The sequence below is a fragment of the Anabrus simplex genome, chromosome 3 (genome assembly GCF_040414725.1).
Source record: "Anabrus simplex isolate iqAnaSimp1 chromosome 3, ASM4041472v1, whole genome shotgun sequence".
NCBI classification, from domain to species: Eukaryota; Metazoa; Arthropoda; class Insecta; order Orthoptera; family Tettigoniidae; genus Anabrus; species Anabrus simplex.
In genome coordinates, this window is record NC_090267.1 from 176438236 (window position 1) to 176510324 (window position 72089).

The following is a 72089-nucleotide window of genomic DNA, read 5'->3' on the forward strand; positions in this document are numbered from 1 at the left end:
GTTACGATGTTCGGAAGAAACCAACTTTCAACCCGTTGAGGTCAGACATAGCTATACCTCGTCTATAGTATGCAAGAACAACTATTTATCAATAGACTAAAGTTACAATGTTTTAGAAGAAACCAATTTTCAGCCTGTTGAGGGCAGACATAGCTATGTGCGCGTGTTTGAAATTATACCACGTCTACAGTATGCGGGTTGAAGAGAACAACTATTTATCAATACTCTAAAGTTACGATGTTTTAGAAGAAACCAAGTTTCAACCCGTTGAGGTCAGACATAGCCATGTGTACGTGTTTGAAATTATACCACGTCTATAGCGCGAGGATTAAAGAGAACAACTATTTATCAATAGACTAAAGTTATGATGTTTTAGAAGAAACCAAGTTTCAACCCGTTGAGGTCAGACATAGCTATGTGTACGTGTTTGAAATTATACCACGTCTATAGTATGCGGGTTGAAGAGAACAACTATTTATCAATTGCTTAAAGTTATGATGTTTTAGAAGAAACCAAGTTTCAACCTGTTGAGGGCAGACATAGCTATGTACGTACCCCGCGTGAGGATTAAAGAGAACAACTATTTATCAATAGACTAAAGTTACGATGTTTTAGAAGAAACCAAGTTTCAACGAATAGAAGTCAGACATACCTTAAAATCTTCGCGCTGCAAACTGTTACTCGGATGTATAAAATGCGTGCGTTCAAGCCTGAAACTCGAATAATAATATTCTGTTCGTACCTAAAAAAAGAAGAAACATATATGAATGTAGTGTAGGATGCATCATCTAACCTAGTTATCTTTACAACTCAAAGTTCGAAAACATACCTTTTTTTAAAAATGCACGTGCTGCAGACTGTTACTCGGATGAATAAAATTGTGTACTTTCGAACGGTACCTAAAAAAGAACAAACATATATGAATGTAGATGTCTAGCGTAGAAGTTGCTTTGCAAATAAAAAAAGTAACTAACAGTTCTACCTTACCTTAAGATAAAGGCTGAAGAATAATATTCACTGCAGACGGGAGATGTGTGTGTGTGTACGTAATAAACGCATACAGAGAACTGTGAGCACTTCGCGCAGACTGCAGCGGCTAAATATTCTGCTTGTTACCAACCGGATGTGAAAAAATCGCTGACAAACTGCGGGTACAGTCGGAACGAATGCAACAAGAGCTCCCACCTATAGTCCCGCAGGCTGACGTATTCGAACCTCCTGTTGATGCCGAGGTGTCAGAATTTAAGAGTTCGAGCCTTGGAAAGTTAGCGTGTGATCCTCGACTTCTCGAGGGTACATACGCGGTATTCCTTACCTGTAGGTATTGAGCTAAAGCTAGATCATGTAATGACGATCGCGCAGGCCCCCTCGCCTAGCATTTACGGCTTCTAGTTCGAACCCGCTATCCCCGAAGTAGCGAGAATGATTGGAGAGTGTTGAGGGTGATTCATTCGTCGGATGGAGGCGTTAAGCTATGTGCAGGCTTCTTCTAGTCGGGGTACGCGATTCAAATCCTGGCAACTTATACCGTCGGGAAGGGCATCCGGCTAGATCATGCAATGACGATCGCGCAGGTCCCTCGCCTAACATTTACGGCTTCCAGTTCGAACCCGCTATCTTCCGAAGTAGCGAGAATGATTGAAGAGTGTTGAGGGTGATTCATTCGTCGGATGGAGGCGTTAAGCTATGTGCAGGCTTCTTCTAGTCGCGGTACGCGATTCAAATCCTGGCAACTTATACCGTCGGGAAGGGCATCTAGCTAGATCATGTTATGACGATCGCACAGGTCCCTCGCCTAACATTTACGGCTTCCAGTTCGAACCCGCTATCTTCCGAAGTAGCGAGAATGATTGAAGAGTGTTTGAGGGTGATTCATTTGTTGGATGGAGGTGTTAAGCTGGCTTCTTCGGTAGGAGTAGGCTATGTCGGGTTATCGATTTAAAATCCTAGTCAGGAGGGGCAACCGGTCGTATAAAACTATGGTGTGAGGACGTTAAACCTTGTGCAGACTCCTTCGAAAATGATTTTTTGAGTACAAGACTCGACGGTGATTCATTTGTCGGATGGAGGCAATAAGCCTTGTGCAGGCTTCTTTGGTAGGAGTAGGCTATGTGTCGGTACCGGGATATCTAGTTATAAAACCCGCTACAACAAATTTATCGCGTATACTGCGATTTAAAATCCTAGTCAGGAAGGGCAGCCGGTCGTATAAAACTATGGTGTGAGGCGGGGTGTGCAAAAAAGCCAGCATTAAGTAAGGGCTGTTGATAGGAGGCGTTAAACCATGTGCAGGCTCCTTCACCAGGGGAAGCCTACATGCCGGTACCGTGCAGGTTCTTTCGATAGGAGTAGGCACTGTGTGTGTGTGTTTTAACCTCTCCGTACAATCATGATATTTCACGTTAGGAACTTACATAGGCTAAATGCTACACATTCTGTGGCAGAGCCGGGAATCGAACTCGGACCTCCGAGGGTAGCAGCTAATCACACTAACTACTACACCACAGAGGAGGACTATTTCAGAATATTTTACAACCTTAATTGGTACTGTGTTTTAAGAGCTTACATGCTACTCAGCTAAGAAGACGTTCGCGAGTTACAAGCACGCCGTGTCCTCGTTCAAGGTTGAGCCGGAAGATACGTGTACAATTTCAGCTAACACATGCATTCCACACAACTCGCTCAGAATGACTGTGCCGATACTTCGAGGACTGTAGAACAAATCTATAGCCTACAGTATGCATGCCTCTCACCCGGTAGTCTCGGGTTCGATTCTCTTGGGAATAAAAATGTGTTTAAATCACATGAATTTGTTGAGTTGTCCTTCCTGATGCATAACTAGCAGTATCTAACCTCATACACTATAGTTTTCAACCGGTTGCCCTTCCCGACAACTCGGATTAAGAATCTGTTTTACAACGTCTAACACGGGAATCGGGGATTTACAGCTAGATGCACTTCTTAGATTTTAAATCACGAACTATTGTTTTACGGCCGGATGCCCTTCCTGACTAAGATTTTAAATCGCAAGAATTTGTTTTAAGACTAGTCGCCCTTCCTGATGCAAAACTGGCAGTATCTAGCCTCATACACTATGGTTTTCGACCGGTTGCCCTTCCTGACGTCAAAGAACTCGGATTAAGAATCTGTTTTACAACTTCTAACACGTGAATCATAGATTTACAGCTTAAAGATGGCGGATGACAGCTGTCAGAAAAGCACATGGGTTTGTAAAGCATTTAGAATTTGCCGCCACCACATAGAGTGTAGCACCGAGGTTTGTGATGCAAGATGGCGGATGACAGCTGTCAAAAAAGCACATGGCTTTGTTTCCAAACAAGAGCACGTGGAATTTGCCGTCACCCGGCAGCACGGTGATTAAAGATGGCGGATGACAGCTGTCAGAAAAGCACATAGGTTTGTAAAGCACTTGGAATTTGCCACCGCTACATAGAGGGCAGCACTGTTCTCAAAGATGGCGGATGACAGCTGTCAGAAAAGCGCATAGGTTTGTAAAGCACGTGGAATTTACCGCCACCACATAGAGTGCAGCACTGTTCTCTCTGGATTAAAGATGGCGGATGACAGCTGACGAAATTGCCCGCAGCATAGTGCTCTGTTGGTTAAAGATGGCGGATAACAGCTGTCAAAAAAGCACGTGGCTTTGTTTCCCAACAAGAGCACATAGAATTTTTCAAATTGCCGCCACCACATAGAGTGCAGCACTGTGCTCTGTTGATTAAAGATGGCGGATGACGGCTGTCAAAAAGGCGGGTGATAGGTGATGAAATTGCCCGCATGATAGCAGCACGGTGCTCTGTTGATTAAAGATGGTGGATGACAGCTGTCAAAAAAGCACATGGCTTTGTTTCCAAACAAGAGCACGTGGAATTTGCCGCCACCACATAGAGGGCAGCACTGTTCTCTCTAGATTAAAGATGGCGGATGACAGCTGTCAGAAAAGCATATAAGTTTGTAAAGCATGTGGAATTTACCGCCACCACATAGATGGCAGCACGGTGATTAAAGATGGCGGTTGACAGCTGTCAAAAAAGCATGTTGATTTGTAGAGCACGTGGAATTTGCCGCCACCACATAGATTGCAGCACTGTTCTCTCTGGATTAAAGATGGCGGATGACAGCTGTGACGTACCATATTTCAAAGGTAAGTAGCTAAAGAGGGCAGCACGGTGCTCTATAGATTAAAGATGGCGGATGACAGCTGTCAGAAAAATAGCACGTGAATTTGTTTCCAAACAAGAGCACGTAGAATTTGCCGCCACTACATAGAGCGCAGCACTGAGGTTTGCGATGCAAGATGGCGGATGACAACTGTCAAAGGTAAGTAGCTAAAGAGGGCAGCACGGTGATTAAAGATGGCGGATGACAGCTGCACGTGGCTTTGTTTCCAAACAAGAGAACGTGGAATTTGCCGTCACCACATAGAGTGCAGCACTGAGGTTTCGGATGCAAGATGGCGGATGACAGCTGTGACGTACCACATTTCAAAGGTAAGTAGCTAAAGAGGGCAGCACGATGCTCAAAGATGGTGGATGACAGCTGCACGTGGATTTGTTTATCTCGCGCTAGTGAGGTTAAGTTGGTAGCACTAAGGTTTAGACCCGTCAAGATGGCGGCACTGCCGATGACAGGTGATGAATTTACATCTACTACGATAAAGAGGGCAGCACGGTGCTCTCTGGATTAAAGATGGCGGATGACAGCTGTCAAAAAGGCACGTGGCTGTCAAAAAACACGTGGCTTTGTTTACCTCATGCTAGTGAGGTTAAGTTGGTATCACTAAGGTTTAGGCCCGTCAAGATGGCAGTACTGAGGTTAGCGATGCGTTGTTGTCTGTCAAAAAGCACGTGGCTTTGTTTACAAATCTGTTGAAAAGCACGTGGCTGTCAAAAAGCACGTGGCTTTGTTTACCTCATGCTAGTGAGGTTAAGTTGGCACTACTGAGGTTTAGGCCCGTCAAGATGGCAGTACTGAGGTTAGCGATGCGTTGTTGTCTGTCAAAAAGCACGTGGCTGTCAAAAAACACGTGGCTTTGTTTACCTCGCGCTAGTTAGGTTAAGTTGGCACTAGTGAGGTTTAGGCCCGTCAAGATGGCAGCAGTGAGGTTAGCGATGCGTTGTTGTCGATGACAGCTGTCAAAAAGCACGTGGCTTTGTTTACAAATTCAAATCTCGCGCCAAAATTCAAATTTCCCGCCAAAATTCAAATTTCCCGCGGGCGGCGGCGGCGGAGGCGGAGGCGGCGGCGGAGGAGGAGGCGGGCGGAGGCGTGCGGCGGCGGAGGTGCCGCAGAACTGTCCAATTATACTACTTTTTAGCCGTTTTATTTTAATGTAATTTTTTAAACTGGTGGTTTAAATGTAGGGTTTTCGGCGAAGTATGAGGACTCTGTTTCTATTCTCTACCGGGAAATATGTAAGGGAAAGAAGAAGAGTGACCCTCTGCCGTCTCCCATTCAACCTTGCAAATGGGTGACTAAAGTTTTCAAACTCTAAATTTTGTAAATCTCGTCTTGGCTTTAAGGGTTCCTCCTTTAGTCACCCTCTTGTAGTATGGGATTAACCTCTGTATCTTTAGGCTGTAAGCCCAGTTAGGTTTTTAGTAGTTTCTATAAAGAGTGTTGGAGTATCGCCTCCTTGCCTTTTGTTAATGGCCGCTTATGTGCAACCTTTTCTCTTTTACTCTTAAGGCCATGCAGTATGGGGAATTATGCCCCTGTCCTGTGTTATCCATAAGGCAACTGTTCTTCGTTGCAGCTCAAAACGCTTTAAAGGCTTGTCATTCGTTAAACCAACCATTGCAAAGGGATAACCTAAGTCTATTGGTAGCCCACGTCTTGGACTCAGCATACGCCACTGGCTTGAATGTCGAAGATTGACGCTTCAGTGGCTTGCAATAAATCCTAACTAATCAATTATTTGTTTGTTGTCCCGAGGTGAATCCGTCGTGGCGGTTTTTATGACCGGATGCCCTTCCTGACGTCAACCTCGTTAGAGGAGTTAATGAGATGAAATGAATGCCGTGGTATATGATGACAGAAAGGGAGACGGTGAAACCCGGTGCCGACACATAGCCTACTCTTGTCGAAGAGCACCAAGGGGTCTGCTCAAGGTTTAACGTCTCCATCTGACGGACGAATCACCATCAACAGCGTCATATGCCCTCACTCCATATGAGCACTGGGGAGAGGTTTCGAATTTAATCCAAGCTTTTGGCATGCAATTTGGTGATTAGAAATTGTATACCACCTCCTCCCCTACCCTGCCGGCCAACATTCTAACGCTGACATTTTTTCCGACCAACGGGACTCGAACCGGCTAACCCCGGTGTCAGACCGTTTAGAATTCAACACCTTAATGATCACGGCCACCAGGCAGGCTGGTTAATTAATCAATTACTGAATCGAATTAGACGGGACGAAAAGTAGTTCGCTTTCGAATCGAATCGAATTTGCTCTCATTTCCAATGTCCAGTTCAAAATCAATTTTTAGCAAAAACTGCTCCTTTAACGTCACACGTACGCATATCTTATAAATGAACAATGTGTCCCGTGCCTTTTTGACGTAGTATATTTCTGTAGTTTCGGAACTGTACTTAGGATTGTGAAAATCAGAAAATCGTGAAAGTTTTAAAATCAAAATCATTCGTAGATAACACTTCTGACGACGGTGATCACTATGTCTTCTTAATTATGAAGGACCATTGTATTGCACCTATATCCCGAATATGTAAATGGTGCAGTGAAAATCCACAGCCTGTTTCCAGTCATTCGACTGGCTCAGGAATGGAATGAATGAAGCCCCCATCTAGCGGCGAGGATAGAAATTGTGCCTGTCGCACACCTCTGGGGCAAAGATTAATGAATGACAGATGAAATGAAATGATATTGGAGAGTGTTGCCGGAATGAATTATGACGGAGGAAACCGGAATACCCGGAGAAAAACCTGTCCCGCCTCCGCTTTGTCCAGCACAAATCTCACATGGAGTGACCGGGATTTCAACTACGGAACACGGCGGTGAGAGGCCGGCGCACTGCCGCCTGTGCCACGTAGGCTACGTAAAGGGTGCAGTATGTAGCAATATTATCTTACCTCGGTGTGACGTCATCATGTGATGCAATATTGCAGCCATCTTGAGTTACTAAAATTGCCTTGCTGCAGTATAAATAATTAGGGTAGCTCAGGACTTCACCGTAGTGACACGTTGTGTCGGGTGTCGTTTGATTCTTCTCAGTTAGTTGGTTCTACATGTGTATGGCAAAACAGGAAATAATGAACAAATGAGAAAACTGTGGTGCGAAGAATGACCAAATAATTTCTTTCGTAAAATGTTCCGACATATGGACAATAACTGCTTTCAGAAATTGAAAACGCTTTCGAGAGAATAGAGCGGCTTGTTAGAATTTCTTTCATGAATTTCCAACGAGCGAGTTGGTCGTGCAGTCAAAAATTTCAAGATCATAGGAAGAAATATGGGAGTCGTACCATTACAATATTTGACCTTTCTGCTTGATTAGTGCCCAACTTTTCTGGTTCTCTTAGATTGCAGGCATTTATCCTTACCCGCAGACGGATCACAAAATTCCGGTATGAAAATCAAGCATCAGATTAAAATTCAATAAGTGTAGATAAGTGAACAAATCATCTAAAACTCATTCATTGAACATTCATTGAAAAATCCGGATATTAGTTTAATATCTTCGTGTTGGATAGAGTACCTGTCTCCAAACTAGAAATCAGGATGTGGATACATGCACTGTATAATGCATTTTCACAATACGAAAAAACAGAAGTCCACCTCTGTGGTGTAGTGGTTAGCGTGATTAGCTGCCACCCCCGGAGGTCTGGGTTCGATTCCCGGCTCTGCCACGAAATTTGAAAAGTGGTACGAGGGCTGGAACGGGGTCCACTCAGCCTCGGGAGGTCAACTGAGTAGAGGTGGGTTCGATTCCCACCTCAGCCATCCTGGAAGTGGTTTTCCGTGGTTTCCCACTTCTCCTCCAGGCGAATGCCGGGATGGTACCTACCTTAAGGCCACGGCCGCTTCCTTCCCTCTTCCTTGCCTGTCCCATCCAATCTTCCCATCCCTCCACTAGGCCCCTGTTCAGCTTAGCAGGTGAGGCCGCCTGGGCGAGTTACTGGTCATTCTCCCCAGTTGTATCCCCCGACCCAAAGTCTGAATCTCCAGGACACTGCCCTTGAGGCGGTAGAGGTGGGATCCCTCGCTGAGTCCGAGGGAAAAACCTACCCTGGAGGGTAAACAGATTACGAACGAACGAAAAACAGAAACGATGAATATTCGTATTGCCGACAGGGATTATTTTTTGGGATTTTAATTATCAAAGCAATCAGATTTGTAATAAGAAGACCGCTATTTCAGCCTCAGAGGAAGAAATATGGGAGCAGTACCATTACAATCCTTGACCTTTCTGCTTGATTAGTGTCCAACGTTTCTGGTTTTCTTAGATTACAGGCATTTCCCTACCCACAGACGAATCACAAATTTCGGTATGGAAACCAAGTGTGAGGTTAGAATTCAACATGCACAGATAGGTGTACAAAGCATATGAAACTCTACCGGGTTTATCTACACAGCAATTCTCCGTAGAATGTCCGGCTGCATGACTAAACGGTTAGCGTGCTGGCCTTTGGCCGCAGGGATGCCGGGTACGATTCCCGGCAGGATCGGGAATTTTAACCAAGATGGGGCTGGGTGTATGTATCGTCTTGATCATCATTTCATTCTCATCACAACGCGCAGATCGCCTACGGGAGTCAAATAAAAGACCTGCATTTGGTGAGCCGAACTTGTCCTCGGACACTCCCGGCACTAAAAGCCATACGCCATTTCATTTTTCCGTAAAATCAACTGTCAACTCTTCGACTTAAACTTTCACACGATCGCCACTGAAGTTTTCCATATTTTAACTGTATTGGAAAAGAGTATAGAACAAACTTGTTTGGGAATAATATTTGTAATAGATGTTGTCAGCAGTAATTTTCCTGTAAAACCACCCGCTGAGAGGTAAACAAAATTATATTATTTTAGTGAACCTTCAGTCCCCGTCCTGATGGTATTTCTAAACAGCATATAGCTAAGATACTATTTGCTATTTCCCTAAGCTCAAACAACAAATTTGACGAAAATTTTCCCATTCTTTTTGTCATAATTCTACAACCGACAAAAGAAAAAAGTAAAAAGAAAATGAAACTGAACCCTACCTAGGGCATTATTTTTATAAGAACCAAGTATCAGGTGAATAAAAGGTACAGATGGAAAGATGATCTTATATATTCCATAGATGCTAATTGTTTTAAATAGTAGAAATATTATAATTAGTTACGATTTTAAAAATAATTCAGTTAGTTACTTCAAGTAACGATGACTGGTGTTCGTAGTATTCAGAGTTAGCAACCCTAGTTCCTATATTTCTCAACAACATTAGGTAGTTTGTTCCAGTTTAATAATTCTACTCTGAAAGAGAAACATCATTATGTGAAAAAATACAAAGAAAGAAGGGTGCATGGTTCTTTATAACCATGAATAACTTAATATAAAAGGGTTTATAATTATATGCGTTTGGGTACATTTGAAAGACAAAATTGCCTCTTCAACTGACAGATACAGGAAATAGCTTTCATTGTGATGAAAACGTTAAGGGAAGGAATGATCAAAGACCGAATATACACTCAGGCTAGAAGCATTTGACTTCCTGTGTGGTACAAAAGGTAAGGAGTCAAATAGAGAGGGGAAGCCAACGGAAAGGACGACGGGCGGCGGGAGGGAAAACCTACGACACAATGAAGCACACAAACCTCCTAAAAGACGTTGTTAACAATTCTAGCTTCCCCTCTAAGTATCTTGACTGAGGCCTAATGTGATGGCTTGTGTGATAAGATACATGTTATCGCTGTGACAAGAGCAATGGACTAGACAAGGTCATTCCGACAAGCATGAATACACCGCCTTCCTGATCTCACTTTCATCAATAGCAAATATTCTTAGACTGAATACACAATGAAGGGGAAATATGACACACAGGATGTCTCAGAAGTCACACATCAATTGGCTGAATGTCCGACTCGTTGTCTGAATGGTCAGCGTATTGGCCTTCGGTTCAGAGGGTCCCGGGTTCGATTCCCGGCCGGGTCGGGGATTTTAACCTTCATTGGTTAATTCCATTGGCTCGGGGGCTGGGTTCTTGTGCTGTCGCCAACATTGCTACAACTCACACACCACACATAACACTACCTCCACCACAATAACACGCAGTTACCTACACATGGCAGATGCCGCCCACCCTCATCGGAGGGTCTGCCTTACAAGGGCTGCACCCGGATAGAAATAGCCACACGAAATTATTATTATTATTATTATTATTATTATTATTATTATTATTATTGGCTGAACAGCAGTTAACACGTTATGGTGTCACGCACGGGCTTAGCAACTACCGACATTCTATCCGAGTTTAGCTGTTACTTCCACATACTAGTGATAAGCATCTCCATTTTATTTTACTCTACATTAAGCACCATACCTCATATTTATATTATTATTATTATTAAAATAATATTTATATTCTCTCTTAGGTAGGTTATTTAAAAATAGTTCATATACTGTGCAACGAAACATAACAGGAACAAATTAAAATTGAATTGGTGTCTTTCGTCCAGCGTACCAACGAACTAACTTTAAGCATGCGTTCCACTCTATTTCTCATCTGCTGGATTCCATCACTACTACTACTACTACAGACTTAATTTTATTGCCTAGCGAAATTGGATGTTACAAATAACCCCTTCATACCCAGCTATGTTATTGTTCGAGTAGTGAACTCTCTATGGAAGTGATTTTTTTTTTTTTTTTTAGAATTCCTCGCTTCGTTCTTATCTTCACAACTCATGAAGGAGAAACATTTTTATTAAAATCAAATTGTTAGGCGTAAAGCTTAATGCCTCGCTGATTATAGGCTCTATCCCATCCAGGCGCACGAAGGGACGCTCGATTAGTATTTACCCAGTTACCCAGTTAAATCTAATATAGTGAAATGAAATGACGTATGGATTTTAGTGCCGGGAGTGTCCGAGGACAAGTTCGGCTCGCCAAATGCAGGTCTTTTGATTTTACTCCCGTAGGCGATCTGCGCGTCGTCATGAGGATGATGAAATGATGATGAAGACGACACATACACCCAGCCCCCTTGCCAGCGAAATTAACTAATTATGGTTAAAATTCCCGACCCTGGCTGGAATCGAACCCGAGACCCCTGTGGCCAAAGGCCAGCACGCTAACCATTTAGCCATGGAGCCGGATATAATATAGTAAATCTATTTTAAATAAGAAGTTACACAGCTGGTCACAGAGATATTGCTAACATGTTTTTTTAAACTTAACATCACCAAGGGGATAATTCATTTACTTTAATAATAAAAATGCTAGTCAGGTATACATTTAAAACAATTACACCTAAAATTTTGCGTATTCTATATTGTTCACATACTCTAAATTTGGATTTTTCTCTTTTTCCTAGTGTTTTATCATCGCCCCTCATTTTAAGTTTCTCGGTGACAATGGAATAGAAAAGGGCTGCAAAAGGTTGTGGCCTTCATTAGGGTATTGCGATAGCATTTGCATAGTGTGGAAATCTGGGAGATCACAAAAAGTCATGTTGAGATCTCCTGACCGTGGGTTTCGAACCCATCGTCTGAATGCAAACCTACAACTACTCGTCACTTACGACACGGCCAGCTTGCTTGATTTTAAATTTAGAAGCAAACATGATCAGTTAATTTTGTAGTTGTACTGGAATCTAACGCAAATAAAATAAGAAATGTTCAGATCTGAACTTCTTCATGGAATAACTCGATTAGAGAAGAACAATGGTGAAGGAGTTCCAAATTAGATACAGTTTGTTCATAATTGATCCAGTGTTTTTCTTCATTCAACCAGCTACAGTATTTCGATTTCTTTTAGGAAATTCTTATGAATTTTGTCTTGTCTTCAGTTTGAGACATAAAATACAACTTTACCCATCTTCATCTTAAGATCCTCCTGCAGTGGCGTCATTCGTACTTGGTGTCTTCTAATTATCGACTGCGACAACATCAATGGCCCCAATGATTACCAACTGGATTTTTGTACATTTTTGTATTTGTGGACTGGTGAACATCGTTACACCGTAGAGTGCATTTTACTTACTGTAAAAGTTATGGCATGACCCGAGCGGAATGGTCGCGCATGTTAACGCGCTGTGGCTATGCAGCCAAGCTCTGCATTCGAGAAATAATTGGGTGCGAGCCCCACCGTCGGCTGTCCTGAGAATGGTTTTCTGTGGTTTCCCATTTTCACTTCCAAGCAAATGTTTGAGAGTTCCTATGCATAGACCACAGCCGATTCCTTTCATCTCCGTACCCATTTCCAATCAGCATCGTTCTGGCATCAGGAAGAGAATCCTGCCGTAAAAACATGTCATATAAATTAATTTCACCTTGTCCCCGTATCAGGAAACATGACAAACCGGTAGAGATACAAAGGTTGTGGCACGAAAAGAGTAAAAAAAAAAAACCAAACCCCATGGCACTACAGCCCTTGAAGGGCCTTGGCCTACCAAGCGACCGCTGCTCAGCCCGAAGGCCTGCAGGTTACGAGGTGTCTTGTGGTTAGCACGACGAATCCTCTCGGCCGTTATTCTTGGCTTTCTAGACCGGGGCCGCTATCTCACCGTCAGTTAGCTCCTCAATTCTAATCACGTAGGCTGAGTGGACCTCGAACCAGCCCTCAGGTCCAGGTAAAAATCCCTGACCTGGCCGGGAATCGAACCCGGGGCCTCCGGGTAAGAGACAGGCACGCTACCCCTACACCACGGGGCCGGCACGAAAAGAGTAAATTAGATATTAATTCATAATAAGAAAAGTGTTTTTATGTTCTATTTCTGATAACTAAGAGATACTCCACTGGCCGTGCGGTTAGGAGCACTCAGCCGTGAGCTTGCATCCGCAGATAATGAGTTCGAACCCCATTGTCGGCAGCCCTGACGATAGTTTTCCATGGTTTTCAGTTTTCACCAGGAAAATGCTGGGGCTGTACCTTAATTAAGGCCACGGCCGCTTTCTTCCCATTCCTAGGCCTTTCCGATTCCATCGTCACCATAAGACCTATCAGTATCGGTGCGACGTAAAACAAATCGTTGAAAAGAAAACAAGGGATGCTCCCTTAATGATTTTTCATTTTGAATTTCTGTACTTCCACTCCCAGTTACAATTAATACTACTACTACTTCTACTACTACTACTACTACTACTACTACTACTACTACTACTAATAATAATAATAATAATAATAATAATAATAATAATAATAATAGAAATCGCATGGCTTCAGCTACTGCGTGTAGATATTTCGAATTGATGCCATTTAGACTACTTGCGTGTCAATTTCAATCAACCGTTTTACTCTGCCAGACGACAGAGACACGGATCTCAGCTGGGTGACATACAGCTGTTTTAATTAATTTTGTCTGGAAAACAACAAATATGTCAACAGAGGTCTTTTACATTCCAACATCGCACGGCATGAAGTTCTGAATGGACTTTTCTTCCACCCTTCAAAAATACGACTACCTCCGATCCTAGGATCCCGAGGCCGGTACTCTACTACTGATAAATAGAGGTCTCGTCCAATTTAATATTAATGAAGAACTACAAGAACGGATAGACTTCATTTTTACAAACAGAGACTTTGAGGCGCAGTAATATTTTACAATAGATGTAACTGTATGTACCATGTTGCACTGTAGTACAAAGGCCGTATTACTGGAGGTTCAGAGAACAGTAGATATTGTTTACTATTAGCCGGCTCGCTCCACGACTGTATTGTGCTAAATGCTCATTGCTCTGAATAATAGCGTGCGCATGCTGGATGTATTAATGAACATATTACTCACAGGTACTGCAACAATAGCCGGGTCCTCGTAACTTCTCTGCAGATGTTCTGCTCGTCAATGAATCCTAAATCTAGACTATAGACAAATTTATGGGTCATACTGTAGACTATATCGACATTGGATATAGTGGCACTGTAAGCAAATGCAGGTATATCCCGACATAAATCACCCAGCATATGGACTGCAGTATATACACTGACTGACAGTGACAATGCAACACCAAGGAGGAGTGGTTCGAAAGGGATGAAAGTTGGGGAAAAAACAGAGACGGCACGGACGAATAATTGATGTTTATTTCAAACCGATATGCAGGTTACACAATGCGCACGGCATCGACTCAGTAGGATGTAGGACCACCGCGAGCGGCGATGCACGCAGAAACACGTCGAGGTACAGAGTCAATAAGAGTGCGGATGGTGTCCTGAGGGATGGTTCTCCATTCTCTGTCAACCATTTGCCACAGTTGGTCGTCCGTACGAGGCTGGGGCAGAGTTTGCAAACGGCGTCCAATGAGATCCCACACGTGTTCGATTGGTGAGAGATCCGGAGAGTACGCTGGCCACGGAAGCATCTGTACACCTCGTAGAGCCTGTTGGGAGATGCGAGCAGTGTGTGGGCGGGCATTATCCTGCTGAAACAGAGCATTGGGCAGCCCCTGAAGGTACGGGAGTGCCACCGGCCGCAGCACATGCTGCACGTAGCGGTGGGCATTTAACGTGCCTTGAATACGCACTAGAGGTGACGTGGAATCATACGCAATAGCGCCCCAAACCATGATGCCGCGTTGTCTAGCGGTAGGGCGCTCCACAGTTACTGCCGGATTTGACCTTTCTCCACGCCGACGCCACACTCGTCTGCGGTGACTATCACTGACAGAACAGAAGCGTGACTCATCGGAGAACACGACGTTCCGCCATTCCCTCATCCAAGTCGCTCTAGCCCGGCACCATGCCAGGCGTGCACGTCTATGCTGTGGAGTCAATGGTAGTCTTCTGAGTGGACGCCGGGAGTGCAGGCCTCCTTCAACCAATCGACGGAAAATTGTTCCGGTCGATATTGGAACAGCCAGGGTGTCTTGCACATGCTGAAGAATGGCGGTTGACGTGGCGTGTGGGGCTGCCACCGCTTGGCGGCGGATGCGCCGATCCTCGCGTGCTGACGTCACTCGGGCTGCGCCTGGACCCCTCGCACGTGCCACATGTCCCTGCGCCAACCATCTTCGCCACAGGCGCTGCACCGTGGACACATCCCTATGGATATCGGCTGCGATTTGACGAAGCGACCAACTGCCCTTCTCAGCCCGATCACCATACCCCTCGTAAAGTCGTCTGTCTGCTGGAAATGCCTCCGTTGACGGCGGCCTGGCATTCTTAGCTATATACGTGTCCTGTGGCACACGACAACACGTTCTACAATGACTGTCGGCTGAGAAATCACGGTACGAAGTGGGCCATTCGCCAACGCCGTGTCCCATTTATCGTTCGCTACGTGCGTAGCACAGCGGCACATTTTACATCATGAGCATACCTCAGTGACGTCAGTCTATCCTGCAATTGGCATAAAGTTCTGACCACTCCTTCTTGGTGTTGCATTTGCTCTGTCAGTCAGTGTACTACCGTGTCACCTTTGACCTCACAGCCAATCCGTGTGTTGTTGTTCTGCCGCTTGTGGTTGGACTGGGACAGGGTTTTCTACGTCTGCTATGCTTGTAGACATCCTCTCTGACTCGAGTGCATCCGGTGAGTCACGGTTACAGTCTATATTTGCAACTATCTCACTGAGGAGTCTAGGCCCGGATTTATTGCCACTCGCCTTACGGGACAGTCTTGTCTAAAATGATCTGTAGCATTGCAAAAAAAAAAAAAAAAGCCAGGATTTCGGTTGCCCGTCGTATACTACCTGCGCCCTGTATCCCTCTATAGAGACAATGGGAGGTATGGCAGTTTTTAGCTCTATACGCATGGCCCTAATTCCACTGTATATATTATAAATATAGGTTGAGGACCATCTCTCATTCCGGATTTCCCTTACCTTTCCATACTTGCTAAAGAAAGACAGTATGCTTTCATTTGGCATTTCTATGGGGAGGTTCATGATTCTCACTAATTTGCTATTCCCGTCTGCATATGTTATCACCACATCAGACAGAGAGCCATTACATTTTCGTACCTGTGAGTGTCCATTGGTCGTGAGTAAGATCGAATACCTTTGGGCAATTATACCGCAGCCACTTCCGTACTTTATGAGCTTTGTGCGTCGGGTCGTTATCTTGGTAATACTTAAATTGATCAAGTCTCCCAAGCTTTTGAGCACTAGGTCGTACATGTTCCTTCAGTATATTTAGATACACCTGTTGATCCATGGTCCCATCAATAAAAGTCAACTCTCCTGGTCCACTAGCTGACATGCACCCCCAGACAGTTACACGACTTCCACCATGTTCGACACTTGGACGTAGATTGGTGGGTTTTAACTCCTCGTTTTGTTTCCTCCAGACATTAAACTTTCCATATGATCCGAAGGGATTATATTTACTTTCATCTGCAAAAATAATGGTCTTTCAGAAGTCAAAATATTTTTCTATATACTCCTTAACGAAGCTAAACCTCTTCTTCCAATCTTGCTAACAAATGTTCTTTTCCTAGCTATTAGTCCATCCCTGTTACTTTTCCTTAGGATAAGTCGAGGAGTTTCTGGATGTGCTCTCTTGTTGCTATGTCCCTCATCCATCACAGCTAGTTTAGGAGAACTAATCGCTGGATTTTTCTTAACTTGTCTTACTATCCAACGTTCCTCCCTGAGGTTGAAAATTTGTCTTCCTCTCACTTTGTATTTATTTTCAATGCTGCGTGAACTTTTATATCTATTTATAATTCACTGTACCGTTGCATGTCTCCTGTTCACAAATTTAACAATTTCTCGGAGTGATGTTCCTTTCTTATGGTGAAAAATCATCAGTTTTTTTCTTTCGAAGATTTTCCTCTTTGACGCCCCATGATAGTACCGGAACTTGTCTGTACTTCACAACTCTCCACAACAAACTGAATGTGGTGTCGCAACACAAACATACAGCATTTGTACTGCCCTCTTATCTGCCCATGTAGGATTGTATGAGTTTCATTTTGACATGCCCCAGCTGCATGTAGACAAAGAATCTGTTTTATCTTGCTAAGTTAAGGGATACGCTGACTAGCCTGTGGTGACTTCATAATTCAAGACATACCTTTATTGCTCCACACATAAACCGCGAACATAAATTATTGTCCACATCCTATTCATAAACACATACTAGTTACAGTGGTGTATGAGTTTCACTTTGACTCACTGTATAAAGGAATAAGGGGAGGTAAAGTCCGGCTCCATGGCTAAATGGTTAGCGTGCTGGCCTTTGGTCACAGGGGCCCCGGGTTCGATTCCCGGCAGGGTCGGGAATTTTAACCATCATTAGTTAATTTCTCTGACACGGGGGCTGGGTGTATGTGTTGTCTTAATCATCATTTCATCTTCATCATGACGCGCAGGTCGCCTACGGGTGTCAGTTCAAAAGACCTGCACCTGGCGAGCCGAACATGTCCTCGGACACTCCCGACACTAAAAGCCATACGCCATTTCATTTCATTTTCAGGAGAGATAAAGTTTCTCAACTGTTCTCTCATTGTTCATATTGTATATAGCCTCCACTGCACTAAACTTCAAGATTACATATTATAGTATATTGAGTTCAACTTCTTCGTTTAATGAAAACCACACAAAATCTCCTCCGTCATCAAATGTCTTTATTTCTTCAGTGACCTACGTGAGATATCACCCTGTTCGACATCCTAGACACATCCTTTGTGGCTACTATTCCACGGACTGTTAGAGCTGAGCTCAAAAATTGACAGCCTACTTACAGTTTTCCACATTAATTTCTTCTGATAGAATAAAGACCGACAGAAAAATAAGTCGAGACGTGCATCCCGTTACTTTCAACGAGAGCTTTCTTTCACCAAGAAAGATCTAAGTCTGTACAAATTCGTCAATACACAATTGCTGGTGTCTGACAAAAGGGTGAAAGGTTCGGCGACTGGTAGAATCATGAAAGTACAATATCGATGTTGTTAAGTTTAGATACCCAAATCCAAGACAACTCTAAAGAGAAATACCTAGTCATTAACTTGGCGTGGGAGCGGTGGAGGGAGCGACTTCTTTCGTTCCCTCTTCGTATTCGGATACAGAACCTTTTTCTGATGCTTGGATATATCATTCCCTGCTAAACGTCCCAAGTATTGCGGTTAAATGGCAGTGCACATAGCTTGTGAACATTAGCAATGACAGGATACCAGAATGTAACCTAACTCATCTGATGAAAAGCTTGGAGTTGACAACTAAAGAAGAGGGTTGGTGGTGACGGTGGTGATTATTGTTTTAAGCGGAAATACAACTAGGCAATATCTACAAGAGGTCCTTACTCTTCGAAGGTTGAAGGTTCCGACAAAGCAAACGCAAAGGCTACGAAAGACGTGAATACCTCACAAACCTAATACAGGGTGGGGCAGAGTGGACTCCCTAGTTTCAATAAATCACTGAAGAGCGTGCACGTGAGTAAGCGGAATGGGAGTAGTAGCTTTTGGTGGGGGGGGGAAAGACGTACATGTACATTCGGGGTAGGAAGAAAACAAGAGTTGGCCAGTGGATGTCTGATAGGAAAGACGAAAGCGAGGAACCCTGCTAGAGGACGCGTACTCTCCAATCTACGCTCCCAACATGAGGGCCCCTTGGGGTTACACCGTCTAGTAAGCTCTTACGACAGAGAGGGGATACCTTGAATGTATTCTCCACATTCTACCCACAGGGGTAAAGGAGAGGTGCAAGCGTATTACTGCAGGTATGGAGTGAAAGTAGTTATCCTTCTTAATGATAAATGTATCGTCATAATCATAAATAAATGGTTGATCCCAATGGTAAAAAGCACAAATCGATTCAGTGAGCTCCTGTTCTCCCTAGAAAGTTACGAAGAAATAGCGAATTTAGTCGTAGTACAATCAGCTTCCGCATTTGTTTCCGCCCTTTTCAGTAACATTAAGTGTAAAACGAAAACCGAAGTGTGTAATTATCAAGATGATTTTCTGAAACAAGGGTTTAGCAATATTCTTGTGAGTAACCAGGGACAACCACAGTGCCTTCGATATCTTAGCTAACGACAGCTTCTTCTTCTACTTTTTCATCATCACCATCATCATCATCATCATATTCTTCTTCTTCTTCTTCTTCTTCTTTATCTGTTTAGCCTCCAGGGTTGGTTTTTCCCTCGTACTCAGCAAGAGATCCCACCTCTACCGCCACAAGGGTTGTGTCCTGGAACTGCAGACTCTGGGTCGGGGATACAACTGGGGAGGATGACCAGTACCTGACCCAGGCGGCCTCACCTGCTATGTTGAACGGGGGCCTTGCGGGAGGATGGGACGTTTGGAAGAGATAGCAAGGAAGAGGGAAGGAAGCGGCCGTGACCTTAAGTTAGGTTCCATCCCGGCACTTGCCTGGACGAGAAGTGGGAAACCACGGAAAACCACTTTGAGGATGGCTCAGTTGACCTCCCGAGGCTGAGTGGACTCCGTTCCAGCTCTCGTACCACTTTTCAAATTTCGTGGCAGAGCCGGGAATCGAACCCGGGCCTCCGGGGATGGCAGCTAATCACACTAACCACTGCACCACAGAGGCGGACAACAACAACTTCAAGCCTCTAAAATTTACGATCAGTGTATTGCAAATGCGATCATTAATATTCGGAAACAACTTCACATTTGAAACAGGTTATAAACAGAAATCTTCAGCCGCTGTGCTACGGTAATTTCTGAGTGAGGCAGTATGGATTTGGCCGGTAATGTAAGGTCAGGTGCCTTTACTGAGGCCGAAAGACTCTTCATGTGAAATCCCAACCCCATGCAGTAGGTGAACCGAAGCCCCACCGTTTGGATAAAAATACAGTAATAAAGTCACTGCGCTGTCATGCCTTCTATGTTATTATTATTATTATTATTATTATTATTATTATTATTATTATTATTATTATTATTATTATTATTATTATTATTATTATTATTATTATATGGGTAGGTGCAAACAGAAGATCTCGGGAGCCATTTCTTTGTCCAAAGTGCGAGTAGTGAGAAGGAACGTAGAAAAGAAGGGAGGAACGAATAAAGAAGGCGAAAGAAATTTTTATGTTCCAGAAAGGCGGCGCGACATAAAACATTTGCGGATCACTGGCCTACACTGTTTGGTCCCACTTCTGTAACCTTGCAGCTGAGACAATGCAATTAAAATCACAGGGTGGTGATATCTTCTAAAGAAGCTTTCCGAAAAAATGTACGAAGGAAACGTATTGACAAAAGGAACAAAAATTACTAAATATACACTTTACAAGGGGATGTGTAGCATTGCGTGTTATTGTGCTGGTTCCTTGTGTGTGTGTGTGTGTGTGTGTGTGTGTGTGTGTGTGTGTGTGTGTGTGTGTGTGAGGAGAATAATGGAACAAACACTAACCAGCAGTATGATTATAGCGTTTTTTGCTATTTGCTTTACGTCGCACCGACACAGGTAGGTCTTATGGCGACGATGGGACAGGAACGGCCTAGGGAATGAAAGGAAGCGGCCGTGGCCTTTAAGGTACAGCCGCAGCATTTGCCTGGCGTGAAAATGGGAAACCACGGAAAACCCTCTTCAGGGCTGCCGACAGTGGGATTCGAACCCACTACCTTCCGGATGCGAGCTCACAGCTGCGCGCCACTAACCGCACGGCCAACTCGCCCGGTATATAGGATTTTAACTGAAAGGAAATACATTTTATTCCCGACAGTTGCAACAATTTGAAACTGTCTTTCAATTTGCGACCACTTTTGATCGGCTCAACCAGCCGTCCACATGATTTTCAGGCAGTGGATTCCTTTTTTTTTTTTTTAAAGCGAGGTTCAGTACTGACCACTGAGACCAAACACAAATGGTATTTTAACTCTACACAAACTCACCATGGACGCTAAGAAAAAACATTTTATTATTATTATTATTATTATTATTATTATTATTATCATTATTATTATTATTATTATTATTATTATTATTATTATTATTATTATTATTATTACTATTTTGCTTTGAGGTTAGTCGATCAGTGACAAAAGAAGAAATTCGAACAACAGGATAAGATATAAGGAAGCAGAAAGGACTTAAGACGCAATGAAATGGAAAACTGCAGACCTCGTAAACTCATCAACTTGGAATCACGCAAGTAGAACAAGAAATGTGTAACAGCGATAAATGCAAAATTCAGCTAGGGCACAGTAGTAACTAAATACCTCTTGCAAGCTACGAGTCCTCGAAGGAATCAACTTTTTCACTTGATTGCTTTTACCTTTCCAGAAAGCAAAGGTACATACATTTTGTTGTGGTATTTCTTGATCACTTATCGTAGACTTCAGATCTGGTGTTAAATAATTCTTGATTAGTTATTATTATTATTATTATTATTATTATTATTATTATTATTATTATTATTATTATTATTATTATTATTATTATTATCCACCAAATATAGTGGCTCCCTCTGGCTTGTTAATCAACGCTGGTAATTAGCGGAACTACTCCCCTCTGTAAACATGTGATATATGTGTGCATGGATACAGAGGGAATAGAACACTATAATACCATCTCAAAAAAACCTTTATGTTTAAAGGATCCTTACTAGGCGATCTATCACGTCCGATGATGATGATTTCAGAGAATTACTTTCAACTTCAAGAAGTTTCTTTATTTTGTTAGTACCGAGCTCGATAGCTGCAGTCGCTTAAGTGCGGCCAGTATCCAGTAATCGGGAGATAGTGGGTTCGAGTCCCACTGTCGGCAGCCTTGAAGATGGTTTTCCGTGGTTTTCCATTTTCACACCAGGCAAATGCCGGGGCTGTACCAAAATTAAGGCCACGGCCGCTTCCTTCCAACTCCTAGACCTTTCCTATCCCATCGTCGCCATAGGACCTATCTGTGTCAGTGCGACGTAAAGCAAATAGCATAATATTTTATTAGTGCCGGCCTGAGTGTCTCAGATAGTTGAGGCGCTGGCCTTCTGACCCTAACTTGGCACGTTCATTCCTGACTCTGTCCGATGGTATTTGAAGGTGCTCAAATACGTCAGCCTCGTGTCGGTAGATTTACTGTCTCGTAACAGAACGCCTGCGGGACTAAATTCTGGCACCTCGGCATCTCTGAAAACAGTAAAATTAGTTAGTGGGACGTAAAGAAAAATAGCATTATTATTATTAGTAGTAGTAGTAGTAGTAGTAGTAGTAGTAGAAATGGAAACGTTTCTCAACCAAAATATCCAGTTTGAGAAATATGGGACATATCTGACTTCTTTTTACAGTCCTTATTAACACTTCCATGATGGGAATGGAAAGGTGCAACGTTCGGAGTCCAAACTTCAAATCCTATCTTGGCCAGTGATTTTTTCCAAGATTTTCCCCATTTTCATTCCATATCAGTGTGGGAAAAGAAATGCACATGAAGTCATACAGCCTAAAGTCAGATAATAATTTGTTCCACATATTATCACTCACAATAAGGTAGTTTTTCTGTATCTGTGTAGATACAACCTATAGTGAACTGGGCTGATTACAAAATTATACCGTACAATGTCATACCATCCTCAGTATTTCCTTCAAAGCAAAGGATCCCAAAGACAAAGCATACTAAACAGAAGAACGTCACACAGTCAAAGACATGAAGCTATGACAGTCAGCTTAAACAATTATATTTCAATAACAATTTTCATAAAATAATATATCATGTATTTGGTGATTATTTAGAACGAAAATGATTTTTTATAATGGCCAGAGTTCCTTTCAAAGCGGCCAGGGGTCCGATGACCTTAAATGTTAGGTCCTTTTAAACAACAAGCATCATCATCAAAGCGGGCAGGGCAATGGCAGTTCTAAAGGCGTTATTCAAGGAGAATTTCTCACAGAAATATACGAAAAAGCGGGGTATTGTCCCTTTCGCTCCCACCTTGAAACCTATCGTTTGAATGGATGTGAAGTGATGCTTTTTCAAAGATTAGGGGATAGTGGGCTGGTAGGTTCTGCATTTTTCTTGATGGGATTTTTCTGTCTGACGATTGTTGTCCTCAATCATTGTTGTGGGGTTGATAATGTAGACGGATGTCTGACCAAGAGGTATATCTAACATGCCAATTCTGCGACATGATCATTCGACAGGAAAACCATGGACCTTCTCGTGTAATTTATCATTACTGTGCCTGAGGGCACTGGCAATCGTCTTCCTTCTTTCATGAAGGCGGTTATTTCTGATCTTTTGACTGAAAGGCCAGGTACCCTAGGAATGGCCTACAGTTTCCGTCTCACTGCGGCTACTTCCACAATGGTGCCCATCTTTGAATTTTCCCGGTACAGAATTAGAGGGCAAACATTAGCTGTCATTTCCAGAGCAGCTGTCTAGTCACTGCTGCTTAAACCATCGGACCTTCTTATCCATTTGTTAGCGGCATTAAACAATTTGTAGAGGATGACACCTTTATGTCCTTGAGGTAAGGCACACCACTCAAGAAATTCTTCTTCCCGAAGTTCCCACTTGCAGTTTTGAATATTCACAACTTGATCTGGCCTGTGTAGGCTTACATCTTAATCAATTAAATATTATTTAGCGTATGGCATGCCTTTTCTGGCGAGACCTAGTGTTTACAGTGCACTATGTCTTCTGGTATAGGCTAGAGCAATTTTGTTACTTTCATTGACTTGTCTCTGTCTTATCCTTGGCTTTGAATATATGAAAGTGACTGAGGTATGAGCGATGCTAGTAATGTCATTCCTTACGCAGCCAGTCCCTGCTTTGAATGATGTGAAAATGTTGCTCATAGGGTCGGTTGGTGCATGAATTTCAGTGGGATTGGCAGACTAATATGTAATAGCAATTTCTGGCTCGGTGGGGAAAGCAACGGGAAACTACCTCACTCCTCATTTCCCTAGTACGCCTCTTCAGTGTTGCCTAGACTATATATGACAGGTAATGGTGGAGCTGTTGAGGATCCAACCAGACTTAGGACTGAGGACTGAACATACATAGCGTATGGCATGAAATAAAATAATATTATAAATTAAAGGAAAGGGGCATTCTGAGGCCTAAAAATATTCAAATATGGTAGGATATTACGTATCATTGATATATTACAGTGTGGGGTTAAAATTACTAAACAAAATAATCTATATATATAACATAAGAGTTTTGTCTGTACATTGTTCAGAATTTGAAGAGAATGGTATTTCTGTATCGGTTATGTCCACAGTAACAAGGAAATGCATTTTTTACTTTACCGTAATGTCTGTCTGTCTGTCTGTCTGTCTGTCTGTCTGTCTGTCTGTCTGTCTGTCTGTCTGTCTGTCTGTCTGTCTGTCTGTCTGTCTGTCTGTCTGTCTGTCTGTCTCTATGTACACGCATCACTAGAAAACGGCTAAAGTGAATTTAATGAAAATCGGTATGCAAAGTCGCTACAATCTAAGCCATAAATAATTTTATTCACACTGATAGAAATGGTTGTTTAGGGGAAGGCCCAAAATTTAATTTTAAAATATTTATGTTATTAGTGGTCCTATCTTAATAAAAATTGGTATGCAAAGTCGGCGAATAATCGCTACAATCTAGGCTATAAATGATTATATTCACGCTGAGTAAAATTGTACTTTAGGGGAAGGCCTGAAATTTAATTCTTAAATATTTACGTTATTAGTGGTCCTATCTTATTGGGAACTGATACACAAAGAATGATAATGAGCCACTAAACCTAGGCTATAAATAATTTTATTCACGCTGAATGAAATGGTAGTTTAGGGGAAGGCCCAAAATTGAATTGTCAAATATTTACATTATTAGTGGTCGTAACGATAAATACCACATAACCAAAGTTATATAGAATTAAATTTCCGACCATTTATGTCATACATTTTTACCGTACCGGTATAAAAAATTCATAAATTTTAATTTTTGTTGCTAAGTCCATATCGACGCCGAGCTACGAGGAAATGGGTAAACAGAATTTAATGAAAATCGGTATATAGAGTCGGGGAATAAGAAACAACAGTCTAAGCTATAAACAATTTTATTCACCCTGGATGTAGTTTAGGGGAAGACGCCTAAAATGTAATTTTTTTTTTGCTAGTTGTTTTACGTTGCACCGACACATATAGGTCTTACGGCGACGATGGGACAGGAAAGGGCTAGGAGTAGGAAGGAAGCGGCCGTGGCCTTAATTAAGGTACAGCCCCAGCATTTGCCTGGTGTGAAAATGGGAAACCACGGAAAACCATTTTCAGGGCTGCCGACAGTGGGGTTCGAACCTACTATCTCCCGAATACTGGATACTGGCCGCACTTAAGCGACTGCAGCTATCGAGCTCGGTAAAATGTAATTTTTAAATACCGGTACCTACGTTTTCGGTCCTATCGAAAAGTACTACATAACAAAAGTTACAGAGAGTACAATTTCCGATAATTTGGGTCTTACACAATTTTTTTTTTTTTTTTTTTTTTTTTGCTAGTTGCTTTACGTCGCACCGACAGAAATAGGTCTTATGGCGACGATGGGACGGGAAAGGCCTAGGAGTGGGAAGGAAGCGGCCGTGGCCTTAATTAAGGTACAGCCCCAGCATTTGCCTGGTGTGAAAATGGGAAACCACGGAAAACCATTTTCAGGGCTGCCGACAGTGGGGTTCGAACCTACAATCTCCCGAATACTGGATACTGGCGGCACTTAAGCAACTGCAGCTATCGAGCTCGGTTTACAGTTTTACCGTACCGACTATGATGAGTGTTATTTCAGAGTTGGAAGAAAAATAATGTGAAGGCCTACAATATCGAAATTGCATAACATTGATCAACAATAGCATTACATTAACCATTGTGTGTTGTGATGTTATTTGTATCTTATGCTGCCTCTCAAATCCGATAGATGGGATTACTGATGCGTACCGAGTATAATAGCCTGACTGACTATTGGCGGGAAATAATCGGGGAGTTAGAACACTTTCTTCTTTAGCATGCCATTCCTCTGGTTCATACATTTCCTGATAAAGCTGGTACGTAACACACTGGTTTTTCATAGTATTCCAGTTATTCTATCCCTAGTCTGACGCGCTGTTTTGAATGAGCTGTGTGCATACGTAAGGCAGAAGCTTAGTAGTAGTAGTATGGCCTGGGGTAGAATAACAATTTAGGCCTATTCCAAATTATAGCACCACAGTTTACTAAATAACTCAAAATTTGACCCGTTTCTTAAGAAAAGCTTCTTCCTCTTCACTTTTATTAAATTCTACATTCATTTTATTCCAAATTATCAGTGAAGAGGAGGTTTCTCCTCTGGCTTGGAAGAAAAATTTGCCTCCAAGTCAGACAGAATTTTCCGCCGCCAGTACAGTGAATTGAGGTTTTCCGACTCATCGGGTACTCCTAGGAAACAGTTTAGTAAAAGGGTATAGTTTTTTCCCTGGGAGTCTCCACTATTCGACCCTCTCCCCAGCGAAAAAAGACGAAGAACGTTCACGAATCACGGCTGTCAGCGGCTTGGTCATTCCAACTCTAGAACGTTTGACTGTTAGATCGGCAGTGTAGTCCTGTTCGTTAAAAGTGAGGTAATGTGTGGTGTTTCACTTGAACGAGTATTTAATATGAAAGCATTGCTTTTAATCACGCCATTCCTATTGACGTCATTGTAATGTATGTTCATTTCAGTCGGAAAAACCACTAAGACAATCTTTCTGAGGATGTAAAAAGGCAGGTGGAGAGTGAGTGTCTACCATTATAATGAAAACTCCCTAACCTGATTGTGACTGATGGTATGAAAGCGGGACTACTATTACAGTGAAAATTCCCTAACTCAGTCTTCATATGTGAAAAGATGTTTGGTGACTTCCCCGTCGCGTTTCTAGGGTAACGTTAAGAGCTATGCAATTGAATACAATCTTGCTCACACACGTGTATACTAGAATTCTGTATACCTACAATGTAGAATTCCGTAGCGAAGCACGGGTACGTCAGCTATTTTAAAATAATGTTGTTATAATAATAACACATTCTAACAAAGAACTTTAAAAACTTTTGTAACGTTAACAAGCGATTCTTACGGCTTTGTTGTTACCGATTTCAGAGCTGACCTCAGTTGTTTTCTATCACAATGTGACTTCGTTACAAACCAGAAAATTAGCGGTACATATTACAGGAATGAAAAGTAAATTAATGTCACTATATTGCACCCGTTCAATGCTTCAGTACATAAACAGACTGCCGTTGCTCATAAATAACATATTAGAATGGAGCACCTCCGATGAGCTTCGAACTCAGCCCGGTATCGAAATCCCATCTCCCCTACTAGAATAGTGCGCTAGCTAAATCGGTAGAACATTACGAGTATTTTACTATATTAGTAAAACACATCTTATTCGCATGGATGTGCCATACAATACACTTTACAAAAATAATATTCTGATCGATCTTGACGTTTTAAATGTTTGGTAGTCTCTTTCTACACCTCATTCTACGTTCAATTATTTCAATCTTAAAGAGGCGTTTCCCCTAGGATTATTTACACTTGCACTTATCACATTGCGCATTGCCTATCACATTTACACATATTCCATTAGTATGGGCATACCCTGCTAAAATTTTGTTTATCTGTCGAGAAATTATATATTCAAAATATACCAAGTTACGACACTCTAACATCGGATGAACTAATAAAAAATAATAATAATAATAATAATAATAATAATAATAATAATAATAATAATAATTTCGTGTGGCTATTTCTAGCCGAGTGCAGCCCTTGTAAGGCAGACCCTCCGATGAGGGTGGGCGTCATCTGCCATGTGTAGGTAACTGCGTGTTATTGTGGTGGAGGATAGTGTTATGTGTGGTGTGTGAGTTGCAGGGATGTTGGGGACAGCACAAACACCCAGCCCCGGGCCTTTGGAATTAACCAGTGGAGGTTAAAATCCCCGACCCGGCCGGTAATCGAACCCAGGACCCTCTGAACCGAAGGCCAGTAAGCTGACCATTCAGCCAACGAGTCGGACATCGGATGAACTGAAGTAAATTGTATGTTTCTATGACTACATTTCCAAATATTTGAAGGTCGTATCATATCATTTCCCTACATTAATCATTGCTGAACATGCAATATAATACACACGTGTGTTTCATTGGGACTCCAGCAAATACCCAATATGACATTATATGCAACGTTGTAATTCTGTGTACGAACAATAGAGTGATTTCAAACATCCAATAACTCATGAATGTACAATTTTGCACTTCCTGTACATGTAGTTGCAGGAGGTTCAATCCATCTGTCGGTAGTAACAGTGAGCACAAACTTTCACTGTATCAAAGGAATGAACCTCGGACCTCCTGAGACATGGAATATGTTAACCTGTAACCCTATACGGTTTAAATGGTTAAAGAAGAAACTGGTGGGATCGGTTATCTCATAACACTGGAGCTTAATCAACGGTTTGTGAAAATGAACTAATAATGCCAGTTTCGCAGCTCCGTAATATATAGGCAAGACACCCTGAAGCTGTTGGTGAGGAAAATACGCCTCTTTCTCAAAATGCGCTCCGGTAATACGTGACGTGCAGTAACGAACGGGGTATCAAATTGCAGCTCCTGTACTCCCATTTTCACTGAGTGAATCTTATTAAAATAGCTTCGTGGATTCTTGAGCAATTTTAAAAGCGTCCTTTGGTCTCTGTCGATGGATGGTGACGAGTTCTAGGGGAGTATTTGAGCTCGTTACCGCGGTCAAGACCCAACATCTGGTAACCATTAAGGCGCACCCTTGTTACGGCGTAATTACCGTACTTTCAATTATGTAGAGCACTTCTCGGCTTCATAACTATGTGTAAAATTCTCTGATTCGAAGGAATGTTTGCATGTGACTATCCGCTGAGTACTGTGCGATTTGTATTGTCTTGTGAAAAACAATTGAACTCGGCGAGTTGGCAGTGAGGGAAATACGATATAATGTTAGTTCTTACGTTGGATATCCTCCATGAGCTCTGCTAGTGACCTAGATTCCATCTCGCTTGCGATTGAAATGAGAAACCTTCAAGTACAAGCGCTCCTGCAATGCTTCGCTGCTAATTACCAGCAACTACAGTTGGGTCGCGCGAGTCAGTGTCCTGTCATTCGTGTCCTGGAACGGGTGGAAAAATCCTAACTTGGACAATTTTTTTCGTATAATGATTCAGAAAAACGGCATATTTCATCTCCTGGGTATCATAACGTACCATTGGTGGCGTTGTGAACGGTAAAAAAATGTACAGATCTTTTATATGAGTCTAACCATGAAAATATCTTCATTACATAGGCTTATGTGTTCATTTTCTTATGCTTCCCGTCCCTCACCTCCTTAAAGCTTCTGTTAGGCCTATAGCTTTTCCTTCTGTGAGTCGCTTGCTGAACTTCTCGGTGAAATTACCACCAGTATTCTCCCATCATACTGGTAGTCCAGCGGCCCTGATACCTTCTTTCCTTCCCCTTGATAGCTTGATGGAAATGCTCACCTTTATCCTCACTTATATCCCCAAAATTGTCTGGGGAAAAAATCAAGGTGCCTGTTCAAAACGTGAATATTCATGTTCATCAACATCCTAAGCTTTTGAACTTGTCTATCATGTTGGCTGCAATAGAAATATAATGTGGGTCCTTTTAGTTGTCCAGGAACTTGGTAATTATCTGCTTGAATGATACTCAATCTCCCTTTCTTTGACATTCATTATTGATTCAAAGTTGGAATCGAACATAATTTTTCGGATATCAGGTCCAAGAAACACGCATTCTTTCAATAAAATTGCCTCTGATAGACAAAGAAACTTCTCGCACAGATACTTGAAACATTGTCCATCTTTGGGTAAGGCTTTCACGAACTGTTTCATTCGGCCTAATTTGATGTGTAGAGGTGGCAGCAGAACTCAACAACGCCTCAGCTACAAAAGGAAAATAAGAAGGAAGAGGGCCACGATCTAACTGTGCAACCACTGCCATCTTAATTTAGACCCATTTTTATTTATTTCAATAGTGTATAAAATACCTTCAAATTTGCTACAAATTTAATTTCCTTAAATATTTAGTTTTGCACAAATTGTGAGTGGTAAGCTTTTTTAATGCCATATTCGGATTTAGTACACTAAAAGCCAGAAGAATATGGCAAATTCATTTTAAAAGTTTTCATCGTTGGTCTGTGTAATAAATTATAATAATAAAATTATTATTTAGATAATAGTATGCTATCATTTTTTAAAATCAGAGTAGCTCACTGGCATTTATTGAAGAGGCGCTATATTTTGATCGTGCTATGACAATGTGTTCCCTAGCCTTTTAACCGATAGGACAAGAGAATGAGATCGTCGTTGGCTCCTCAACAAGGCGGCCTTTGAGTAAAAAAAAAAAAAAGAAGAGAGAGGCTAGGATGGCCCTTGGAAGAGTGAAATGCAAGCTGTTCTATCCATAACGTCTACGCTAATGGGGATAGAGACCGTAGGTCTACACTCGGCCCACAGAAATTAACTTGGTACTCATTTTTGGAGTAACGGCCGTAGCCGTGTTGAAACACCGGATCCCGTGAGATCTCCGAAGTTATGCAACATTGGGCGTGGTCAAGGTTTGAATGGGTTCCCACGCGCTGTTGGTGGGGGGTAAAGGAATGGAGGAGCGGAAAGGAACTGGCCACCTTACCGTACGTAAACTCCGGCTCAGGCACACCTCTGCGGAGGTTCGAACCTTCCTTCGCACAGAATACACCCTTACCTTACCTTACATTTTTGGAGTTGGATGACTGCATTTCAGGACCATGTGCCACTCAAGAAGTTGAAGTCTAATTTCAAAAAGGCGCAGAATCGAGCCCATATCCTTCAGGATGAATTGAAAACACATTTACTTCCATCTTATCGCCTTCCTTAACTACTAAACTAGACCCTACTGTCTGCAAAATTCTCACTTTGACACATTATTCTTCGAAGTGGATTAATAATAATGATAATAATAATAATTGTACCGGGCGGTACACCTCTACACCGTTTATTTAAAAGTTGCGCCAGTTGAAACTCCTCTTCTGGAGGAAGGTTGAACTTTATCTGTTCTATTAATTCTCTACTTTCTCAGAAGATGTCACCACGTGGAAAATTTTGAGTTTTTGAACTGTGTCACTTTTGATGTGTTTTTGTTTCGCTTGAAGTAAGAAGTGTGAACTTTCTCTTCTAGAGGACACTACCGAAGATCAACAATAGCGCACCCTAGTGCGGAGTCAAAGAACTATTTTGTTGGAGAAATTTTTATTTCAAAAGTTTGTTTCTTGTTAAATTTCTTTCTGTTATTGTTTAAGTTGGCTGTATACCCCTTTTTTCCCCCTTGTTTTAGATTTATCCAATCCCGAATTTCTTTTAGTAATTTCTGACCAATCTGGTGTATCTTCCCCCAACTTGTATCTGTTGCGGGGTCCTATCCAATAAAAACATTGTGGGCGGGTGTTTTCATTCCCCTAACGCCTAGAAACTTCCGCGAGAGTATATAAACTGCTGATTTTGGGGTCTCCGGGCCACTTCTGTTCCATCTTTCAGTGTATTAAGTACATAGCAGGAGGCGGGAAGCGCCTCTTTCTTCTTCAGCCGTTCAACACCAGGTAATGGCCTATTAATAACTTCTTTTCTTGCTAGGTCGGCAGTTTAACACTCGCGGCGGGTTCGAAGCATTTCCATCATGTAACCTTTTCCTAAAATGTAATTACTCTTTTCATCTTTTTCTTGTAAAGCTACATATTGGGATAGAGAGTGCTAACCCTCTCGAGCTCCCACTCACATTTGTTTTGAGGTGAACTTATTTTCTCAAACTATTCTTCGTTTATGTAATGTAAAGTGTTCTTCTCTAAGTCACCTCTGTAGTATGGGATTAGCCCTTGCGTTAGCGGCCCAGAGCCAGATTAGGTTTTAAAAACAAAGTGTATTAGGAGTGCAAGATCGCCTCCTCTCAAATTGTTATTTTAGAGGTCATGTAATCAACCTTCTTTTCATGTAATAGACCTCCGTAGGTTGGGTATTTTACCCCTGTGAATACGTCCTTAGAGGACAGCTTGAAGGTAGAGTTTGGTGTGGCCTTGTGATAGGCTTACAATTTTGAGAGCGGATCGCTCTTTGAAATTTGTTTCTGTATGCCTCGTGCAGGCTTTATGTGTAATGTTTGGAGCCAGTGCTCCTGGGCATGAATGGGGTTTTCTGCCCCTTGGCAAATTTTTTTTTTGGAGTAAGGCGGGGCTGATTGCCCAAGAGTTATGAAGTAAGGGCACTGAGCCCGAATCCAGTAATATTGTACCTACTTTTTTGCTACTCTGTACCTGTTATGATTGTTATCTCTTGTTTTTGAAAAGAAAATATAACCTAGTTAAATTTTAAATTAATTTTACATTGCACGTGAATTTCGTAGCTTGAAACCCATTCACACCCGCACCTTCTTTCACCTCTACCTACCACGGATATCTCCGTAACAAGTGGTAGCAGAGCGTGGTTGAATGGGTCTCAATTTAGCCCCTTTTGACGGCTAAACATTGCTTTGATTCGAACTCTAACAATTTTCTCAGTTGCTGGAATTTTTTGAGTTTTTCAAAATTGTTCTGTCATCATGCCCGGCCCTCGCGATGTTCTCCTCCTTAACTACTTGCGCAAAGAGGAGTTGATATACGAGTTAACTATCAGAAATGTGCAATCTGGAGGCACGGTTGCAATCGACACCAACAAGCTTAGAGAGTCCCTTGATTTGCCCATTTCCATCCCCAATTTGGGAGAGAAAGAAATTGATGACTCTCTTTCCACGATCGTCGAGAATATTACTGGGCTAGCATCTGTAGTCAGCTTTTTTGATGAAAACGATCCGTCTCCTAATCAAATTAAGCGTGTGCAAGGCAGGCTGTATCACTTTGCAAATAGAGTTAATGATCTGTTGTCTCTAAAGGTGAATGACGTTCAGAGGAAGGACGCTAATACGCTCCTTGAAACTATTTCTGAATTGTCTAATAAGGTCACTCAATTGCTAACCGGCGAAGTTCCTCCCAAAACTGATCAACCCGCCACGGTGAATGTAGGTAACGAGGAAGAGCCTCCTCAGGGAGAAGTCAATAGGATAACCGTTGCTGCTCAAACTATCTCTGCCCCATCGAACAACGAATCTGAACGCCGTGCGTCATTGGGTAACATCCGCTCTGAATTAACTTCTTTGCCATTGAAACCTTTAACGACTATGTCACCTGGGTTCAGTAGCTTGCCTCATCCATTGGCAATGTTGCTTAGAGGTATCTCTAAGTTTTCCGTCAACACCACCAGTGATGTAATTTCATTTTTAAGATTTCTAGTGGAATTTCAGGATTATGCTCTTGTTTTTTCTCTTTCGCCATGTCAAATTTTGCAAATTATCTATCCGTATGCTATTGGTATTCTCTCTGATAAAATCGTAAGAGCCATTGCCGAGCAATCATCTATTGAGGATTTCCATGCCCATTTGCTAGCTAACTTCATCCCGGCTAGGGCCAGGTCCTCCCTGATTCAGAAGTACTATTACCGTGTACAGCGCTTGGATGAAAACTTGGCTGATTTCATTCAAGATATCAAATTCTACACTAGGGTGTTTGCTCTGCACTTTCCTGAAGATCAGATTGTGCAGGCTATTGTAGAAGGTATTTCGCCATCCTACAGGTCATATTTGTGTTTCGCGGCGTGTCCGCAAACCTTCTCTGAACTTGAAGCATTGGCCGTCTCAGCGGAAGGAGTTAGATACGCCGATTCTTTGCGTGTCGCGAAAGAACCCCCGCCTTCCTTTAGTAACACTCGGCCTCCACCTCGCCGACCAGTCAATCCCCGTAAATGTTATGCTTGCGGGTCGCCTGACCATCTGCGGAATAAGTGTCCTCTGATCAAGTCAAGTGGGACAAGGAATGGAGCAGGGTCATCACAAGGCTGTTTTAAGTGTGGGGCCTTCTCACATATCGCCAAGAATTGCCCAAACTCAAATAGCACCCCCTCCTGCTCAACTTCTGGTGCAAATTCCAGCTATGCCAATAATAAAAAGTGACTAGTGGCGTCGGCTGAGCCGACTAATCCATTTTCCCGAGACTTAGCCCCTAGTAAACAGGTTGTAAATGCAGAGAACGACCAGCCTTCAAATTCATCTTTTGAATGCCCTAAAGAGTGTCTTAGGATTGCGGCGGATACCCCCGCACCTGTTCCTTTTCTTAAGATTGAGTTAAATAACGAGCCTATAACAGCTCTCTTAGATTCAGGCAGTGTTTGTTCCATTATTTCGGCTGATTGGTATTCTAAATTGAAATCTGTTTGTAAACTCCCTGACTATGACTCATCTCCTGTTAAATATGTTTCGGCTAATTCATCTCCATTAGAAATTCTAGGTTCCTTACATGTCAAAATTCGGGTTTTTAAATTTACATGGAAGATCAAATTGTTTGTGGCCAAGCGTTTGTCTTGCCCCATCATATTGGGAGCGGACTTCATTTCTCACACTGGTCTTGTGCTCGATCTCCAGAGTAGGTCGTGCACATTCAAATTTGCGTCCAATTGTAGAATTCCCTTGTTAAAGTGTAATTCTGTATCATGTTCATCTATTTCGCCTACCCAGGATGAGATGTTGTTAGACCTTAGACATCTACCTTAGGAGCAGGCTGATAGTATTCGGAAACTGTGTCAGTCGTTTCCCGAGGTGTTCTCTGATACTCTTGGTGTTACTGACCTTATTGAATACAAAATTGAGGTCACGGATTCGATTCCTGTCCGTTTTCCACCGTATAGGCTATCTCCACCTAAAATGAAGGCTCTGAAAGAAATCATCGATCAGATGTTGAAGGATGGTATTATTAGGCCCTCTAAGTCAGCGTATTCTTCGCCTATTTTTCTAGTCCCGAAACCCCAAGGAGGCTTCAGGCCTGTCATTGATTACAGGGCTCTCAATCGGAAGGTGGTGTTGCAATCTGTGCCCCTTCCCGACCTTCATTCTTGCTTTTCATGGTTTCGTAAGGCCAAGTTCTTCACGATCTTGGATTTGAATCAGGCCTACAACCAAATTCCCCTTGCCGAAGAGTCTAAACATCTTACAGCGTTTGCCACGGACTGGAATTTATATGAATACAACCGCGTGCCTTTCGGGCTCCCCACGGGGGCAGCTGTGCTCACTAGGCTACTAGATAGGGTCTTTTCCGACATCAAATTTGAGTACTTATATCACTACTTGGATGATGTCGTCGTATTTTCCGAAACCTTTGAAGAACATCTAGATCATTTGCGAGAAGTTCTCAATCGCCTTCGTAAGGCTGGGTTAACTGTTAAGTTGTCCAAGGTTGCCTTTGCTAAGCCCTCTATGTCATTCCTAGGGCATATTGTGTCACCTGATGGTGTAGCAGTCGATCATTCTAGAACACAGGCCATCCGTGATTTTAAACCTCCCAAGGACATTAAAGGTATCGCCAGGTTCATTGGCATGGTGAATTTCTTCAGGAAGTTCATTCCTAATTTTGCTAATAGAGCGGCGCCCTTAAACCTTCTCCGTAGGAAAGGCATCAAATTCGAGTGGGGACCGTCTCAACAAGCCGCTTTTGAAGACCTTAAATTAGCTCTCTGTAATGCCCCTGTACTTGCTATGCCTGATTTCTCGAAGAAATTCATCGTCCAAACCGACGCGTCGTCGTCGGCGGTAGCTGCAGTCCTTCTTCAAGAGACTGAACTAGGGAGGCGCCCCATCGCCTATGCATCTAGGACTCTCTCGGCTCAAGAAGCAAAGTACTCCATATATGAGCTTGAAGGTTTGGCAGTTTTATTTGCCTTAGAAAAGTTCCGTCTCTATCTGGAACATGTCAAATTCGACTTAGAGACAGATAATCAAGCCTTAAGCTGGGTCTTAGGTAGGCCGCGTCGTACTGGTCGTATAGCCCGTTGGGCCATCCGTATTTCTGCCTTCCAATTCGATGTACGACATATCAGAGGTACTGAAAATGTTGTTGCTGATGGACTCAGCCGTATGTTTTCTAACGACGTCGAGACCCATGAACCTGTCGACAGTTCATCACCTTCCGAGTCCATACTATCTGAGGTTAATGCCATCCTAACAGATGCTCCCATGCTCTTTAGGGATATCGAGAAATACCAACGTGAAGATCCGACGCTGGGTCCGATAATGGAAACCCTTTCTTTTGGGGCACATGTCGTCCCTTATGTTCTGAGGAATGGTGTTTTATGTTGCCCATCGAGGCATGATAAGATGATGAAGGTTGTCGTGCCAGCGGTTCTTGTGCCTATGATCTTCAAGTATTATCATGAGACCCCATTAGGAGGGCATCTTGGAATCTTTAAAACCCGTGAAAAAATTCGTGAAATGTTCATTTGGAAAGGTATGGACGGTGAAATCCGTGAACTTGTAAAAGCTTGTAAATCTTGTTTGCTTATGAAACCCACCATGTCCACCAAGGTAGGCCTTTTGTCTTCGCATCAAGCGTCGCGCCCCATGGAACGCCTGTATATCGGTTATGTAGGACCCTTCCCCCAGTCAAAGGGTAATGCTAACAAGTTCATCTTTGTGTGCGTAGATGGCTTTACTAGATTTTCTTGGTTATTTCCGACTAAGCTGGCTACCGCTCAGTCCACCATTACTTGCCTAAATTCTATTTTTTCTTCTTTTGGTCCGTGCCAATACATTGTATCTGATAATGCTAAAGCTTTTACATCAAATCTGTTTCGTAAATTCTGTTTTGACTTGTCCATCTCTCATGTAACTACATCTGCTTATTACCCTCAACCATCTCTGGCTGAACGGGTTAACCGTAATCTCAGGTCCGCACTTATTGCCTATCATCATGAAGATCATTCTAGGTGGGACACGTCCCTGCATTGGTTAGCTTTTGCTTTGAATTCGGCGGTTCATGAATCACACAAATTTACTCCAGCTTCTTTGATGTTTAAGTTCGTTCCCAACACGCCGCTCTCTAACCTCTGGTCTCTGAATGACATTCTGCCCGAGACAATAGATCCGGACAACATTAAAGATCTTTGGAAGAAGGCTAAAGCTAATCTTAAAGTATCTCATGAAAAGGTTCGGGAAAGGTATGATCGTGGACGGAGACCCACCACTTTGAAGGTAGGTGACCAGGTTATGGTCAAAAATTTTGTTCCCGCGGGCAAGCTTGCCCCCAGATTTCATGGGCCTTGTATCATTCTCGATTTTCTTACGCCGGTTACCTTATTGCTAAGTAATCCAGCCACCGAGAGGATATTTAGAGTTCACCTGTCCCAGGTGAAACCGGTGTAATTTCTGTGTTAACTTGCTTCATATTATTTTGAAAGGATATGAAGGTTATATTTTTTTTTGAGTTTCACTTTTAAGGCATTCTGCCCCTTCTGTAATATTTTGGTTTTAGATGTAAGCCTTGTGTAAAACCTGCCCCGACCCGTTAAACTGCCATCCTGTTCTTGCCACGGCCATTACCACGCTCCCGTCTCCTGCTCCACCTTACACTGTGGCTTCATAATAGTAAATGCCATGGATATCTACACGCCGCTGGCCCCTCAACCTCTCCACAAGCCTGTACCCTCAAAGAAGATGATAGTCCAACACAATTCTGCCGCCTAGCTTTAATGTTTCAGCGCCCCCGCAGCCGCGCAGCGCCGTGCAGCGACTGGGGAGGGGGATGGGCCCCCTCCTCTCCAGCGAGGACGACATGTGCACGGCGAGCCGGAGCTCTCCTCCCGGCCAAGGCTGATGTGCGGCGCACGACCTGCTACATGCCCGCAGCCTGTATCTGTTCACCGCGGGCGCGGCGTACTTCAACACCTCTGCTCCACTCATAGTGCGGGCGAGCGGTATCTCAGGGTACTTGAGGGGTCCGAGCGGCCTCCGTTGGACGCAAGCTGCAACGGCCGGTCTGGCCATCCGACTCAATCTACATCAACTACATGGACAGTCACCATAAGCAATAACTACACTTGGGAATTCAACAACAATATTTGGTGGACATTGCAAAATTTTTCTTCACCCTTAAGTATTAAAAGTTTATCTTCAGAAATTCAAATTCTACAAACATAAAGACTTTCATTCACCTGCAACAACAACATTTTGAAACTGAATTAAGAAATCTTGTAAATGCTTCTGCCATCTATCTTCGTATCAACATCATTACTTGGACTTTGTTTCAAACTGATTTCATGTGTCACCCCTGGAGGAACTTTTGGGGGGGGAGGTCTGTACCGGGCGGTACACCTCTAGACCGTTTATTTAAAAGTTGCGCCAGTTGAAACTCCTCTTCTGGAGGAAGGTTGAACTTTATCTGTTCTATTAATTCTCTACTTTCTCAGAAGATGTCACCACGTGGAAAATTTTGAGTTTTTGAACTGTGTCACTTTTGATGTGTTTTTGTTTCGCTTGAAGTAAGAAGTGTGAACTTTCTCTTCTAGAGGACACTACCGAAGATCAACAATAGCGCACCCTAGTGCGGAGTCAAAGAACTATTTTGTTGGAGAAATTTTTATTTCAAAAGTTTGTTTCTTGTTAAATTTCTTTCTGTTATTGTTTAAGTTGGCTGTATACCCCTTTTTTTCCCCTTGTTTTAGATTTATCCAATCCCGAATTTCTTTTAGTAATTTCTGACCAATCTGGTGTATCTTCCCCCAACTTGTATCTGTTGCGGGGTCCTATCCAATAAAAACATTGTGGGCGGGTGTTTTCATTCCCCTAACGCCTAGAAACTTCCGCGAGAGTATATAAACTGCTGATTTTGGGGTCTCCGGGCCACTTCTGTTCCATCTTTCAGTGTATTAAGTACATAGCAGGAGGCGGGAAGCGCCTCTTTCTTCTTCAGCCGTTCAACACCAGGTAATGGCCTATTAATAACTTCTTTTCTTGCTAGGTCGGCAGTTTAACACTCGCGGCGGGTTCGAAGCATTTCCATCATGTAACCTTTTCCTAAAATGTAATTACTCTTTTCATCTTTTTCTTGTAAAGCTACATATTGGGATAGAGAGTGCTAACCCTCTCGAGCTCCCACTCACATTTGTTTTGAGGTGAACTTATTTTCTCAAACTATTCTTCGTTTATGTAATGTAAAGTGTTCTTCTCTAAGTCACCTCTGTAGTATGGGATTAGCCCTTGCGTTAGCGGCCCAGAGCCAGATTAGGTTTTAAAAACAAAGTGTATTAGGAGTGCAAGATCGCCTCCTCTCAAATTGTTATTTTAGAGGTCATGTAATCAACCTTCTTTTCATGTAATAGACCTCCGTAGGTTGGGTATTTTACCCCTGTGAATACGTCCTTAGAGGACAGCTTGAAGGTAGAGTTTGGTGTGGCCTTGTGATAGGCTTACAATTTTGAGAGCGGATCGCTCTTTGAAATTTGTTTCTGTATGCCTCGTGCAGGCTTTATGTGTAATGTTTGGAGCCAGTGCTCCTGGGCATGAATGGGGTTTTCTGCCCCTTGGCAAAATTTTTTTTTTGGAGTAAGGCGGGGCTGATTGCCCAAGAGTTATGAAGTAAGGGCACTGAGCCCGAATCCAGTAATATTGTACCTACTTTTTTGCTACTCTGTACCTGTTATGATTGTTATCTCTTGTTTTTGAAAAGAAAATATAACCTAGTTAAATTTTAAATTAATTTTACATTGCACGTGAATTTCGTAGCTTGAAACCCATTCACACCCGCACCTTCTTTCACCTCTACCTACCACGGATATCTCCGTAACAATAATAATAATAATAATAATAATAAATGAACTCCGTGAAGTACGGATAGTGCGTCTACTACTTATTGGGAGCTCCATGTTCGACTCCCGGCTCTTACAATTCTCTCTGAGTGATACATTTTAAAAGGCTTAAATTAGTGTGGTAGTCGAGAATACCAGTACTGTAGGTACAGAAGTTTGCTTAAATGGCCTAGGAGTTACCATTGTACAGCAGGTTTCTGCCAAACTAAACCGAGTTATATTCTGTCTGTGATGAATATAAGACTTGTTATAAGGTATGTAATAACGTTCGAAATCGCTTTTTTCGCCCAAAAATACCATTTTAATTTATTCACTGGAAATGAAACCTCTAAGTTTCTACTTCAAAATTCATACATATATTCCAACTGTAAGTATCAATAATGCAGTGGAACCTTGGATTGCGAGCACAATTCGTTCCGGCTACATGCTTGCAATCCAAAGCGCTCGTATATCAAAGCACATTTTCCCATAAGAAACAACTGAAACGCGGATGATTCGTCCACAACACAAAAATATGTATTCGCATTTCCATTACCATTTCTAAAACAAAATGTAACGTAAAACAAATTAAAGTGCACTTTTCCTTACAATAGAATCATTGTCGGTGTGAGGGAGACGAGAGATGACATGAGAAGAGATACTGTGTAGCACGAATTTCACTAACGGAATCACTGCTATCTGTTGGCTCACTGGAATTGTTTTCTTTTCGTGCAACTTTAACGAGGGACCTGTCTAATAACTGTTGCTTTTGCCTCTTTTTGAGGATTTCACGAAATTGTGACATTGCATTGTCATTGAACAGATTCATCGCTCGCACTGCTACAGCCTTATTCGGGTGGTGTTTTTCTACAAAATTTTGCACTTCTCCCAAATCTCAGTTTAAGTGAGAGATTTCATTTACTTTTCCTCCTTCTCTTCCCCGGACAAGATCTCCATAACCTCGTCCTATTGTTCGCAATGCAGGTCCATCTGTTCGTTGGTGGTCAGTTCCAGATTATGTTCTTCCACCAGCTCTTGAATGTCCACGTCCTTCACCTCCAGCCCCATAGTGTTCCCTATGGACATAATTTCATCGACAATCGGCGGCTCATTGTCACCAACAATCCCTTCAAAGTCACGTCCAAGAACACAGTCAGGCTACAGCTTACCCCAAGCGGAAGTGAGAGTACTCTTGGTGACTCCATCCCAGGCTTTATCGATGATCTTCAGGCAGTTCACGATGGGGAAATGATTTCTCCCAAACTCTCGGAGAGTACAGTTTGTTCCTTCGGTCACTTCGAAGCATCGCTGAAATAGTGCTTTTGTGTATAGCTTCTTGAAGTTCGAAATGACTTGCTGATCCATAGGCTGGAGTAGTATTGGGAGGAAGGAACTTAATCTTAACGAACTTGAATTCCTTCAGGCCTCAAGGTCTGGAGGATGAGCAGGAGCATTGTCCGTAGCCAGCAAGAATTTGAGCGGCAGATTACTTTCTGAAAGGTATTTCTTCACTACAAGAGCAAAGATCTCGCTCATCCATCCAACAAACGAACAGGGGAGGGGTAAACGTAGGCACACGAGACGCACGTATTGCGGAACCTCACTCGCTTATCAAGTTACAATGTATTTAGTATGTTTGCTCGTTTTGCAAAACACTCGTAGACCAAGTTACTCGCATTCCTAGGTTTCACTGTATTTAAATAGCCTCGTGCGCGCGTGATAAGGGGCGTGGCTGCAGTGTCCTGCTTACATGTAAACATCTCATCAGATTTTTAAATTCAAATTTACCTCTTTGGTGCGACATGCCTCTTGAGTATACAGTTCATAGTTCTGACCAATAGATTTCAATACTTGTGTATTTCAAAGACTTTTATTCCATTGCTAGGGACCAAATATGTCAGCTTTCTTGTGGCCAAGTGGTCTTTCACATTGTGACCAAAGAGTTTGTTTCTCTGCGAGTGTGTATGAAAAGGGTTCTAAAAGCCGATGTAGAGCAAAGAAAAAGAGAAAAGTTCATGGAATCAGACATAGCAAGGTGAATGTCAGTGTTACTTCTGCTGTTAGTACAAATAGTGAGACAGAAGGTTGGCCTAATGTAAGGGAATCATTTGATAGTGCTTCTCAGTCCAAACTTTCTTCTGAAAATATTAAATTTGATAGTGTTAGTTACATTTACACTATCATTATTGACATAGAGTGCTTTACACATATATTACCGGCATTAGCTTGCCCTAATTGCTTCAGTTGCAATACAGTTTTTGTAAAAAATCTAGAAATTCTGACATTTGTTTGGGGAATGTCCCTTGCATTGTTCTGCAGTAACTGTGATTATGAATTACCCAACTGACAGGAGCACTCATCGATAAGATGCAAAATTATTTGGAATTGCTTTACGTTCCAACACAAGCAGTATTCACGCCATGTCAAATAGCATATGGGCCACATTGTACCATTTGACTGCAACAAAGGACTGTCCCACCCACCATAGGTGTCTTGTAGAAGCTGACAACTCTTATCAGCGAGCTAAAGTAAATAATGAGATAGAAAAATTTAAATTCAAACCAGGCCTCTCCTTTGAAATTCTTCAAGCAGTGAAGCCTAAATGTGAGCGACTCACCGACCCAGAAATGCTTTTTAAGACCTTGCATGGATTGACTAGTCATTCAATGCCATGGTACGGAGAAGGTGTTCTAAGGAGACATAAATGTTAGGCTTGATACCTTAAAATTAGGAGTGATGGATGCTGTTTGCCATTTCAAGTGGGAAAACAGAGTGGAAATACTGAAGAGAATGGGAATTGGTCCTGGCAAGTACACATCATCTGGTGTACTTGAAGCTGATGCAGTACGGTTGCACAAAGGTGCAAGTCAAAGTACTGCAGAACAAAAGCAGAGGAGGCAGTACTTGAGAGGCAGAAGAAAACTGAAAGAAGACAAAAACTTCTTTTTCTTTTTTGCTAGGGGCTTTACGTCGCACCGACACAGATAGGTCTTATGGCGACGATGGGATAGGAAAGGCCTAGGAATTGGAAGGAAGTGGCCGTGGCCTTAATTAATTTGCCTGGTGTGAAAATGGGAAACCACGGAAAACCATCTTCAGAGCTGCCGATAGTGGGATTCGAACCTACTATCTCCCGGATGCAAGCTCACAGCCACGCACCTCTACGCGCACGGCCAGCTCGCCCGGTACAAAAACTTCTAAAAGAGGGTCCAATCTATGGAGCAGGCAAGTTTTAAAGTGACCAAGTAAGTGGGTTATGTTCACAACTTAGTTCTAAAACTTCAGTGCTGTTTTTCTTGAATGTAATTTTTGGCACACCCTCCCACATTTCAAATAAATGTAAATATCCTTAAAATTGTGAAAGAAAACTCAATGATAGATTAAATTAAAGCTAATGAATGTGGAAATGTTGTGAACTAATACTTTGTTAATATTGTGAATATTATTATCGTTATCATTATGATTATAAACATTTTAACGAGGGTGATTAATTATTTTTAAACTTTTGTCAAAAATGATGTCTAGCTCCCTTTCTGTTTTTGATAATTAGAAGATCCTAGTTCACAACATTCGATGAATGAAATACTTCAAATTGGTGAAAACGATTTCAAGATTATAACATTTTTGGAAATTTTGAAAATTGGTGTGTTTTTTTTTATTAAACAATATTTGTGGGTGAAGATAAGGCAGAAAAGATTGTTAGTCTAATATTTTGTGTTTTAAGGTACGAAACTCAAAAATATAGGTTAAGAATTTTGGTTTTTCCTTTGAAACCTTAAACCAACTGGTATCATACACCTTTCAAAAAATTCTTCACGTTTGCCTCCAGGTGAAATTCGGTGAATAGAACCTAACACAGCATATTCGACAGACTTCACATATACTATGCGTGTGTCGAGTATTCACCCCGAAGGCGAGTTTGATCCTCAACAGCGCGGCTATCGGCTGTCACAGATGGACTAGGTGTCATTAATTTGAAGTCCATAATCAAATACATAAGGGCTCGTAATCACCAAATGAAGCGTTTCCGTACATGTGTTACTGTGCGAAAATTGTCCATATTGATCCCCTCTGTTTCCCCCCCGAAAGAATGCAGCATATTCATGGGTACACTCTGTATATCGCGTGCAGGGCTGAGTGGCTCGGACGGTTGAGGCGCTGGCCTTCTGCCCCTAACTTGGCAGGTTCGATCCTGGCTCAGCCCGGGGTAGTATTTGCAGGTGCTCAAATACATCAGCCTCGTGTCGGTAGATTTAATGGCACGTAACGGAAATCCTAAGGGGCAAAATTCTGGCAACTCCGTGTCTCCGAAAACCGTCAAAAATAGTACGTGGGGCATAAAATAACGTTGTTATTGCATATCGCGTTACTACATATACACCCTGTATGAGGCTCGTAACTTGGGAGTGTGGTTTGGCTACTACGGAGCACTTAGCTGAGCCCTGCCGTTGTTCCAGGTTTCTCACCTTCAGCTATCCTATCCGACCTCCCTTGGTCAAGACTTGTTCCTTTCCAACTCCAAAGGTTTTACATGTCGATGCGTGGAGAGTCTTTCATTTTCACGCCCTTGCTGACCCTTGCCTTTCTTTGACCGATACCTTCATTTTTCGAAGTGTTGAACCGCTTCCAATATTTCCGTCTGATTGATGTCAATAGAGGATGGTTGCCCTGTTTCTCTTCCTTTTGGAATAATCACCACTATCACCATACGTCCTCTATAATTGAATTGATGGTATATGTGACGTTTGGTAAGCGGAATTGATTCTTTCAATTATTGTAATCGGCGTTCGCAATACTTAAAAACCGGTCAGGTGAATGTTCAATTTTCAGTCCGTTAGTGAGCAGATGTTTGATATCACTCGCTCACTCACCCTATTGGAATCATCACCGGAACAGGGCAGGAAATTAACAAATATTAGAAAACGAGGCAAGCAATAGCATGCGTTATACTAAACCGGAAGCATGAGGAGGAGGAAACTAATGGTTCCAGTATTGCTTCTATTTCCTTGTTAAGTCCAGTCATGTGAAAAATGCACATAAAAACTCACTTTCACCAATACAAAACAAAATAATCTGTGCATTTTCCAGTCCATGATGCCCAAAACTAGAGTTATATGCCTGTTTGTGATACCCGCAACTTTATTATCGTATAAATGTATTAGGCATACAATTAAAAATAATGGCTTGTTTGCTGTGCAGGTTGGTAAATGTTCGGCTCCTGAGTTCAAAATTGCGTGATCGAATGAGGCCACTATCAATTAGTACGAGTGCTTGACTACAAGAGATGTTAAAAAGTTATCATACTTATTCTACCACTTCTCCCACAACTTTTTTTTTTTTTACAATTTGTATTACGTCACACTGACACAAATAGGTCTTATGGCGACGATGAGATAGGAAAGGAAGTGGCCGTGGCCTTTATTAAGATACAGCCCCAGCATTTTCGTGGTGTGAAAATGGGAAACCACGGAAAACCATCTCCAGGGCTGCCGACACTGTGAGTAGTATAATTGGATGGTTCGGCGGCCTCCTCCTCCTCCGGCTCTCGGGAGAGGCCTCCTCCTCCCGCGGGAAATTTGAATTTTGGCGGGAAATTTGAATTTTGGCGGGAGATTTGAATTTGTAAACAAAGCCACGTGCTTTTTGACAGCTGTCATCGACAACAACGCATCGCTAACCTCAGTACTGCCATCTTGACGGGCCTAAACCTCACTAGTGCCAACTTAACCTAACTAGCATGAGGTAAACAAACCCACGTGTTTTTTGACAGCCACGTGCTTTTGACAGATTTGTAAACAAAGCCACGTGCTTTTTGACAGACAACAACGCATCGCAAACCTCAGTACTGCCATCTTGACGGGAATAAACCTTAGTGGTACCAACTTAACCTAACTAGCGAGAGGTAAACAAAGCCACGTGTTTTTTGACAGCCACGTGCTTTTGACTGATTTGTAAACAAAGCCACGTGCTTTTTGACAGACAACAACGCATCGCAAACCTCAGTACTGCCATCTTGACGGGAATAAACCTTAGTGGTACCAACTTAACCTAACTAGCGAGAGGTAAACAAAGCCACGTGCTTTTTGACAGCCACATGCTTTTTGACAGCTGCCATCCGCCATCTTTGAGCACCGTGCTGCCCTCTTTCGTCACCTGTCATCGGCAGTGCTGCCATCTTGGCGGGTCTAAACCTTAGTGCTACCAACTTAACCTAACTAGCGCGAGGTAAACAAAGCCACGTGTTTTTTGACAGCCGTCATCCGCCATCTTTAATCCATAGAGCACAGTGCTGCCCTCTTTAGCTACTTACCTTTGAAATGTGGTACGTCACAGCTGTCATCCGCCATCTTGCATCCGAAACCTCAGTGCTGCACTCTATGTAGTGACGGTAAATTCCACGTGCTCTTGTTTGGAAACAAAGCCACGTGCAGCTGTCATCCGCCATCTTTGAGCACCGTGCTGCCCTCTTTAGCTACTTACCTTTGAAATGTGGTACGTCATCCGCCATCTTGCATCGCAAACCTCAGTGCTGCACTCTATGTAGTGACGACAAATTCCACGTGCTCTTGTTTGGAAACAAACCTATGCGCTTTTTTGTCAGCTATCATCCGCCATCTTTAATCTAGAGAGCACCGTGCTGCCCTCTATGTGGTGGTGGTAAATTCTACACGCTTTACAAACCCATGTGCTTTTCTGACAGCTGTCATCCGCCATCTTTAATCCAGAGAGAACAGTGCTACCCGGTGGCGGCAAATTCCACGTGCTCTTGTTTGGAAACAAAGCCACGTCCTTTTTTTGACAGCAGCCATCTTTAATCACCGTGCTGCCCTCTTTGTGGTGGCGGTAAATTCCACGTGCTTTACAAACCCATGTGATTTTCTGACAGCTATCATCCGCCATCTTTAATCCAGAGAGAACAGTGCTGCCCTCTTTATGGCTACTACCTTAAGCACGTAGTAGCGGGCAATTTGAAAAGTTCTGTTAGCTATCATCCGTCATCTTTGAGCGCCGTGCTGCCATCTTTAGTTGAAATGTGGTGGCGGATAATTTGAAAAATGCTTTTTTGACAGCAGCTATCTTTGAGCCCCGTGCTACCCTCTATGTGGTGGCGGCAAATTCTACATGCTTTACAAACCCACGCGCTTTTTTGACAGCTATCTTTAAGCAACAGAGTACAGTGCTGCCCTCTTTGTTGTGACGGCAAATTCCACGTGCTCTACAAAGCTACATGCTCTTTTGACAGCTGTCACCCGCCCTCTTTGAGCACTATGCTGCGGGCAATTTCGTTAGCTGTCATCCGCCATCTTTAATCAACAGAGCACCGTGCTGCGGGCAATTTCGTTAGCTGTCATCCGCCATCTTTAATCCACAGAACACCGTGCTGCCCTCTGTAGTAGCGGGCAATTTGAAAAGTTCTGTTAGCTATCATCCGCCATCTTTGAGCACCGTGCTGCCCTCTTTAGCTAGATACCTTCGAACTGTGGTGGCGGCAAATTCCACGTGCTCTTGTTAAGTAAACAAAGCCACGTGCTTTTTTTTGACAGCTGTCAACCACCATCTTTAATCAATAGAGCACTGCGCTGCAGACAATTTCGTCAGCTGTCATCCGCCATCTTTAATCTACAGTGCACCGTGCTGCCCTCTGTAGTAGCGGGCAATTTGAAAAGTTCTGTTAGCTGTCATCCGCCGTCTTTGAGCACCGTGCTGCCCTCTTTAGCTAGATACCTTTGAAAATGTGGTGGTGGCAAATTGAAAAATTCCACGCGCTCTTGTTTAGTAAACAAACTCACGCGCTTTTTTGTCAGCTGTCATCCGCCATCTTATATCGCAAACCTCAGTGCTACACTCTATGTGGTAGCGGATAATTTTAAAAAGAAAAATTCTACAGCAGCCATCTCTCGACGCTAATTGCACAAGATGGTGGCTATACATGACTCCTTAAAGGTGCTCATGCAAGATGATCGCTATACATAGACGCCCTTAGGATGCTTGCGCAAGATGGCGGTTATACAAGGCTCCTTATGAGGGATGCTTGCGCGAGATGGTGGTTGCTCTTATGAGGCGGCTTAAGGATCCATGGCTAGAGACGCCCTAAGGATGCTTGCGCAAGATGGCGGATGCAAGATGGCGGCTATACATAGCTCCTTATGAGACAGCCAGTACAACATGTGATCAGAACATTGATTGATGTGTTCAGAACACAAAATAAGTAGAATCGAACACTGTACTCGATACAACATGTGATTAAAACATTGTCTGGTGTGCTCAGAACACTAATCGAACGCTGTATTAGGGGGTACCTTTGTTTAGATTGAAACATAACAAGACTAGAATTGAACACTGCACATTGATTGATGTGTTCAGAACACAAAATAAGTAGAATCGAACACTGTACTCGATGTCGTTAACTTCAACATGTGATTAAAACATTGGCTGGTGTGTTCAGAACACTACATAAGTAGAATCGAACGCTGTATTAGGGGATACCTTTGTTTAGATTGAAACATAACAAGACTAGAATTGAACACTGCACTCGATGTCGGAAGATCAGATTGAAGCATAACAAGACTAGAATTGAACACTGCACATTGATTGATGTGTTCAGAACACAAAATAAGTAGAATCGAACACTGTACTCGATGTCGTTAACTTCAACATGTGATTAAAACATTGGCTGGTGTGTTCAGAACACTACATAAGTAGAATCGAACGCTGTATTAGGGGATACCTTTGTTTAGATTGAAACATAACAAGACTAGAATTGAACACTGCACTCGATGTCGGAAGATCAGATTGAAAACATAACAAGACTAGAATTGAACACTGTACATTGATTGATGTGTTCAGAACACAAAATAAGTAGAATCGAACACTGTACTCGATGTCGTTAACTTCAACATGTGATTAAAACATTGTCTGGTGTGTTCAGAACACTACATAAGTAGAATCGAACGCTGTACTCGATGTCGTTACATGTGACCCGATACAACATGTTAGGGGATACCTTTATCCTAAGAACCGAACACTGTACAACATGTTAGGGGATACCTTTGTTTAGATTGAAACTAACAAGACTAGAATCGAACACTGCACTCGATGTCGTTACATGTGATCCGATACAACATGTTAGGGGATACCTTTGTTTAGATTGAAACATAGCAAGCCTAGAATCGAACATTGTTTGATGTGTTCAGTACAACTTCAATGATTAACATACACACTGTGCACATATCGCATAGCTAAAAACACACTGTGCACATATCGTATACCTAACACTTCAAATGATTTGCTTAGTACGAAAATAAAAATAAAAAATCTATACCGCGTAGCTAACTCGTTCATCACACTGCTAAGACGCTTAGTAATTGTGAATACACTCATACGAAAATCAAGAAAGCACACTGCGTAGCCAACTCGCTCGGCACGAAAAAAATCTATACCGCGTAGCTAACTCGTTCATCACACTGCTAAGACGCTTAGTAATTGTGAATACACTCATACGAAAATCAAGAAAGCACACTGCGTAGCCAACTCGCTCGACTCACTCGCTTAGTAATTGCAACACACACGGATAAGAATGTTCCGAGATACTTACATGTTTTTTTAAGGGGAGGGTGAAAGATCATAAATTATATGTACACACATGTTGTCTCCTCCAAGTTGTAAGATGAAATAGACGCAGTACTGCGAGTTTCCGCTCTAGCTGGCGAACGGAAGTAGCATGATATCTCAGCAAAAAATTAAAATACGCGTGAGCTTGCAAGTCAGACACAATGATGGATACTGCGATTCAAATCCTGGTAACTTATGCCGTCGGGAAGGGCATCCGGTGAGCATCTAGCTGTAAATCCCCGATTCTCGACAGATTCTTAATCCGAGTTCTTTGACGTCAGGAAGGGCAGCCGGTTAACAACAATTATCAAACACGCATCGCGAAGGTAGGAGTGTGCAGCGATATGCATGTTTAGACTTGCAGATTACGAAAGAAACATAACAAGACTTGAGTCTTAAAACAAATTCTTGCGATTTAAAATCTTAGTCGGGAAGGGCATCCGGCAGTAAAACAATAGTTCGTGATTTAAAATCTAAGAAGAGCATCTAGCTGAAAAACCCCCCGATTCTCGACAGATTCTTAATCCGAGTTCTTTGACGTCAGGAAGGGCAGCCGGTTAACAACAATTATCGAACACGCATCGCGAAGGCAGGAGTGTGCAGCGATATGCATGTTAGACTTGCAGATTACGAAAGAAACATAACAAGACTTGAGTCTTAAAACAAAATTCTTGCGATTTAAAATCTTAGTCGGGAAGGGCATCCGGCAGTAAAACAATAGTTCGTGATTTAAAATCTAAGAAGAGCATCTAGCTGAAAAACCCCCCGATTCTCGACAGATTCTTAATCCGAGTTCTTTGACGTCAGGAAGGGCAGCTGGTTAACAACAATTATCGAACACGCATCGCGAAGGCAGGAGTGTGCAGCGATAGGAAGGGCAGCCGGTTAACAACAATTATCGAACACGCATCGCGAAGGCAGGAGTGTGCAGCGATATGCATGTTTAGACTTGCAGATTACGAAAGAAACATAACAAGACTTGAGTCTTAAAACAAAATTCTTGCGATTTAAAATCTTAGTCGGGAAGGGCATCCGGCAGTAAAACAATAGTTCGTGATTTAAAATCTAAGAAGAGCATCTAGCTGAAAAACCCCCCGATTCTCGACAGATTCTTAATCCGAGTTCTTTGACGTCAGGAAGGGCAGCCGGTTAACAACAATTATCGAACACGCATCGCGAAGGCAGGAGTGTGCAGCGATATGCATGTTTAGACTTGCAGATTATGAAAGAAACATAACAAGACTCGAGTCTTAAAACAAATTCTTGCGATTTAAAATCTTAGTCAGGAAGGGCATCCGGCAGTAAAACAATAGTTCGTGATTTAAAATCTAAGAAGAGCATCTAGCTGAAAAACCCCCCGATTCTCGACAGATTCTTAATCCGAGTTCTTTGACGTCAGGAAGGGCAGCCGGTTAACAACAATAGCGTATGATGTAAGAGCTTAGATACTACCAGTTTTGCGTTAGGAAGGACAACTAGTCTTAAAACAAAACAGATTCTTAATCCGAGTTGTCAGGAAGGGCAACCGGTTAAAAAACTATAGTGTATGAGGTTAGATACTGCTAGTTTTACGTTAGGAAGGACAACTCAACACATTCATGCGATTTAAACACATTTTTATTCCCAAGAGAATCGAACCCGAGACTACTGGGTGAGAGGCATGCATACTGTGGGCTATAGATTTGTTCTACAGTCCATGAAGTCGTATCAGCGCAGAGCGAGCAGCGGAATGCGTATGTTAGCTGAAATTGTACACGTATCTTCCGGCTCGGCCTGAACGAGGACACTGATAAGCGACTTGTAACTCGCGAACGTCTTCTCAGCTGAGTCCCATGTAAGCTCTTAAAACACAGTACTAATTAAGGTTGTAAAATATTCTGAAATAGCCCTCCTCTGTAGTGCAGTAGTTAGCTGCTACCCTCGGAGGTCCGAGTTCGATTCCCGGCTCTGCCACGGAATGTGTAGCATTTAGCCTATGTAAGTTCCTAACGTAAACTATCATGATTGTACGGAGAGGTTAAAACACACACAGTACCTACTCCTATCGAAAGAACCTGCACGGTACCGGCATGTAGGCTTCTCCTGGTGAAGGAGCCTGCACATAGTTTAACGCCTCCTATCAACAGCCCTTACTTATTGCTAGCTTTTTTGCACACCCCGCCTCACACCATACGACCGGCTGCCCTTCCTGACTAGGATTTTAAATCGCAGTATACGTGATAAATTTGTTGTAGCGGGTTTTATAACTAGATATCCCGGTACCGATACATAGCCTACTCGACTGAAGAAGCCTGCACAAGGCTTATTGCCTCCATCCGACAAATAAATCAGGATCAACACACTTGTACTCAAAAAATCATTTTCGAAGGAGTCTGCACAAGGTTTAACGTCCCCATCAACAGCCCTTACTTATTGCTAGCTTTTTTGAACACCCCGCCTCACACCATAGTTTTATACGACCGGCTGCCCTTCCTGACTAGGATTTTAAATCGCAGTATACGTGATAAATTTGTTGTAGCGGGTTTTATAACTAGATATCCCGGTACCGATACATAGCCTACTCCACTGAAGAAGCCTGCACAAGGCTTATTGCCTCCATCCGACAAATGAATCAGCATCAACACTCTTGTACTCAAAAAATCATTTTCGAAGGAGTCTGCACAAGGTTTAACGTCCCCATCAACAGCCCTTACTTATTGCTAGCTTTTTTGCACACCCCGCCTCACACCATACGACCGGCTGCCCTTCCTGACTAGGATTTTAAATCGCAGTATACATGATAAATTTGTTGTAGCGGGTTTTATAACTAGATATCCCGGTACCGATACATAGCCTACTCCACTGAAGAAGCCTGCACAAGGCTTATTGCCTCCATCCGACAAATGAATCAGCATCAACACTCTTGTACTCAAAAAATCATTTTCGAAGGAGTCTGCACAAGGTTTAACGTCCCCATCAACAGCCCTTACTTATTGCTAGCTTTTTTGCACACCCCGCCTCACACCATACGACCGGCTGCCCTTCCTGACTAGGATTTTAAATCGCAGTATACATGATAAATTTGTTGTAGCGGGTTTTATAACTAGATATCCCGGTACCGATACATAGCCTACTCCACTGAAGAAGCCTGCACAAGGCTTATTGCCTCCATCCGACAAATGAATCAGCATCAACACTCTTGTACTCAAAAAATCATTTTCGAAGGAGTCTGCACAAGGATTAACGTCCCCATCAACAGCCCTTACTTATTGCTAGCTTTTTTGCACACCCCGCCTCACACCATACGACCGGCTGCCCTTCCTGACTAGGATTTTAAATCGCAGTATACATGATAAATTTGTTGTAGCGGGTTTTATAACTAGATATCCCGGTACCGATACATAGCCTACTCGACTGAAGAAGCCTGCACAAGGCTTATTGCCTCCATCCGACAAATAAATCAGCATCAACACACTTGTACTCAAAAAATCATTTTCGAAGGAGTCTGCACAAGGTTTAACGCCCCCATCAACAGCCCTTACTTATTGCTAGCTTTTTTGCACACCCCGCCTCACACCATAGTTTTATACGACCGGCTGCCCTTCCTGACTAGGATTTTAAATCGATATCCCGACATAGCCTACTCCTACCGAAGAAGGCAGCTTAACGCCTCCATCTAACAAATGAATCACACTAAAACACTCTTCAATCATTCTCGCTATTTCGGATGATAGCGGGTTCGAACTGGAAGCTGTAAATGCTAGGCGTGGGACCTGTGCGATCACCATTACATGATCTAGCCGGATGCCCTTCCCGACGGCATAAGTTACCAGGATTTGAATCGCGGTATCCATCATTGTGTCTGACTTGCAAGCTCACGCGTATTTTTATTTTTTGCTGAGATATCATGCTACTTCCGTTCGCCAGCTAGAGCGGAAACTCGCAGTACTGCGTCTATTTCATCTTACAACTTGGAGGAGACAACATGTGTGTACATATAATTTATGATCTTTCACCCTCCCCTTAAAAAAACATGTAAGTATCTCGGAACATTCTTATCCGTGTGTGTTGCAATTACTAAGCGAGTGAGTCGAGCGAGTTGGCTACGCAGTGTGCTTTCTTGATTTTCGTATGAGTGTATTCACAATTACTAAGCGTCTTAGCAGTGTGATGAACGAGTTAGCTACGCGGTATAGATTTTTTTCGTGCCGAGCGAGTTGGCTACGCAGTGTGCTTTCTTGATTTTCGTATGAGTGTATTCACAATTACTAAGCGTCTTAGCAGTGTGATGAACGAGTTAGCTACGCGGTATAGATTTTTTATTTTTATTTTCGTACTAAGCAAATCATTTGAAGTGTTAGGTATGCGATATGTGCACAGTGTGTTTTTAGCTATGCGATATGTGCACAGTGTGTATGTTAATCATTGAAGTTGTACTGAACACATCAAACAATGTTCGATTCTAGGCTTGCTATGTTTCAATCTAAACAAAGGTATCCCCTAACATGTTGTATCGGATCACATGTAACGACATCGAGTGCAGTGTTCGATTCTAGTCTTGTTAGTTTCAATCTAAACAAAGGTATCCCCTAACATGTTGTACAGTGTTCGGTTCTTAGGATAAAGGTATCCCCTAACATGTTGTATCGGGTCACATGTAACGACATCGAGTACAGCGTTCGATTCTACTTATGTAGTGTTCTGAACACACCAGACAATGTTTTAATCACATGTTGAAGTTAACGACATCGAGTACAGTGTTCGATTCTACTTATTTTGTGTTCTGAACACATCAATCAATGTACAGTGTTCAATTCTAGTCTTGTTATGTTTTCAATCTGATCTTCCGACATCGAGTGCAGTGTTCAATTCTAGTCTTGTTATGTTTCAATCTAAACAAAGGTATCCCCTAATACAGCGTTCGATTCTACTTATGTAGTGTTCTGAACACACCAGACAATGTTTTAATCACATGTTGAAGTTAACGACATCAAGTACAGTGTTCGATTCTACTTATTTTGTGTTCTGAACACATCAATCAATGTACAGTGTTCAATTCTAGTCTTGTTATGTTTTCAATCTGATCTTCCGACATCGAGTGCAGTGTTCAATTCTAGTCTTGTTATGTTTCAATCTAAACAAAGGTATCCCCTAATACAGCGTTCGATTCTACTTATGTAGTGTTCTGAACACACCAGCCAATGTTTAAATCACATGTTGAAGTTAACGACATCGAGTACAGTGTTCGATTCTACTTATTTTGTGTTCTGAACACATCAATCAATGTGCAGTGTTCAATTCTAGTCTTGTTATGCTTCAATCTGATCTTCCGACATCGAGTGCAGTGTTCAATTCTAGTCTTGTTATGTTTCAATCTAAACAAAGGTATCCCCTAATACAGCGTTCGATTCTACTTATGTAGTGTTCTGAACACACCAGCCAATGTTTTAATCACATGTTGAAGTTAACGACATCGAGTACAGTGTTCGATTCTACTTATTTTGTGTTCTGAACACATCAATCAATGTGCAGTGTTCAATTCTAGTCTTGTTATGTTTCAATCTAAACAAAGGTACCCCCTAATACAGCGTTCGATTAGTGTTCTGAGCACACCAGACAATGTTTTAATCACATGTTGTATCGAGTACAGTGTTCGATTCTACTTATTTTGTGTTCTGAACACATCAATCAATGTTCTGATCACATGTTGTACTGGCTGTCTCATAAGGAGCTATGTATAGCCGCCATCTTGCATCCGCCATCTTGCGCAAGCATCCTTAGGGCGTCTCTAGCCATGGATCCTTAAGCCGCCTCATAAGAGCAACCACCATCTCGCGCAAGCATCCCTCATAAGGAGCCTTGTATAACCGCCATCTTGCGCAAGCATCCTAAGGGCGTCTATGTATAGCGATCATCTTGCATGAGCACCTTTAAGGAGTCATGTATAGCCACCATCTTGTGCAATTAGCGTCGAGAGATGGCTGCTGTAGAATTTTTCTTTTTAAAATTATCCGCTACCACATAGAGTGTAGCACTGAGGTTTGCGATATAAGATGGCGGATGACAGCTGACAAAAAAGCGCGTGAGTTTGTTTACTAAACAAGAGCGCGTGGAATTTTTCAATTTGCCACCACCACATTTTCAAAGGTATCTAGCTAAAGAGGGCAGCACGGTGCTCAAAGACGGCGGATGACAGCTAACAGAACTTTTCAAATTGCCCGCTACTACAGAGGGCAGCACGGTGCACTGTAGATTAAAGATGGCGGATGACAGCTGACGAAATTGTCTGCAGCGCAGTGCTCTATTGATTAAAGATGGTGGTTGACAGCTGTCAAAAAAAAGCACGTGGCTTTGTTTACTTAACAAGAGCACGTGGAATTTGCCGCCACCACAGTTCGAAGGTATCTAGCTAAAGAGGGCAGCACGGTGCTCAAAGATGGCGGATGATAGCTAACAGAACTTTTCAAATTGCCCGCTACTACAGAGGGCAGCACGGTGTTCTGTGGATTAAAGATGGCGGATGACAGCTAACGAAATTGCCCGCAGCACGGTGCTCTGTTGATTAAAGATGGCGGATGACAGCTAACGAAATTGCCCGCAGCATAGTGCTCAAAGAGGGCGGGTGACAGCTGTCAAAAGAGCATGTAGCTTTGTAGAGCACGTGGAATTTGCCGTCACAACAAAGAGGGCAGCACTGTACTCTGTTGCTTAAAGATAGCTGTCAAAAAAGCGCGTGGGTTTGTAAAGCATGTAGAATTTGCCGCCACCACATAGAGGGTAGCACGGGGCTCAAAGATAGCTGCTGTCAAAAAAGCATTTTTCAAATTATCCGCCACCACATTTCAACTAAAGATGGCAGCACGGCGCTCAAAGATGACGGATGATAGCTAACAGAACTTTTCAAATTGCCCGCTACTACGTGCTTAAGGTAATAGCCATAAAGAGGGCAGCACTGTTCTCTCTGGATTAAAGATGGCGGATGATAGCTGTCAGAAAATCACATGGGTTTGTAAAGCACGTGGAATTTACCGCCACCACAAAGAGGGCAGCACGGTGATTAAAGATGGCTGCTGTCAAAAAAAGGACGTGGCTTTGTTTCCAAACAAGAGCACGTGGAATTTGCCGCCACCGGGTAGCACTGTTCTCTCTGGATTAAAGATGGCGGATGACAGCTGTCAGAAAAGCACATGGGTTTGTAAAGCGTGTAGAATTTACCACCACCACATAGAGGGCAGCACGGTGCTCTCTAGATTAAAGATGGCGGATGATAGCTGACAAAAAAGCGCATAGGTTTGTTTCCAAACAAGAGCACGTGGAATTTGTCGTCACTACATAGAGTGCAGCACTGAGGTTTGCGATGCAAGATGGCGGATGACGTACCACATTTCAAAGGTAAGTAGCTAAAGAGGGCAGCACGGTGCTCAAAGATGGCGGATGACAGCTGCACGTGGCTTTGTTTCCAAACAAGAGCACGTGGAATTTACCGTCACTACATAGAGTGCAGCACTGAGGTTTCGGATGCAAGATGGCGGATGACAGCTGTGACGTACCACATTTCAAAGGTAAGTAGCTAAAGAGGGCAGCACTGTGCTCTATGGATTAAAGATGGCGGATGACGGCTGTCAAAAAACACGTGGCTTTGTTTACCTCGCGCTAGTTAGGTTAAGTTGGTAGCACTAAGGTTTAGACCCGTCAAGATGGCAGCACTGCCGATGACAGGTGACGAAAGAGGGCAGCACGGTGCTCAAAGATGGCGGATGGCAGCTGTCAAAAAGCATGTGGCTGTCAAAAAGCACGTGGCTTTGTTTACCTCTCGCTAGTTAGGTTAAGTTGGTACCACTAAGGTTTATTCCCGTCAAGATGGCAGTACTGAGGTTTGCGATGCGTTGTTGTCTGTCAAAAAGCACGTGGCTTTGTTTACAAATCTGTCAAAAGCACGTGGCTGTCAAAAAACACGTGGCTTTGTTTACCTCTCGCTAGTTAGGTTAAGTTGGTACCACTAAGGTTTATTCCCGTCAAGATGGCAGTACTGAGGTTTGCGATGCGTTGTTGTCTGTCAAAAAGCACGTGGCTTTGTTTACAAATCTGTCAAAAGCACGTGGCTGTCAAAAAACACGTGGGTTTGTTTACCTCATGCTAGTTAGGTTAAGTTGGCACTAGTGAGGTTTAGGCCCGTCAAGATGGCAGTACTGAGGTTAGCGATGCGTTGTTGTCGATGACAGCTGTCAAAAAGCACGTGGCTTTGTTTACAAATTCAAATCTCCCGCCAAAATTCAAATTTCCCGCCAAAATTCAAATTTCCCGCGGGAGGAGGAGGCCTCTCCCGAGAGCCGGAGGAGGAGGAGGAAGCCGCCGAACCATCCAATTATACTACTACTGTGGTTCGAACCCACTATCTCTGGACGCAAGCTCAGGGTTGCACGCCCCTAACCATACGGCCAACTCGCCCGATTTTCCCACACCTATAGGGTCATAGGTGCGAACTGTGTCGAATATGTTGACTGGCCCTGTTTTACGACTGGGTGTCCTTCCTGACGCCAAACCTATGTGGAGGGATATAACCACGATTTCGTGTTTCAGTGGTGGTTGGTAGTGTGGTGTGCTGTCTGAATATGAAGAGAAGAGTGTTGGGACAAACACTAGCACTCAGTCTCCGAGCCAGAAGAATTAATCAGACGCAATTAAAATCCCCGATTCGGCCAGGAATCAAACCCGGGACCATCTAAACTGAAGGACTAATTGCTGAACATTCAGGCCAAGGAGTAGGACAATATGTAAAGACCACGTAGTTCAAGTCAAGTAACAAAAAATAAACACAAACAATAATTAGAATTGAAATTATTTTATAAAGTAATTATTATTAACTTCACTTATGATCAGCTCCTTCGGATTCCAGATGCCTGACCTAAGTAGGTGTGAGGAATAGAGTGCTTATTTCTAAATATTTGTTTCTGCGTTTAGGTAAAATTGATAAATTCGTGGGATAAACTAGTAATATGTAATTTCCTCTAATTTCGGAAAATGAGGGACTGGACACTAACGGAGATATATTAGATGATAGTAAAAATTCCTCGGGCTTTTAGGCCAAAGCTCTTTTGGATCTGAACTTGCAGACCTTCAACGAAACTTTGCGACCGGCATCTTCAAGGATCTGCTTATCCCGGATCAACAATCCCAAAAACCTTTTGTTATCATTCGCACCTCGGCCGTGAGTGTTTGGCAGAGATATGAGAGTTGAGTGAAACAAACAAAGTGCCGAAATATCGTCACAAAGTAGTAGCTAACATGCTGGTAAATTTCTCACAACCAGACCATTGCGTTTGATAATCCTTTATTATGCTGTCAAACTCATGGGTAAGGGAGGTCTCGGATTCAATTTCCAGCTCGCTCAAGTATTTTAATCCATGATTGAGGACTGGAACAGGTTTCCCTTAGGTGCAGGAGGCAATGTCAAGAGTTGTCGCCTATGAGAACCACTGGACCCGGTCAAAAAAGGCCAAGCATTAAGGCTGAAGAGGTTTTCATTGATACTGGTTAAACGTCGCACCAACTCATCGATGGTTTTCTGCGACGGAAGGAGGAGAAAGGGTTAAGATTATGAAGGTAGCGTCCTTAGCCTTAATTAAGGTAGAACCCCAGTATTTGCCTTGTGTCCCCCTGTGGGTGGAGGCAGCAGAATAACAGCCACCCCTTCCTGCCGTAAAAGGCGACTGAAAGAAGCCTCAACGGCTCTTAACTTGGGACCGTAGAACTCTCAGCTGAGTCCTGCTTTCACTTACTTACGCCAGGCTCTTCACTTTCATCTATCCCATTCGACCTCCCTTGATCAACTCGTAATATTTTCTGACCCCGACGCTATTAGGTTGCGAGGCCTAGGAATTCATTCAATTTCACGTCCTGGTGGACCTTGTCTTCCTTTCGCCCACCTTGATTTTTTGAAGTATTAGATCACTTCCATTTTTTACCTCTGATCAGTGTTAGAACGTATGAAGAGGATGGTTTCCTAATTGTATTTCCTCTTAAAATAGTAATTACCATCACCACCACTTTGCCTGGTGTGTAAATGAAAAATCACAAAAACCACCTTCAGGGCTGCCGATGGTGGAAATCGAATTCATCATCTCCCGAATGCAAGCTCACAGATAAGCGACCCTAACCGCACAGCCAACTCGCATGGTCTGAAGATTTAACGTCAACCACGTGCCACTCCGACATGTGCTGGTCTTGTGGCTAGACAGCAATCATCTTGGCAGCCAAACGTCCTTAATGAGCTGTATGTGCAACAAAGTTGTTCTGTTTTACGATAATCTATATATATAAAAGCAAGATGTCCTGACTGACTGACTGATAATCAACGCACAGCAAAACCTACTGGAGATAATTGCATGAACATTTGAAAACCTATTTCTACTGTAGCTTAGATGCGCACTAAGAAAGAATTTTTAAAATTTCCTATTTTAAAGGATAAAAAGGGGTGATAAGTGGTTTTATATTTGTGTTCAATATCTCCGTGTTTTGAACAATATTGTACGTATATATTCATTCAATCTTCAAAATAGTCTCAGTAGTACAGGAAAAATCTTGCATTTCTTGAAAAGTCAACAGAAATATATTTATTTTCAAGATTTTCAGATGAAATACTTCCCTTGCGCGCATGAATCTTTCGCTTTTGCCAATTAAAAATGGCCGCGGCACTTTACAACATATAAGTGTACGCGCCAATTCACTCCACTTCCGTTTATTTTAAGATGGTAATGACCCAAGTGACCTTAAAGAAAAGAAAATACAATTAACAGTATATAGGCCTACATATACGAATGTTTGTCAGTAAATTCATGAGAAGCTACAGTACGCTGCCCTGATAGCGCAACAGTTAAGTCAATGGACTAAAGAATCAAAAAAGGAAGGTTCGAATCTGCCTGATGGCGGATTTTTTACCACAGGAATAATGTTTTATCAAGGAGAATTATTACAGTTTTATATTTTGTTAGTGAGTTATGCAGCCGCTTACAGTTTAAATGAATTGTTTCATCCGTACAACTGGTAAAACAGGCTAGGCGAAAGCAGTACCAGTTCTTCCATCATTATGATCGTCGCGCGCATGTGTTGTTAGCAAAACTGTCTAAGGTTCGAAGATATGTCACTCATATTGACGAAGAAGAGACCAGAGGCAACTTGCATAATATTGTCGACCAGTAAGTCTAATGAAGTGAGTGTGATAGAACTCTTGAGCAAGAAGGCTTTGAACCTTGGCAATCCTTGCTAATAACTATTCCTCCTCAGAAGAGTACCAACTTTTCATATCAATAATAATAATAGTGTTATTTGTTTTACGTACCACTAACTACTTTCACGGTATCGGAGACGCCGAGGTGCCGGAATTTTGTCCCGCAGGAGTTCGTTTACGTGCCAGTAAATCTACCGACACGAGGCTGACGTATTTGAGCACCTTCAACTACCACCGGACTGAGCCAGGATCGAACCTGCCAAGTTAGGGTCAGAAGGCCAGCGCCTCAACCGTCTGAGCCACTCAGCCCGGCATTTTACATATCAGAAGATTCAACGTACTGGTGTGTGATATTTCAAGGAGACAGCTAAATACCAGACTGCAGCGCGATAACGTCTTTTTTCACGCGCACAGCATAATGGCAGTAACTTATCTAAATATTAATGGTGAGGTGTTGCCACATAACATTGTTTCTATTGTAGGTGAGTGTGCGTGTCTATTTAGATCTCTTTCTAAAGGCGCGTCCAGACTTGTAACAGAACATCGTAACGTAACCGCGTCGCGCTCCTGTCTGGACGGTACTGCGTAACCTCGTCGCGCAACCTTAGCCCGCAGCATGAACGATACGGAACGAGGTTCGCTGCGTTCCACTGCTTGTCGGTTTTCCCGCGTCACATCAAAGAGCTGCGCGCGCGGAAGTTACAGCAAGCTTGGACGTACACAGGACCTCGGCGCGTAACACACATTCGCCTCTGTCTTCTTGATCAGTAAAAATGTTGTGGACCGAGCAAAACACACTGCATTTTATTGAAATGTACAGAGCTAAGGAAATGTTGTGGCTAACTAGCCAACCCAGGCATTTAAACAAAATTTTAAGGAATGACCACTTTCCCCATCCACTCCATTCTCCGGTTCACTCTACATATTCCCAATATCCCCATCATGCTGCACAACATAATGTTCATCAGCTGCCGAACCCATCACATTTTCAAGGTTTCACCGTTTCAACACCCACTCCTTCAGCTTCCTTATCCTCACCGAATACTACTACTACACCCAATTCTCCTCACTCCAACTCCAATCTGTCCACTGAGTCAAATACAGTAAGCAATTCCCACGATGTGGATATGGATTTTCAGGACTTGATTAGACTTACAAAGTAGTGTTTCTGTGTTGAATAAGCAATTAAAATAGATAATGTTTGATGTATGAAACATAGACTATCCCAGCAATAAATTCCTTACTTACGTTTATATTTTCTTTTAGTGCTTCAATCACCGAGCTCGATAGCTGCAGTCGCTTAAGTGCGGCCAGTATCCAGTATTCGGGAGATGGTAGGTTTGAACCCCACTGTCGGCAGCCCTGAAAATGTTTTTCCGTGGTTTCCTATTTTCACACCAGGCAAATGCTGGGGATGTACCTTAATTAAGGCCACAGCCGCTTCCTTCCCACTCCTAGCCCTTTCCTGTCCCATCGTCGCCGTAAGACCTATCTGTGTCGGTGCGACGTAAAACGACTAGCAAAAAAAAAAAAAAAGTGCTTCAATCTGAGCTTGACACATTCCGGTACGATAACACTAATCGACTGTTTGGATATTTTGAAAACATACTGCAGACTAGTGTATGAATCACCGGTTACTAGAAATCGTACTGTCACTGCCAGTCTCTCTTGCACCGAGATAGCCTCTCCGAATGTGGTATCCTTCTTAGCAACTTTAGGCCCTATCAAATTGATGAGGTGGGATCTCTCGCTGAGTCTAAGGGAAAAGCCAACTCTGGAGGGTAAACGGATTAAGAAAGAAGGAAAGACATGCATTATTATTATTATTATTATTATTATTATTATTATTATTATTATTATTATTATTATTATTATTATTATTATTATTATGGAATTTCTAATATGTTTTCATTTTCAAGATACGTATTTCCGTTTCATTGCTGTCATTTTTATTAAATTAATGTGAGTATAACTATGCAGTATAACTTAACCTCTACAAATGATGTTATGGCAGTAAATACATTGCAAAAATTATGTTGAAGATAACTACACTGATATTGTGTCCGTGTAAATTGTGGTTTATTGCGCGTTTCTCTTCTTTTTAAGACTGTACCCCGTTACTAGTCCAACAACTACAACAGCTATTTGCCTTTCCTCTATGTTAAAACGAAATGCTATCAGACCTTGCCAAATCTTTTCAAATCTTATCAAACCTTCAGCAACGTTGAACAGTCTTTGACAAGATTCGACAAATTTCTTGTGAAATGTTGAACTGACAGGAGAATGTAATGGTGTACAACACGCATAAGAGTGGTATTTCCTGCCCCAGAAGTTCAGGCGTTGTTATAGATTAAATTTATGAATTAAATATAAGTCCGCACATTCCTCCACACCCTCCCCGAATTATTCAGATCACGAAATGAATGAATGTAATAGAAAGACATGGAGGGGGATAAAAAGGAGAAGTCTGCAGAGAATTACGACTTTCTTTCAAAGACGAAATGTGTATTTCGGTCAGTTCAGTCCCTTCACCGTTGTAAAATCTTATATACTGTACTAATATAATATTGTAAAACTAAAGTACAGAGAACCGTCGTCAGGCCTGAAAATCGCTGAGCAGGGTCGGCTACAGTCAATCACTTGTTTATTTTCACTTGATGAAAAACATGTTTAATAATTGGTTTACTATGCTTTCACTACCTATATCACCGGACGAGTTGGCCGTGCGGTTAGGGGCGTGCAGCTGTGAGCTTGCATCCGGAAGATAGTGAGTTCGAACCCCACTCTCGGCAGCCCTGAAGATAGTTTTCCGTGGTTTACCATTTTCACTCCAGACAAATGCTGGGGCTGTACCTTAATGAAGGCCACGGCCGCTTCCTTCCCACTCTTAGCTTTTCCTATACTATCGTCGCCATAAGACCTATCTGTAAAAAAACCTACCCATATTGAAACATGTAAACCTCCGACTTGATTGCCTAAGCAATAATACTCTTGCGCGGAACTCGAAAACAAAAATCAACACAAAGCGTTGGAAACGGAAACGACGCCTTGGTCAGGTTTAGCAAGTAAAATGTTTATAATGCCCACTAACTGTCTGAAACTTCATGTCAGCCAGCAAATTTGAACCATCATGTGTAGTTCTACGTGAATATAGCTGAGTTTGCCACCATCGCCTATGTTTCCGTTTAGTTGCATAATGCAAATAAAGATAGGCTGCTGCAGCTAAGTCCATCTTTCAAAGCTGCACTGTCTCAACTGGCGGAACGCTGGTAGGTTACGCGTTACGACCTGGGGCGCGGGGTAGAAAAGTTTACCTCGCAACCGCGGTGCGTAACATTGCCCCGTTTAACCTTGGCGCGCGACGTGGTTACGTTACAGAGTTAGGAGCGCATGTCTGTACCCGCCTTTACATTTTATATTCTACTCAGTTTCGGCATAAAGAAGTTCGTGAAGCTATTGTTTCGTAAGTTGTGTACAATTGGGTAGAGTTCTCCATTTTGTCTGAAAATCATCTTGGTAATAACTCTTCCTCCCCAGAAGAGTGCCGACTTTTCATGTCAGAAGATTCAACTTATGGTGGAACATGTGAGTTGACGGCAGCAGGCAAAATATCCCCATTCCGCTTTGAAGTTTATCGTGATCAAAAGTTATACTGGACATTTAGTGATGAAGCTAATACGGTACCGTGAAAAGATTGCGATTTACTGGTAATCTCTTTAACGGACATTTTGAAGTACTACATATGAATGTCTGTGCGAAGAAACAAGTGCTTCATTTGTTGTTACAAAAGTTTCTGAAAAATATCGTACTCGATATTCAAATGCTACGAGAAAAAAACAATTTAAATAGGCAGCAGCCACATTTTTACAGAATAATCCTTCCGCACATACAGTACCATTCCTGCAAGTAAATACCAAAAGAAAAATCCCGAAGTCCATAGAGCAGCAGCGGGCACGTACCAGAAGAATAATCTCAAGGTTCATAGAGCTGCGGCACCGACATACCAGAAAAATAATCCTGAGTTTTTTTTAGAGCAGCGGCAGCTACACACCAGCAAAATAATCCCGAATATCACAGGACAATTCAAGCGTTATGATCAACATCACCCTGGGGTCCGAAAAGAAAGACGATTGCGTCCTTCTAAAATTAAGTTTCGTTCCGGGATGTCTTATGATCCTGATATTAATTACGAAGATAACAGCTTGATAACCATTGGTACAATGATCCATAAATGCCAATTCTGCAATGCTCTCAAGTGGAAAGATGAAACACCAGGCATGTGTTGCGATTCTGGCAAGGTTCAGCTGCCCCACTCTAATCTCCCCCTGAACCATAATACAGTTTTTTTAATGGGTGGCCTTCCAGATCATGGTAATTTTTTCGGATCGAATTAGAAAATATAGCAGCTGTTTTCAAATGACATCTTTTGGTACTAAACCAGTCATCCAACCCGGCTTTATGACAACTTTCAAAGTCATCATCATCATCATCCGTTTACCCTCCAGGTTCGGTTTTTCCCTCGGACTTAGCGAGGGATCCCACCTCTACCGCCTCAAGGGCAGTGTCCTGGAGCTTCAGACTCTTGGTCGGGGGATACAACTGGGGAGTATGACAAGTACCTCGCCCAGGCGGCCTCACCTGCTATGCTGTACAGGGGCCTTGTGGTGGGATGGGAAGATTGGAAGGGATAGACAAGGAAAAGGGAAGGAAGCGGCCGTGGCCTTAAGTTAGGTACCATCCCGGCATTCGCCTGGAGGAGAAGTGGGAAACCACGGAAAACCACTTCCAGGATGGCTGAGGTGGGAATTGAACCCACCTCTACTCAGTTGACCTCCCAAGGCTGAGTGGACCCCGTTCCAGCCTTCGTACCACTTTTCAAATTTCGTGGCAGAGCCAGGAATCGAACCCGGACCTCCGGCGGTGGCAGCTAATCACGCTAACCACTACACCACAGAAGCGGACAACTTTCAAAGTACAAGGTAAAATTTAGCATTCCATAGGGAGACTATCTGCCTGCTGTCATTTCTTGATGGATACAGTACTTTTGCATCCATCTCTCGGCACAGGCCAGAGTAAAGTGTAGCTTCCACCAAAGTCCCAGTTAACATCCATGGCTGTGACAATATGAAAGTTGCTGGGGTATGGATAGTGCTGAGTAATGATATTCAGAGCATGACTAGTGCATCTGAGTTTTATGAAAGGTGCTGCTCATAGTGTCAGTCGTGCTGCAATAGTACTTTCTGACCCAGTTAGGAAAGCAATGGCAAACTACATCACTCCTCATCTTGCCTAGTACGCCTCATTTTGGTTCTGCCATTGGTTCTTGGGGTTTCCTTATAACCGCATAACCTTTGGTGGTGCTATTTGAGAATCCAAGCAGCCTCTGGGCTGATGACCTAACAGACAGACAGGGAGACTATTGCCAAATGCTCATCAAGATCCTGGATTTTTTCAGATTTACTTTGTTGGCGAAGATGAAAGAGAAGCACTAATACACTGTTCTAAGATACCAGATATGAAGCCGGCTTTGGTTAAACAGTTGCAAAAAATGCTACATGATGTTAACTGTTATGTAAAGAACTTGAAAACAGCTCTTGAGAAGGTGTCTTCAGAATGTCAAGATTTTAAGGTAGTTATTCATGCGAACGGAAAGCCGGCTGACGCTCACAGAGGACCATATAATGCTCCAACATCTAATGAGGTTGCTTTAGTAATCGTTGGCGAACAATTTGAAAAAAAAAAAAAGATATAATTATTCAGAGCCACAATGATAAACTCAAACGTATCACTGAAATTCATCCGTCTTATGATGGACTTAAAGATCCTATGATGTGAAGATGGCTATTCAATAAATATTCCTCAACGTGATCCTCATAAAAATATTTTTTTGAACAAAAAGGTATCAGTGGAGAGCTATTATGCCTTTCGAATAATGGTGCGAGAGGGCGAAGATAATTTACTCTTACATTTTGGTGGTTTTTTAACAATCAATATTTAGTTAATAACGTTCATGTCTTATATGAACGCATAACGTTGGTTCGGGGGCCTTCAAAAGAAAATCTATATATAAAAAATAAGAGTTTTGTCTGTACATTGTGCAGAATTTGAAAAGAATGGTATTTCTGTATCGATCATGTCCACAGTAACAAGAAAATGCAGTTTTTACTTTTCTGTAACTTCTGTCTGTCTGTCTGTCTGTCTGTCTGTCTGTCTGTCTGTCTGTCTGTCTGTCTGTCTGTCTGTCTGTCGGTCTGTCTGTCTGTCTGTCTGTCTGTCTGTCTGTCTGTCTGTCTGTCTGTCTGTCTGTCTGTCTGTCTGTACACGCATCACGAAAAAACGGCTGAAGAGAATTTAGTACAAATCGGTATGTAAAGTCGGGGGGTTATCCGCTACAATCTAGGCTATAAATCACTTCATTCACGCTGAGTGAAATGGTAGTTTAGGGGAAGGCCTAAAATTATTTCTCAAATATTTATATTATTAGTGGCCATATCGATTAATACTACATAACTAAAGTTATATAGAATTAAATTTCCGATCATTTATGTCTTATGTATTTTTACCGTACCGGCTATGATAACACAGATATTCATGAATTTAGATTTTTGTTGCTAAGTCCATATCAACGCCGAGCCCCGAGAAAAAGGGTAAACAGAATTTAATGAAAATCGGTATATAGAGTCAGGGAATAAGAAGCTACAATTTAAGCTATAAACAATGTTATTCACTCTGGGTGAAATGGTAGTTTAGGGGAAGGCACCTAAAATTTAATTTTTAAATACCCATGTTCTTGGTCCTATGGAAAAGTACTACATAACAAAAGTTATAGAGAATACAATATCCGATCATTTATGTTTTATTCAGTTTTACTGTAGCGACTATGGTAAGAGTGGTATTTCAGAACCGGCGGACAATTAATAATGTGAAGGCCTACAATATCGAAAGCGCGTAACATAGATCAACAATAACATTACACTGACCGTTGTTTGTTGTAATGTTCTTTGTCTCTTATGCTGACATTCAACTCCGATAGATGGGATTACTGCTGCGTACCGAGTATAACAGCCTAACTGAATAATGGCGGGAAATAGCTGAGGAGTTATATAACTTTCTTCTTTAGCATGCTATTCTTCTGGTTCATACATTTTCTGATACTGCTGGTACGTAACACACTGGTTCATTATAGTATTCCAGCTATTCGATACCTACTCTGACGCGCTGTTTTGAATGAGCAGGGTGCGGACTTAAGTCAGAGGCTCGGTTAGTAGTAGTAGTAGTAGTAACTGGTCTAGAATTATAATTTAGGCCTATTCCAAATTATAGTACCACAATTCACTAAGTAACTCAAAATTCAACACTGAAAAGAGGCATTTCTTAAGAAAATCTTCTTCCTCTTCACTTTTATTAAATATACATTCATTTTATTCCAAATTAGCAGCGAAGATGTGGTTTCTTCTCTGGCTTGGAGGAAAAATTGCCTCCACGTCAGATAGTTCTTTCCCCCGCCAGTGTGGTGAATTGAGATTTTCCGATTCATCGGGTACTCCAGGAAACAGATAAGTAAACGGGCATAGTTTTTGCCCTGGGACTATCCACTATTCGAACACCCTCCCCCCCCCCCCATCCCGGCGAAAAAAGGACGAAGATTGTTCACGGATGTCTGCGTCTTGGTCATTCCAACTCTGTAGCTTTGGACTGTTGGTTTGCAGCGTAGTACTGTTCGTTAAAAGTGAGAAAATGTGTGGTTTTTCATTTGATCGAGTATTTCATATGAAAGCATTGCTTTTAATCGCGCCATTCCTACTGACGTCATTGTAATGACCCATGTTCATTTCAGTTGGGAAAACCACTAAGAGAGTCTTTCTGAGAATCTATAAAGGCAGGCGGATAATAATAATGTTATTTTCTTTACGTCCCACTAACTACTCATTTACGGTTTTCGGAGACGCCGAGGTGCCGGAATTTAGTCCCGCAGGAGTTCTTTTACGTGCCAGTAAATCTACTGACACGAGACTGACGTATTTGAGCACCTTCAAATACCACCGGACTGAGCCAGGATCGAAACTGCCAAGTTGGGGTCAGAAAGCCAGCGCCTCAACCGTCTGAGCCACTCAGCCAGGCAAGGCAGGCGGAGAATGAGTGTCTGCCATTATAATGAAATCTCCCCAACCTGATTGTGACTGACGGTAGGCAAGCTGGCCTACCATTACAATGAAAATTCCCTAACCCAGTCTTCATAAGAGAAAAGACGTTGGTGACTTCTCCGTCGTGTTTCTAGGGCAACGTTAATAGCTATGCAACTTCATACAATCTTGCTCACAACGTTTACACTACCTAACCTAGAATTCTGTATACAGTTTAGAATTCCGTAGCGAAGCACGGGTACGTCAGCTAGTAGTAAATAAAATAATATAATGGGACATAACTATGACACGAGCGAAGCAGCGGGAAAAGTGCTAGTACTGACATAAAGTGGATATAAATGTACAAACTTGGGTCTGTAACATCTGAGCATACAAAACATAATAAATTACTTATAGTAGGCTAAACATTCAAAGTTATATTTTTCCCGCCTTGTATAATCCTTACCCTTATTCAGCTGACACCCTCTGCCTTTGAAGGTTGAAAACCCTTCTCATTCCTATTTGTGATATCATTAATTTTACCCTCGACAAAAGCAGTCATCATCTCGGATTTACACTCAATAAACATGAATTGTTTTGACCACGTTTTAACTGACATAGGTTGTATGTAAAACCTTTCTGGTAGTACTTTTTAAATATAGAAGTGATAATTGGTTTTTTATATCGAATAACACAATTAATGGCCTGCGCTGGGTTTGTTTTAAACCGGCCCCGTGGTGTAGGGCTAGCGTGCCTGCCTCTTACCCGGAGGCCCCGGGTTCGATTCCCGGCCAAATCGAGTTATTTTACCTGGACCTGAAGTCTGGGTCGAGGTCCAATCAACCTACGTGATTAGAATTGAGGAGCTATCTGACGGTGAGATAGCGGTCGCGCTCTACAAAGCCAAGAATAACGGCCGAGAGGATTCGTCGTGCTGACCACACGACACGTCGTAATCTGCAGGCCTTCCGGCTGAGCAGCGGTCGCTTGGTAGGCCAAGGCCCTTCAAGGGCTGTAGTGCCATGGGGAGGGGGCGGGTTTAGTTTAAGCTTCGTCTGTTTGTCTGTTACAGCACATCAGAAATATTCATAGATTTTCATGGAACTTAGTATTTAAGGTTATTTAGAATAAGGGCGAGTAGCACCTAAGCTACATGCTATTTTAAACATTCAGAAGAATTTTAGGTGGAGTTTAAAACATAAAACTTCACATACCTCACTTCAGGTTAATTTTACAGAAAAATTCATTATAAGAAACAAATTGTTTTGTTCTATATATTTTTCTAAGCCAGTGTAAAGTTAGGTTAGTATCTGTAGTTGTCGTAGGAAACTTTAAGTCAAAGAGCAATAAATAACTCGCTAGAGAATTGCTTTGAAGACCATCCCACCACCGTTCAAAATAATGTTTATATCTCTCTGTATATGAATATTAACCTCGTAGTATACTTGGCTTTTATACCGGAATTTTGCTATCCGTAAGAGGGCGGAAAGGGAGACTGAACATAAAGTAAACAAGGGATGTTCCGATACTGATGAAGGAGAAAGAGTGATTTTTGTAATTGTCTCGATTTACTCCCTGAACTTCGAATTGTCATAGCAATCAGAAGTGGAATACAAGCACTAATTCTGATTGGCAGGAATAAATGCAAGTAGATACCACATTCTTTCATTTTTTGAGTTTTTATGTTGAAAAAATTATGTTGTACGGCACCTGTATCCTACATCATGATTGAGAGATTGGAAAAATATTCAAAATAACTACCATTAAAAACGAAATCTCGAAACACGAAGTCATTAAACCCATATTAGAATATTTCAAAGTTCCTGCTCTGGGTATAATCTTAAATTTAAAATTTTAAGTTTACAATATATTTAAATAACAACTTATTTTTTACTATTCGTATACCATGTAACAACATCTTGTGCTGCTATAACGATAATGAATCTCAACTGACGTCTTGCTATAAATTGAAAGTCTTATTTAAGTTACTGCTTGACATATTTTTGAAGGAAGAATCAAGAAAATAATGACAAATTCTCAATTTGAAAAATCTAGTTTTTAGAGGTACTGGAATCTTGGCCCGCTACTTCAAATTCACAGTGGCCGTATACCCAAGGCAGTCAAGAAAACTCTGCGGTATCCTCCTGTTCGAAAATAAAATGGCTTGTTCCTATGGAATACACAGTCGTTGAGGCTAACTATTTAGAGAATATTCCTTTTAGGAAAACAGTTAAATAAAGCGGAAATTACTTTTGGCAGTCACCAGTAGAATTTAATCCTTTAAATGTCAATAATTTATAATATGATCTCGGAAGTACTACGGCGTCGGAATTTGGACCGCAAAATCTCGATCGCATTCATTCTTCAATCATTAATTCAGTCCTTGCACTGTCAATCGGTCTTCAATGATAACTTGCAAGAATAAGACCATTGTTTAAATGGCCATTGTGCTTGGGGCTTGACTCGCAAGCATGCACAAGATATATATCAGAGTGCGTGGAATTATATTCAATAGAGTTAGGAAGTTTTAATTAAAAAGGAGAATATTTATTCAGTGTAATTCTTTCTTTCTTTCTTTCTTTCTTTCTTTCTTTCTTTCTTTCTTTCTTTCTTTCTTTCTTTCTTACTTAATCTGTTTACCCTCCAGGTTTGGTTTTTCCCTCGGATACAGCGAGGGATCCCACCTCTACCGCCTCAAGTGCAGTGTCCTGGAGTGTGAGACTTTGGGTTGGGTGATAAAACTGGGGAGGAGGACCAGTACCTCACTTGCTATGCTGAACAGGGGCCCGGTGGTGGATATGAAGATTGGAAGGGATAGACAAGGAAGGGGAAAGGAAGCGGCCGGCCGTGGCCTTAAGTTCGGTACCATCCCGGCATTTGCCTGGAGGAGAAGGATGGCTGAGTTGGGAATCGAACCCACCTCTACTCAGTTGACCTCCCGAGGCTGAGTGGGTCCCGTTCCAGTCCTCGTACCTTTTTTTCAAATTTCGTGGCAGAGCCGTGAATCGAACCCGGGCCTCCGGGGTTGGCAGCTAATCACGTTAACCACTACACCACCGAGGCGGACCAGTGTAATTCTACGAAGAGTAAAACTGTAATAAATTAGCGAGTGATTAAAGTGCTTGTACTGTATGTTACCATGTTGGTGGAATGGTGAAGGAATGAACTATGTGGTGAAATATTAATTCATGTTTGTAAGTTTCAGGTCAACAATAAAATAATGGAAATGTCTGTCATAACGGAATAAGGAGTCGAGGAATATGGAGCCTGATCGGAGCTGAAACGATAGCGATTTGCCCTAACGCTCTCGGGATGATGATCAACAGGAGATCAGCATGCGGGCGAGGCGAGTCAGCACCAGATAAGTAGCAACTTTTA